Source organism: Crocodylus porosus, unplaced genomic scaffold (genome assembly GCF_001723895.1).
Source record: "Crocodylus porosus isolate Cpor-Errol unplaced genomic scaffold, CroPor_comp1, whole genome shotgun sequence".
Lineage (NCBI taxonomy): Eukaryota > Metazoa > Chordata > Crocodylia > Crocodylidae > Crocodylus > Crocodylus porosus.
This window is the reverse complement of record NW_017728920.1, coordinates 3076737-3128336: the sequence shown is the minus strand read 5'-3', so window position 1 is coordinate 3128336 and position 51600 is coordinate 3076737. Positions and strand designations below refer to the sequence as shown.

Here is a 51600-nt window from a genome sequence, read left to right as displayed (position 1 = left end):
ATGAGAGACTGAGGGATCTGAACCTGTTCAGCCTGCACAAAAGAAGGCTGAGGGGGGACCAGATGGGTTTGGGAGAGACCTTGTTTCCCCTAGAGCCCACTGGCATAACAAGGAATAACAGCCACAAGTTGTTGGAGAATAGGTTTAGATTAGACATCCATAAGAACTACTTCACAGTTAGGGCGGCTAGGTGCTGGAACCAACTTTCAAGGGAAGTGGTGCTGGCTCCTACCCTGGGGGTCTTTAAGAGGAGGCTTGATGCCTACCGGGCTGGAGTCATTTGAGCCCAGTTTGTTTTTTTTTTTCTCCTGCCCTGGCAGGGGGTCAGACTTGAAGATCTATAAGGTCCCTTTGGACTCTACTTCTATGATTCTATGAAATACAAGTACTATCCTACTACAGAGTTATTTACTGTGCAGCAACACACAGATAGACAGTGATAGGGTCATGAGGGCGCTTCAGTGTGGGAACTGCCTGCTCCAGCCAGCCCCTCCACAGTATGTTTAACTGGGTCAGATCAGCCCTGGACTGGTAGGCTGACCTCCGCAGATTCCCTGCCAGTCAGGGCTGCTCTGCCCTGCTTCAATGTACTGTGGACTGAAGTGCACATTCAAACATTGCACCAGGGAGAAATAAACTGCAGTGCGATGTGTGATGGAATTTTGTGCTTCAAATTAATTGGACATGTAGATGTGCCCTTTTTGATCCACCATAATCCCCAGATTCTTCTCATCAGTTTTGTTTGTTTGTTTTTACATTTGTTTTCACTGGGTGTGTCTACATGAGACACCAACTGCACAGTAACTTAATAACACTGCACAGTAGTGTGCCTGGTAAAACCCATGCTAAATGCCACTGAGCAGTAATATTAGGCTACTGCACAGTTAGTATCTGAAAAAAACCCATGCGCTGGTGCTGCTGCGCAGCAATATATGTTACTACACATTGATTTAGTACTTGGTTATCCAAGTAATAAACTTAATGCACCTTAACTATGGTGCATTAATGAATGTGTGGACACACCCACTACATTTCATTTTCTTGTGTATAATTCAATTGTCTAATTTATCAAACCCTTTTAAATTCTTATCCAGTCCCCTAAAGTGTTTACCTGTTTTCCCAGTCTTATGGTGTCTTCAAGAGTAAGCTCTTTTTCTGCATCCAAATCATTAATAAAAATGTTTGTCAGTTGTGGACCCAGAACAGATATGGAACCCCACTCAAAAGCTCCTGCTATTCTGAAATCCCTGTATTTATAGTTATGCTCTAGATTTTTAACCAATTATACATCCACCTAACACTAATTCTATCTAGCCTGCATTCTCCCATTTTCTTATAAGAATGTCACGAAGGACTGGGTCAAAAGCCTTTCTAAAGTCCAAGTAAATCAATCCCACTTCATTCCCCTTATTTGCCAAGCAAGTTACCCTGGCAAAAAAATGGAATCAGGTTGACATGTCATGATTCATCTTAATAAATCCATTTCGACTGCTAGTGATGACTACCTTGCCCCATCAGTTGTTTACAAAACTGTTTTTTTAAGAATTTGTTCTGGTAATTTCCCAGGAACTGAAATCAGGCTGATGAGCTTAGAGTTCCCCTGGTCCTCCTTTTACCTCTTTTAAAAGATAGTACTATATTAGCCCTTTTGGGACCATGTCTGTCATCCATGAGTTTGTAAATATTATTCACAATTGTTCTGAGATTTCATCAGCTAATTCCTTCAGTACCATGGAACAATTTTCCACAGGCTTTGCTTACTTATATTCTCAATGATATACATATCTTGTCTCTCAATTTGTTGTGAATAAGCGGGCTATACATATTGGACATTAGATGTGGTTCACTTGTTCCATGGATTGCAGCAGCTCCTAAAACATATTCAAAGATAGGTAAGCCATACTTATATTCTTCTTGGCTGATTATGTTCAGAACTGCCACAACCAATAAACTAACTGAGCCCAACTGGTTTGGTCTGGTCTTTTGTACGTTTGTTTGGAAATAAGTAACAGATTTCAACAGTATATCATTGGTATTGGTAGGATAGCTGGTTCCTAAATTGCTATAATCTTACAAAGGTGTCACACAATGTATTTGGCTATTCATGAAGTCTATTCAACCATTCTTGCCATAAGAATGGAGGTAATGAAGACTAATAATACCTTTTGATTGCCAACAAAATTTGTTTTACCTAAGGAAAGTGGGAAAGAAAAACTGCAAAACTTATTTATGCCTGAACCTAACTGAATGATTTTTGCTTAGATTTCCTTTTAATACACTTTCAAAATTAGTTCCCCTGAGCAATATACATGGTGCCAGTTCCAAGAAAGGAATTAGGCACCTGCAAGGTAAGCTCTGCAACAACTAATTTATAAGCTCCTGTTTCTGAACAAAAGTGTCTCCTGCTGCTGCTGTTTGTGCTAAACTTAATACTGTCCATGGGTGTTATATAAGCATTCAGCCTCTCAGGGGACTTTGGCACAGGGCTGCCTAGTTTTGGGCTTAGCTGGAATTTAGTCATCAGCTGCTTATATTGGTTGAGCTATGGACATCCACAGAAGACTGAATTGCAAAAACCTATGGAACTTTCAGCCCAAACAAGAAGACTTCTAGTGAGTTTAGGTTGTTGTTGAGCAGGTTGTTTTGGTTCAATTTGTACTTAGGTGCCTGGAATCTACATAACTATTTCTGTGCACCCAAATATGCCACATTTCTGCAGGCTGATGAGTACCCACATTTTTCGTATATCCTTGAGAGATGCTTTGGTTTATAAAGGGTAAAGAAAGGATTCCCCCCCCCCCTGCATTTCTGTGTCTCATTCTCTAAGTGAGGTGGAAAAAACTTTTTACTGACTCATCACTGTTTTGCCTGGTAGCTCTAGTAAGTTAAAATAATGTGAAGTTCTTTTTAAGAAATTGAAAATTTGCTTAAAAAAATTCCTTTTCAGAAATGACTTAATTGAGTGTAGACCAAAACATAAAAAAATACATTTTTCTCATTGAAATTGGTAAATTTAACTGTGACTATCCATAGGGGGCAGAGCTTAGAGTAAAATGATGAAATTTCGACAGACACATTGCAAACACAATAAAATACTTGCTGAGGTGCTCATAGAGTCTCATAACTGAGGTCTTGAGAGAAGAAACTGATGAGAATTGAGATTCCTACTTTATGTAGAGGCCCCAATTCTGTCTAGCATCATTTCAGATCCCTTCATTTTCCATTGACGCTCAGATATTCTAACCATCCTTCTTCCTGTACCCAATTCATCCCACAGATATTTTGGTGGATCTCCTTTTTTCCTCTGACTCTTGTATGGTCATCCACTCTAGAGATGTCACTGTTTATTAATTTCAGATGTTATATGCTCTTTTCTCATGGTAGTCATTGGAAAGGGTAATTGATTTAACAGGACTTGAACAGCTTTAGTTCACACAAAAGTATATATAGCTGTTGCTATTACTGTGTTTATGCTTCAGTGTCAGGTTTTTTTCCACATTTAACATAGAGAGAAAAGCCCCTTGTCTTGGACCAAGTACAAGTGAGAGGGGCAGGCTGCTGCTGTGACTTGAACTCCAGTCCCAACCTACCATCAGAGTCAGAGCCTTGGCAGCTGCCTGCCCCCACCATCTCCTGCTTCAGGCCCTTAACCCTACATCTGCCCCCCTCCCCTGCACTGCTGCTTATCCTCATGGGTTCAGTTCTGGCTCTAGCCTCACATTGGCCTGGGGCACAGAACAGATGGTCACTCTGGCTTCTATCTGGCCATGCAGCAGTGGCAGTGGTGGCAGCAGCTTTGATCCCAGCCCTGGCTCCAGCTCTGGCTTCGGCTCTGGCTCCAGCACTGGGGCCAGGGTCAGATCTACCACCAGTGAAGCTGCTACTGTCCAGTTGGGCAGGGGGTGGAGCAACCATGTGCTCTGTTCCCCTGGCCAGGAGAGGGTCCAGAGTTGGAGCTGGATTTGCAAATGGTAAGCGAGGAGGGAGCAGAAAAGGGTGAGGTGAGTGATGCGGCAGGCAGCAGAGGGGGCAGCAAGCTTGGAGGCAAGCTTGGCATGAGGAGCCATGCAGGAGGGGTTTCAAATGGTAGGAAGGCAGGTGCCAGGAGTGAAGGCATGGTGGGGCATGGGGCGGGGAGAGGACAGGTGAAGGGTAAAAGTAATAGAGGGGTAAAACACTGCTAGGGGTGGCAAACACCAAGGCTGGGGAGTGTAGGAACCTGGGTTACAGGCAGCATTGTGGAAAGTGCATGGGGAAGACAGTGGGAGGCAAGAGGCAGAGGTCAGGCCACTTGACATGTTCACTGCCTGCCTCCCCCTGCCATTGTTTGCCCACTGTAGTGGTGGGGGACAAATTTCAGACAACCCTCCAATAGTTAGATTCTATACATGGAAAATTATAGCAAACTTATACATTTTCAATATATAGAATTTAATCTTGGGGGAGTCAGCATAACTTTGCAGTCATTTTCAATTTGGGTGAACATGGTTAGTCCTTCCATCTTACATGCCAGAATTAAACATTCATGGTTTATTGATGACTAAAGACACTGAAATCATTAGGGAGAAAAGTCATTTAATTCATTAATACAGTGGGTAAAAAAATTTGGGGCTTGTCCAAGTCTTGTTAAGATTAGAGGAATAATACAAGACCTGGAGAGATTAAAAATAAGTCAGAAAACAGAGGTGAAAGATATCTTGAAAAAAGTAATCCTAATGCCCTGTAAAAAAAGAAAAAAAATCCTAAAACATGGGTAAAAATATGGAAAGTTCTATATTGAGAAGAGAATTAGGAGTGATAGTGGCCATCAGACTAGACATAATACAAAGAATTCTATTTTGCCCAGCAGAAAACGAGAGAGCATCTTGAGATTAACTCTGAGTTACCTGAACAACATGTTGGTATTGTTCTATGGCATGTAAGAGCTCCTATTATAGGAACAGTTGCATGCCTGAATGTCTCTGGAGGACTACCTTACTTTTCTACTGGGACATTTACATTCCCAGAGAGTATATTAGAATTGTGTCTAAATGTTAGTTCTGTAACTCTTGAGTGAGTTTCAGGCTGCATTCTGGTCTTCCACTAAGTGAAATACAGTTCTGCTGCTATCTATATAATATGGTAAAAAAGAAAAAGAAAGGGAAATATATTTTAAATCTTCATGCATTTCATAGGGACTTTATGTTATAGCATAACAAAATAGAAATCTCTCCCTGTCTGTCTCTCAAGCCCTGGTAATAGTATCCTGGGAACATTTTAATTCATTACTAGAAAGTTCATTACTAGAGAGTTGCTGCTGAATTGGACAGTTAAGGGAACAGCAGCTGAAATGGTTATATGGCTAGCAATTCTGATATGGGAAAAGATTAGGTCTCTATTATGCAAAGATTCTGCATGCATATGATTCTATTTATATACAATTTATATACGTAATTTCTCATAGATTCATAGATTGAGAGGCTGGAAGGAACCTTGGGGGATCATCAAGTCCAGCTCTACTTCACAGGCAGAAAAAGCAACTGGGAGTCAGGTGACCCCAGCAAAGTGACCGTCCAGTCTCCTCTTGAAGATTTCCAGGGTAGGCAATTGCACCACCTCTGGAGGGAGCCTATACCAAAGTCTAGACACCCTAGCTGTGAAGAAGTTTTTCCTAATGTTGAGCCTGAAACAGTCTTCCTGAAGGTTGTGACCATTGTTCCTGGTTTTCCCCAAGTGTGCCCTGATTAACAGCTGTTCACTGAGCCCTTGATGTACACCCCTGATATATGGTAAGATGCTAACAAATCCCCTCTCAGCCTTCTCTATTTCAGGCTGAAGAGTCCCAGGTCCCTCAGCTTTTCCTCATATGGCTTGCCATGCAAGTCCCTGAACATATGAATGGTCCTCCTCTGGACTCTCTCCAGCTTTACCATGTCCTTGTTAAAGTGAGGCAGCCAGTACTGGGCGCAGTACTCCAGTTGCGGTCTCACCAATTCCAAGCAGAGTGAAAGAATCACTTCCCTAGTTTTGCTGGACAGTATTATTTGCCCTATTTGCTATTATTACCCCCAGGTCCCTTTCATTTGTGGTGTTGGTCAGTTTGGCATTGCCAAGCCTGTAGGTGTGTAGGACGTTTTTTGTCCTCAGGTGGAGCACATTACATTTCTCAGCATTGAATTTCATTTGATTCCAACCCTCCCAATTTGCTAGCCTGTCTATGTCTGCCTGTATCTGCAGCCTATCTTCAAGCATGACCACACTTCTCCATAACTTGGTGTCATCCATGAACTTGGCCAGTGAGCTCTTCACTCCCACATCCAAATGATTGATAAACATGTTGAAAAGCACTAGACCAAGCACCTATCCCTGCGGAACACCACTAGCCACTTCTTGCCAAGAGAACACAGATCTGTACATTAGAATTCTATGGGTCCTACCCTGCAACCAGCTTCCTACCCACCTAACTGTCTCATGGTTAAGCCCACAGTGCTCCAATTTTCTCACAAGAACACTATGGGATTCTAGATCAAAGGCCTTTTGGAAGTATAGAATGTCAACCTCCTCTCCCTTATCCAGGTATTGAGTTAACTGGTCGTAAAAGAAGATGAGGTTAGTAAGACAAGACCTGCCTGTGATGAAGCCATGCTAGCTTTCATTCAGAATCCTACCTTCTTCAAGCCCATTGCATATAGAGTCCTTGATGAATTTTTCCAGGGTCTTTCCTGGAATACAAGTTAGGCTGATTGGTCTATAGTTACCAGGGTCCTTCCTCCTCCCTTTCTTGAAGATGGACACAACATTGGCCCTCTTCCAGTCCTCAGGGACCTCCCTGGAGTGCCACAACTTTTGGAAGAGTTTTGCCAGTGGTCCTCTGATGACTTTGGCCAACACTTTCAGCACCCTTGGATAAAGTTCATCTAGTTCTGCTGACTTATATATGTCTAATTTTTTCAAATGATCACACACTAGTTCTATGGTAATAGTAAGAAGTCAGTCATTCCTACCCTGCTCATTCTGTACCCACTCTGGCATGATTTTGCCCTTGGCCCAGTGAAAGACTGAAGCAAAGTAATCATTCAAGAGTTCAGTTTTCTTCTGAGTCCCAGTAACCAGCTGCCCTGAGCTGCTGAGCAGTGGTTCCACACCCGAACTTGTTTTCTTCCTGTTCCCTACATATCTAAAGAAGGACTTCTTGTTGTCCTTGACTCCTGTCATTAATTTTAGTTCAGTTGCTGCCTTAGCCCTTCAAATCTGTTCCCTCCAAGTGCGGGCTGTTGTTGCATAGTCCTCTCTAGGGCATGCCCCAAGCTTCCATTGTTTGTACACCTCTTTCCACTTTCTTAAGAGGAGCATGATTTCCCTGTTTAGCCATAAGGGCTTTCCAGCCCTTTTGTTACCTTTTTCTCTGTATGGGAATGGACGTTTGTGCTTTGAAGATCATATCTTCTCACATTTATAAGTATTTCCAGTATCAGGTCCTTGGAGTTAAATATTTACAGTTTGATTAAGAGACAAGTATGAATAAACTGGATAAGTGATTTTTGTATTTGAAATGTGTAAACGCTAAGGACCAGCTTATACCATCTCTACCATCTTGAGCAGTATATGACCCCATAAAATTGCAAATAGCTTCATAGTGTCAAAATCTTTTCAGAAATAATTATTTAGATTTGTGTAAGAGTTAGGAACTTGGGATAATAAAGTGAGGAGGAGAAAAGAAAACAGAAGAAATACAGATTTAATAGATTTCATAGACATTAGGGCTGGAAGGGACTTCATAAGATCATTGGGTCCAGCTCTGTGCCCGAGGGGCAGGAAGTCAGCTAGGGTCAAAGGATCCCAGCAAGATAAGCATCTAAATGTTTCTTAAAAGTGTCCAGAGTAGGTCCTTGTACCACCTCTGTTCCAGGCCTTGGGGGCTTGGACAGTAAAAAAGTTCTTCCTTTTGTCCAGCCTAAAATGGTCTTGCAGGAGTTTGTGACCATTGGACTGTGTCATCCCTTGGGGTGCTCTGTTGAACAGGTGTTCCCTCAGATCCTGATGCACACCCCTTATGTACTTATAGTCTGCCACCAAGTCAGCTCAGAGTCTGTGCTTCTCCAGCCTGAAAAGTCCCATAGCTTGGCAGCCTCTCTTCAGAAGGCCCGTTCTCTTGCCCTCTGATCATGTGCATAGCTCTTCTCTCTACTCTTTCAAGCTTCTCAATATCCTTCCTGAATTGTGCCCAGAATTGGATGCAGTACTCCAGCTGCGGCCTCACCAAGGCCGAATACAGCAGGAGGATGACATCCTAGGTCTTGCTTGAGATGCATCGGTAAATGCAAGCCAGAGTTTCGTTTGCTTTGCCAGCTGCAGTATTGCATTGGTGGCTCATGTTCATCTTGTCCACCAAATCATGACCACCAAATCTCTCTCAGTTGTGGAGCTAGTGAGTGTAGCATTTCTGAGCCTATAAGTGTAATATGGGTCCCCTCCTCCCCCCCAAGGTGGAGCACCTTGCATTTCTCCATATTGAATGCCATCAGGTTTTCATCTGCTGACTTTGAAGCCTATTGAGGATGGCCTGGATCACCAATCTATCCTCAAGTGTGGATACTCTTACTCAAAGTTTATTGTCATCAGCGAACTTAGCCAGTCTGCTTCTTACACCAGTGTCCAGATCATTTATATTGACATTAAAGAGTACAGGTCCGAGAACGGAGCCTTGGGGGACACAACTAGTCACTGAGTGCCATGTTGATTCAGTTCTGTTAACTAATACTCTTTGGGTCCAACCTTGGAGAAAGTTCCTCAGCCATTGGACTATGGAGTAGTCAAGGCTGCAGCTACCTAAGTTTTCCATGTGGACCTCATGGGACACCAGGGCAAAAGTTTTTTTAAAGTCCAAATATATGGTTTCAACCTCGTCCCTTTTTTTCAGGTGATACATCACCTGGTCATAGAAGAAAATGAGATTGGTCAGTCAAGATGTACCCACAACAAGCCCACGCTGGCTAGCCCTCAGAATATTGCCTTCCATTAGCCTGTCAAGTATAATTTCTTTGGTAACTTTTTTCCAAGATCTTCCCAGGGATTGAGGTCAAACTGATTGGCCTGTGGTTTCCTGGGTCGTCTTTCCTCCCTTTCTTGAAGATAGGCACCACATTGGCCCTCTTCCAATCTTCAGGTACTTTCCCCAATTGCCATGAGTTCTCAAATATCTTTGCCAGTGGCCGCAGTATGATGTCTGCCTGTTCCTTTAGCACTCTTGGGTGCAATCTATCCAGAGCAGCTGATTTTTGGAGATCCAGCCTCTGAAGATGTTCCCTCACAAGTTCCACACCAATGGTGAGCATATATTCATCCTCCCTTTGGTCATCCCGCATCATGTTAGGCAGGGTGGTCCCTTTGGGTTGGTGAAAAACTGATGCAAAGTAATCATTAAGCCAATTGACTTTTACCTGGGTGTCAGTAGTCAACTGCCCCAACTGGCTTACCATGGGTCCAATGTTGCCCTTGTTTTTCTTTCAACTCCCCACATATCTTAATGAAAGCTTTTTATTGTCCTTGATTTATGTAGCCTTTTGGAGTTCAGTTGCAGCCTTAGATTTCTTAGTGCACTCCATACAGGTGCAGACTAGTGCAGAATACTCTTCATTAGTGGTGTTTCCTGTCTTCTATCCTTGATAAGCCTCTCTTTTTAAATGTAGGAGGTCCATGTGACTTCCTGTTGAGCCAAGGGTGTTGAGCCCTTTTACCATCTTTTCTATGGGTTGCAATGGATTCCCCTTGTTCTTCTACAATCACTTCCTTAAGAAGCAACCACTCATCATGAACTCTTCTCCCTGTGAAATCATGGCCTCTCAGGGTCTCAAGAACAAGCCTCCTGAGCTTATGAAGATCAGCTTTCCTGAGCTCGAAGACTACTGCATTGCTGGCTGACTTGCCACCTTTGTGGTGAATAGTAAAAGTGATCAACTCATGGTCACTATCTCCCAGCTTCTCTTCAATTCTTAGGGCCCTGATTAAATCATCCCCTTGGGTGGTACCATGTCCAGCAGTGCCCTACCTCTTGTTGGCCCGTAAACTTCTTGAGACAGGTAGAGTTCATCCACACATGTAAGGAAGCTTTGAGACGAAGTGGATTTGGCCAAGTGCTCTTCCCATGAGGTGTCCAGGTAGTTGAAGTCTCCCATGACAACCGTGCATCAAGAGTGTGCAGCCTCAGTCAGTTCCCTGGTGAATTTTTGGTCAAGCTCTTGTTCCGGATTTGGAGGTCTGCAGTAAACTCCTACCATTGTATTCCCTTCACTTCATTCACCTCGTATTTTAGCCCAAAGGGTCTCCAGTCATCCTCCTTGGGTGCCAATCTCACCTTGTAGGGATGTGTAGCTCTCTTTCACATAGAGAGCTACACCCCCACCCCTTTTTTCAGCACAATCTCTCTTGTACATGGTATAGCCATTTATATCCATAGGCCAGTCATAGTAGGAGTCCCACCAGGTCTCCACTATCCCTATGAGATCATAGTCATTTTTGTTTAGCAGAAGGACCAGTTCCTCCTGTTTATTCCCCAAACATTTAGCATTAGTGTACAGACAGGTAAGTATGCTGTTGGAGGCACTAAGCTTCCTTTTACTTGCAGAGAAGCTCTATTCCTGGGCTGCGGTAAGAGTGGGTTCTCTTGAGCATCCTAACCTGCTGATTTTTGGTTGATACTTGGTGAACTTGTTCTGGTGGTTATTTCTCCATCCCCCAGATAGCTTAATTTAAAGTCCGGTTGAGCAGGTCAGTCATTCTGGCTGAGAAGAGCTTCTTCCCCAGTGAAGTGAGGTGGAAGGCATCTTTTCCCAACAGAGTACTGCCTCTCTTTTCTAAGTGCATACTGTGGTTGTAGAAGCTGAAACCTTCACAATGGTACCAGCACCACAGTCTTCTGTTTATTGCCTCAATTCATCTCTCCCTCCTCAGCCCATGACCCATAACCAGAAGGATTCAGAAAAAAAAAAAAACAAAAAAACCCCACACCTGCAACCCCAACACCCTGACCCCGGCTCCCAGAGCCCTGTAGTCATTCATGAACCATCTGAGATTGCTCTGAGCTGTGCCATTTGTGCCCACATGGATAAGGAGCATGGGGTAGTGGTCGGAGGGCTGGATACATTTTGGGATCTTCTCAGCCACATCCTGGATATGGGCTAAGGGCTTGGGGCATGGATGAATGGTGCCTCCTGAGTCTGGGGGGGCACCAGTGGGGTGCAATCAGTGGGGGTGGGGCCCAGCAGCCAGCCAGTGACCTGTGGGGGGGGCAACCAGTGACCGAGAGGGGCACAAGCGTTCTCCATGCCTCCCCTACCAGCTGGAGCGCTCACTGTTGGGGTGGGCAGCAGCACTCTATGGAGGGGTATGTGCCCCCTGTGCCTCCCCTACACATTGCCAAGAGTCATGGAAACCGTTCGCTCCCTCGGCCCCCTTAGTAGAGAGTCTCCCACAATGACCACCCTGCATTTCATCTTAGGGATGGATGATAATTGGTTGTGTTTCTTCCTCTCTTGCATAAAGCTGGCAGGTCTGCAAGCTCTACTGGTGCCCCAAGGGGTTCATATCTGTTGCAGAGATCCAAGAGGGTGGTGACCCTGGTATAATGAGCCTTGGGCCTGGAGACAACCTTTGTCCAACCCCCTGGCTGGACAGTGTGGGAGTACCTCTTGGCCTCTGTTGTCTGGGCAGGTGACCAAGGTCTTCCCTCTTCTTTCTTGTGGTGAAGGGCCTAGAAGTAAGAGTCAGAGTCAATCTCCTGTTCACCATCCCTGATGGCACGCAGCCTCTGCACCGCAGTCTGGAGCTCCACTATCTGGCATTCCAGAAATTCCAGTACAAAGCAAACCTTACAAGGGAAGATTGCAGTGCTCATGATCCCATGTCCCTGGTGTCATGCCAGGCAGCCCCCACAGCTGGGAGTCAGGGGGCTGGATGGAGAAGAGACATTTCTACCACTTGGAGGCCAAAACCATGGGTTCTGTATGGGTGGAGGCCTTGGAAGTACCAAAGGGGAGGGATCCAGCCACAGGGGGGAACTTCAGGCTGTGACACATCCCACCTACCATTGCAGAGGTAGTAGATTGGCTACTTCTATGCCAACTATTCCTTTGAAGCTCACTGCCTAGGGCCTCATGCCCTTCCTGCTTGCCTTCCTATGCAAACTCCCATGCTAACTCTCATGTCGGGCCAAGAGCATGCCTGTTTGCACATTCTGTTCACAAGGCTCCGGGGGCAGGGGGCTGGGTCAAGTAGAAGCTGGGCTGAGGGCATGACCCTCATCAGCTCCTCTCAGCTTCCCCACAGCTGTGCTAACTCCCTTCCACCACAGGCCCTGCTTACCTGCTCTCTGTGCTGGAGGTCTGGGTCAGGGTCTTCTGGGGTCCTGATGGGTGTCTTGGGGCTCACAGGGGTACAACAGGCTTCTTCTTGTGTCTTTCTCACCAGAGCCAGGGCCAAAAACATGTCATCACAGTCTATTATCTTGTAGAACAATCTCAGAAACAAACTGGTTTCTTACACTTCAGAATTGACAGACAAAAACTAATAAATGTAAAACAGGTAGAGCCTTACCATGTTTGGGGAAAGGATTAGTTGATTTCATAGGATGCTTCTCTTGCTAGGCTCTATGATGCATTGGAGTGAAACTGTGAGGGTTGTATTCTGAGTCAGAAGTTCTGGCAATATATCACCTTGGGCCCAGTCTTACTGGAAAATCAGTGCATGTTCAGGTGGCCATATTAAATTAAAATATAATCTGCATTGAAGTATTTAAGGACTCATTATCTGGCATAAAACTTGGGCATTAACCTTGGCGTCTTGTTACATGGTAACTTTGAACAGCTCCTGGAGCTCTTATCACCTATATTGTCCACACATTAGTACCTGAACCTAGTTTTAAGCTCTCTTTATGTGGCTCAAAGTTATTCCACTCCAGAACAGGGCTCTCTCTGATCATGTTATGCAGGTCATGTTACACCAAGGTATAGGCACTTTAGACTACACCTTAGTGAAACACCCCATGCACCTCCCCCTTTCGCACTGGCCTGTATTGGGCTCACTGTCTCTCCCTCCACCACTTACTTGTTGCAGCCTGCTCTGTCTGTCCTGGGGGGATCAGGCAGGGAAAGGGTAACCTCCCTGCTTGACCACTGCCACCATTGCAGAGAAGAGTAGCAGCCTGGCAGTGGCTGCTGTTCTGGGATAGACAGCACAGGCTAGCCCAAGTATGTGGGGGGAGGGTGGGGAGGTCTTTGTCCAGCACCAAGGCTGGTCCCAGCAGTTTTACCTGGGGTTGTGGCGGCCTTCCAGGGCTCCAGTGGGGGCAATCTGGCACAGAGTTTGGCTGGCCACCAGAGCATGAGTCCAGCCGGCCAGGTTCTGGTCTGAGGCAGCGCATGCTGCTGCCACATGCCCTGTCCTGCTTTTTTCAGGTGCATTTTTTTTTTATTGACACTGGGATCTCCTGGTGTTAAGAAAACCTGCCACACTACAATTATCAGAACAATGAATGCCTGCATGTGCAGCATGTGCAGTTTGTGGTGCTCCAGATTGGTCTGTGGTGCCATATACCTCACATCTGTGCTCCATTGGTCCCTCTTCTGACTTGTACAGCCATCTTGGACATTTCTGCCACTTTTTTTGGGTGAGATAATGGAAATAATCAGGCAAGGATCTTCCTCATATATAACTACAGACCCTCAGTTTTCTTTTGGAAAAAAGAGGCAGAAGAAGAAGAAAATATTAGTATGTGCATCCATGGTCCTACCTTCTCACACACTCAGGCAGTCTTGCTTAGCATTAGACGTGCAATGGGTTTACATCCAAAACAGTTACCACAAAAAACCTAAGAAATAGTTACTACTGTTGTTATTGCTGTGCTTTCCCTCTCCCTCCTAATAGTGGGGTACATCTACATATGCCACTATGGTGACATTGTTACTGTGCTGTGATTGAGTACTTCCAAACATTCCATACTGCACCATTCTTTCCATACAGTACAGGGCTATTTTTAACAGTTACTTTTCTGTAGCAGTTCACAATATCAGGGAAGTGTGTCACTATGGTAAGATAGCTGCTGATCAGGTGTAGATGCCCATGGATGTTATGTCATCATAGTGTATTGCTATGGCGATATAGTGTCATGTGTAGACACACCCATAGTATAACTGGGTGGCAGTAGAGGAGCAGTAGATTTGGGTGCTGACTTACAGGGGATGCAGAATGGCACCCACACTGTCTCCCATGGGTCTTTGGTGCAGCAGAAACAGCCTTGCACTACCTGGCCAGAGGAGCTGAGCAGAAACAGGTGGGCATGGGGACACCCATGCCAGATTAGACCACTCACTCTCCTTCCCCCTCTACCTGCTCCTCCCCACCACCCCACCTTACAGCAGGGTAGTTTTGCCCAGGGTGCAAAAGTCATTAATTATGTCTCTGCCTCTTCATTTTTGTTACATTCCCCTTTAATCTTTCTTTTATCATAGATGGTAAACTATTCAGGATAGGGACTGTGTTTCATTACACATGTACAATGGCCAGAACAATGGGACAGTGACCTTGACTGGGGCCTTTAAATATTTCTCTAGTACAAATACAAGCAACAACCACATCAATCATCATCATCATGAGGAATTGATAAACAAAACAAAATCTTGAGGGGTGGGGAATCAACTGCTAAATACCTACAGCCAAGTTCATTTCAAACATGAAACCAAATAAAAGGGCAGGAGAGCCAAATAAAATTAAAGATGAAAGTAAAGATTCGAATGGGCTTCCATATGAATGATCACGTTTGCTTCTCTTTTTTTTTTTTTTTGAATTGCAGCATTTTTCTTCCACAAAGTTAAATCAATTTGCTAAATAGTGTTTGTCACAGGGCGGGGACCCAGGAGCGGCTGTGATCTCTTCTGGCGCCCCCTACCATGCCAAGTGGGTGTCCATGCACCCTCGTTATCTCACCCTTCTGAGCCCTCGCCCTCTCAGGGGCTCCTCTCCACTCTTGCCCCCTCCTGGGGCCTCTCAATGTGCTCGCGCCCACGCCCGCACTAGGGTCTTGCTTGGGCTAATGCAATCAGGGCTCAGGCGGCCTCAGCCTTACCTGGCCCCCAGACCCCTTTCCCGGGTCTTACGCCCACTGGGGCTTCTCCCAATTGGGGCTCAGGCAGCCTCAGCCTTACCTGGCCCCCAGACCCTTTTCCTGGGTCTTACGCCCACGGGGGCTTCTCCCAATTGGGACACACCTCCCCCCTCAAGTTCACAACTCACCAGGGCCGCTCTTCGATTTTGTGAGGTATGGCATCTCTCAAGGGTTCTTCTCTTCTGAGCCTCCTGGGCCATCAGTTGTTCCAGCCTTCTAGTTTTCTCCACCTCAGCTGACGGTAGGCGCCTGATTTCTTTTGCAGTTCCCTCCTTCTTCCCTGGTGATAATTGTCGTTCTAAGACTGCTGACTTAGCCTCAGCTCCCTCCTTCTGGGCCTTCGCTAGTTCTAACTCCCATTCTACTCTGGCCATCTTCTCTTGTATCTGTTCTATTTTCAATTGCCAGATAAAATTTTCCTGCCCCTGGCCTTCCATCACTTCTTTTTTGAGCCACGACTATCCTGACCTTATCTTCCTAGGTCGAGGCCTCAGTCTTGCTGTCTCAATTCCCCGCAATGGGTATTTTTCTGCAGCTCCACCAACAAGCTGTGGTATGACTGTCTTTCTACAATGTCTGTCTCTATTATAGCCCTTGGGTTCTATTTCACTTTTTAAGGGACACGGGTTCCTTCCCCATGCACAGCCGGCGTTTCCTGGCCAATGCACCACTTGTCACAGGGCAGGGACCCAGGAGCGGCCGTGATCTCTCCTAGCGCCCCTACCGTGCCAAGTGGGTGTCCATGCACCCTTGTTATCTCACTCTTCCGAGCCCTCGCCCCCTCCTGGGGCCCCTCAATGCACTCGCCCCCACGCCCGCACTGGGGTCTTGCTTGGGCTAACGCAATCCAGGCTCAGGCAGCCTCAGCCTTACCTGGCCCCCAGACCCCTTTCCCAGGTCTTACACCCCACTGGGGCTTCTTGCCTATGCCCAAACTGGTCTCCCCCCTATAATTACCCACACTGGGCTGGGGTCGGGACATCCCAAAATGCAGTGCCCTCTCCAGCACCAGGAGGCCCCATGCTACCATGGAGCTCTTATGAGGCCTCCTCCACCCCTAATAACCTCTCCCAGTCCTCTGGTTTAACAACAAACAAAAACCATCAGCCAATTGGCCCCAACTCAAACTCTAGCTTCCTGGCTTAAAACTTAAACCCAAAGCCCTCTGGCTCATCATTATTTCCATCCCTGCCAGGGTTCCTCTGCCTGGTATTCTCACCCCTGAACTGCTCATGTCCTCAGGCCTCCCACCTCTTCCTACTCCCAGCAGAGCTCTCTCCTTCACAGCTGCCAAAAGGGGACCGTCCCTTGCCCTCAGCCTAGGCTGTTTATAAAGGCCAGGCCCTGCCTCCTTCTGGTCAGCTGACCTCTGGTGTTGTCCCAGCAACCCACACCTGTCCTTCTCTAGGAGCAGGGCACTTCACTGCCCTGCAACAGTGTTTTCCATAATAACAAGATAGCTTTCTGTAGTGCAATACAATCTGAAACGATCCAAAATCTACATACTTTTAGCCAACTTTGGGTATGATCATGGTGGCTGGGAATAATAAGAAATTGTGGTTTGTAAAATATGTTTTTTGCTCTGGGATCAATAAGTAATTCTTTGCCAAATAATACATTTAATTAACAAAAAAGGAAGAGAGTAATCATTATCTGTCACATTGTATTATCATCACTATTTCGATATTGTTTACTGCATACTGTTTTTACATTAGTTCATGTACTATATTTGAAGAAAAATGAAAATTTAACTTAAACTGCTTTGCTGTTTTGTACTATTGACTTGAATTAAAATATTTAATCATTTTTATTACCTATACAGAAAAAGGTACAATTATCAACAGTAACCTTTGAATCGTGATGCTTTTTGTTTTTTACTTGGAAAATTCATGTACTATCTTTCAGGAATATAGCTAGTACTATTCATATTTAAGTTTTGTAGAGTCTCTTGGTAAAAATTAAACTAAATCCTACCTGTTTGCTAAGGTGTGTTTAACTTAGGCACACTCTTATGTTGTGACTTGATATCTACATAATGAATAATGATGTCACAAATACTATCTGTATTTACTCAAATATAAAATGACACTAAATATAAGATGATGCCTCAGTATGTAGATGCTATATATGGAACATTTTAAAATTGGTTATAATTTTCCAGGTATAGAATCAAATTATTGGAGTTTTGCCTTGAATTTTTTCCCTTCCTACTGCTATAGCATTGAAAAATCAGTAGGGGGGGGTCAGGTGGTCACCTTGCCTTCTGCCCCCCCCCAACTTCTCCCTGCAGCCCCATCTCCCCTCTTAATGTCAAACCTTGATATCCCTGAGCAGACAGGAATGAGGGACAAATCTGAAAATGTAGTAATTTGCATGTAGACAAAATACAATTCAAGTAGTGCACAGAAGAGAAGCCTCAGCAGTTCTTGTGGCCAGCAACCTGGAGGACGAAGTAATACAAGTTCAGTAAGGGTAGTATGTAAAGCAGAAGGGTATATGTCTCTTCTCAATGGGAATAGATGGACCTAGAGAAGACCTTGAACCAGGATGTGGGCATTTCCTTCAACCCCCTGGAAAGAGGCAGGGAGGGTGTGTAATCATTTACCTTATGCTCAGTATCTGCTTTCTCATCATAAGGAATCAAGCTGTAATTATAAGTCTATCTAACATAAATGTATATAATATATGTCTATATCTACATATATATTGGCTATATATGTATGGTGGAGGCCCAGGATGCTGCAGAGGCATGGGCATCAAATAGCACTCAAAGCTTCACTGCAACCCACTTGATCAGCCTGCAGTCTTCTCAAACCCTTCATAGGGCTTACAGAAACTTGGTGGGATTCATCCCACAACTGGGCAGTTAGCATTAGGGGTTATAGGCTTTACAGGCAGGATAGAGAAGGAAGAAAAGATGGGGGTGTGGTGCTTTATGTCAAGGAGCAATACACATCCTCTGCCAACAGAATGGGGTCACAGGGGCAAGCAGAAATGCTCTGGGTCAAGATACAGGGGGTCCATGGGGAGAGGGATCTAATGGTGGGGGTCTACTATAGACCCCCCCAACCAAGGGGACACGCTCGTGGTGCTTGGGCCAGGTGCCAGATGATTGGAAGATAGCCAATGTGGTCCCCATCTTTAAAAAGGGAGGAGGGAGGACCTGGGCAACTATAGGCCCGTTAGTCTTACCTCAATCCTAGGGAAACTCTTTGAGAAGATCATCATGGAGCACATCTGCGATGGGATGGCCTCAGAGATGGTGCTCAAGGGCAACCAGCATGGTTTTATTAGGGGGAGGTCATGTCAGACCAACCTGATTGCCTTTTATGATCAGGTCACAAAAACATTGCATGCAGGTGTCACTGTGGATGTTGTCTTTCTGGACTTCAACAAAAGATAGTCTTTATTTTAAAAATAGCTCTTGAGTATGTACAGTTTTCTTAAATTTAATACTCTTCTACAAATAACTTATGAGTTTTTCTGGCCTATCAGTGCTATTTGATATTTGAAATTTGAGCTATGTTGTTTTGGTCTGATTGCAGCTTAGTTCATATTATATTGTTTCTGTACATGACTGGATATGCAAAGTTCTTAAAATGGGACTTCCACAGCAAAACCTTGAATTTATTATTTCAAAATCTACAGATGCTTCAAGCTTTTAATTATACTTATTCACCAGAATAGTCATCAATATTTTTCATTAAAATGTATTTACAGCAAGTACACAGCCATTGGGATGTTTTTTTTCCACTCTGGTGTAAAGGTTTGGATAAACCCCATCTTTCATATTTCTATATTAAAGTGACTCATGTGCTGGCTTTACTTTATATGGGGGCTTTACTTTAGGTGTAGACAGACATAACAAGTGAAACATCTCAGAAATGTTTCAAAGGCCCTCTACACATGCAAGTAAAAGTATGAATTGATACATGGATTGATACATGGTTGTGGCAGGGGACATTAGATCCCATTGCACCTTATTGATGGTGCAGGGGGAGGCCAATTCCAGCAAGAAGCAAGCTTCTGCAGCTGGGAGCCCCATGTATCCCAGTTGAGAAGCTCTCATCCATGGGGGTGCCTAACATACCCCTGGGGCTAGGGGTTCATCACTGCAGGGATGTGTGAAATCCCCAAGGTAGGAGGATCACTGGTAGCCATGCTGTAAGGACCTAGCTTCTGCAGCTGCTGGGGCCGAGAGTCCCCAGCAGTTGTGGTACTCACAGCTCCAGCTGAGCAATGTGTACACCACTGTGGTTGGGAGTCTGTCCCCTGCCACAGGGTAGAACCTGCTACATGTGAAAATTATAGCTCAGTAGCAACCAGCTAGAAAGTTAGTATATATTTTTGAGGTCTAACTTTATAAGTGGTTGAAGCTATTTACTGTATGATAGCTACTTTGCATGTGTAGCTGGTCTCAAGGTGATTGCACAATTAAACAGTTAATTGTCCAGTACCTGTACCATGTAGTGGGAGCTGGTTGAAACATTCCAAAATAATACCATTTTAGAGCACTGCACTTTTTGTTACATCTGCACAGGGGAGGAAGGGAGAGTGGAACAACAGCCTGCTAGCTGTTCAGCATCCATCCTATGTCAGGTCCTCAAACATTGGAACCCCCAGTCTGTGAGACTCAAAGCCAAGCTTACCCCCTCTGCCAGACTGTGCTGACTCCCAGGGACCCCACCACCAGCATACCCAGCACCTCTCTGCTCAGCTGAGACAGGGAGACGTAGAGGAGGTTGGTAGTAGAGTGTTAAACTCCATTTGGGTCCAGTGGAAGGAAACTCCTGCCATCCTTACTTACCTCTCTGCTCCAGAGCTGATCTCCCCTCCTCTCTACCTCCCATCCTTGTAAGGGGGTGGTGTGTGGTGTGTGTGTGGGTACCCCCTAGCTGGTGCTAGAGGAAGCTGTAATGTTTCGAAGAGTATGTATGTCCCCTAGATGAAATGTTTCCATTTTGAAACATTTCCATGATAATTTAACCTGTGTCATTTAAATGTGTCATTTGTTGTGTCTGTTTATACCCCTTAGGTTTGCTTGTTTGTGCATTTGTCGGGGACTTTCTGTCTTTTACTGGATCAAAAGTGCTGCTATTGACATATGACAGGGAATTTTTTTATGTCTTCACTTCCAACTGACTCTCTGAAGTACATCATGGGCCATTAAAATTAATAAACCCCTTGGGGGGATGTATATATATAAAATAAAATTTCTAGTAAGTTCATTTGAATTTTGAGTGGGTTGATTATTATATTCAAACAGGTATTTTCATTCCTAATATTCATGGATTATAGTATATGTTTAGATCTTGTATCATATAATAAAGTCTTTGTTTCATTTTAAGGGGTAGAGGTCCTCTGAAGAATACATCTGATGTGATTAATGCAGCAAAAATGATCTCAGAGTCAGGATCCAGGATGGATGGACTAGCACGATTGATTTCCAACCAGGTATGCCATTTAAGGATATGTATATTTATTTGGTAAAACTAAATTACTGTAGTAAGACTAACCTGGGTCTAAAATCAGCCCCAGCACCTCTGGTACACTAAGGGCTTCTATACATGTGCAGGGAAGTGACTCCAACATGCTATAATTGCAACATATTGGAGCAGAGTTGATTAACTGAGTCTGCTGGAGTGTGGTAATTACTGCGCTCCAGTGGACTCCAGCATCATGTGTATTAACAGCCTTATGCTGAAAAATGGTGGCCATTTTTCAGCACAGGGATGCTGATACACATGATGCTCCAAACACTTTTAATTACCACGGTGCTCAGAGCTGTGCTAATTAAAGCGTGCCCTCCTCCCCTTCACCCCCCGATCCATAGATGCCCTAAGTAACCAGTTTTCAGATGTCCTCATGGAATTTCAGGTCTTTCTTCCTAATTTATCTTCTTCTGTGAATTTCTTCCACAGAATTTTGGATCCAGAATTGGATGAGTCCCAGATGTATGGGACTCAATTTAGTATATAGGACTCAATTCCCATTGAATACATGCAGTGGTTCTGTAAAAATAACAAATGTAAAATATTCAAGTCCTCTTCATAACTTGAAGAAAATGTAACACTTCATCTGCCTGGACATGTATCAATAATTGAAGCCAAATGAGCTTTTATATAAGTATTCTATTGGCTACTTTCTTCATGTGTATATAACAGTCCTGTATGTTTTGGAGATTCAGAGGGAGTAGATAATTGTGAGAAAGCGGAGCCTAGGAGCGGCCGTGAACTCCCTAGCACCCCCTACCGTCACATTAGGCAAGATTCCCTCAGAATCTCGCCCGCCACGACTTTGATGACAAATAAGTTGTATGGGAGGCTGCCTCTGTTCCCCTAGTTGACGGGACTGATGTTCCTGCCCCTACTCTGAAATGGGGTATCTCTATGCGCCCCGCCTTAAGGGCTATGCGTGCCTCCAACCTCCCCTTCAGCACGCCCCAAGCCTTGCAGCTGTTCTGGGGACATTGTACGGTCCCTCGCCCCTCTGGTGCCCTCTCTTTCTCTCTTGGGCACCCTGGGCTCAACGCCCGTCTGGCGCTCCCTTGGGCCGGGCTCCTATCTTCCAGCCCACTCCCTGCACCCTGGGCCTGTCTCGCCGGCGTCCAACTATTGCTGGCACCCCCTGGGTCCGGCTCGCTACCGCCGCCCTACTACCGGCGCCCTTGGGCCTGGCTCACTACCGCCGCCCTAATACCGGCGCCCTTGCCGGCATTCCTCGCCTGCTCACCCTCTCTCTTTCTCTGCCCCACTCTGGGGCCTTTCCCTCTCTGGGGTCAACACTGGGCACCTCACGCTCTTTCTCTGCCCCGCTCTGGGGCCTTGCCCTCTCAGGGGTCGCTACCGTGCTCCGCACGCTAGGGGCAGAGGCGATCGCCGCTGTGCCTGTCTCCTTGACCCTTCTCTGGGTCCGGTTGCCCCACTGGGCAAAACACCGCCCTTATGGGCTGGGGTCTGCAACCCCGCACACCGCACCTCCCCGGCACAATACGGTGCCTCTCCGGCACAGACAATAGTGCCCCACTGGCACTGTGCCCCTACTGGGCACCGGGAACCCCCAAGCTGCTGGGGAGCCCCTGTGAGGCCTCCTCACTCCCCTACAGCCTTACCCGGCCCTCCAGTGCAAACTGTAATATAAGCTCAAGCCACCCGGCTGTAACATAAACCACACAGAGTCTCCCTGCTCCAAACATAAACACAAGCCCCACCAAGGCTCTCAAGCCTACCTCCCTTTAGGACGTTCTTGTTCCCCGCATCATCGCAGCCGGTTAGCGTGGTAAGGCTGCGACCACTAACTCAGGCCACTCAGCTCAGCCGCAGAGCTCCTGCTCCTGAGGCAGCCAGAAGGGAACTACTGGGCAGGCTCCGGCCTAAGCTGTTTATAAAGGCCCGGCCCTGCCCCCTTCTGGCCATGTGACCCGCCTGGTCGCCCTGGTAACCAGCACCTGAGCTGCCCGGGTGATTGGCAGCTCTGACAATCACACTCGCAGTCATGGGGCACTTATGTGACTCTGTGACAATAATGCATAAGAAATACCATCCCAAACTATATGGATATATTCTCATATGTCTGATAACTTCTTTGTAGTTTCTGGTTTTTGTTCTGCCTTTCCCTAGCTATTGCTATTACTATTCAACATGTCTTATTTTGACACTTTCTGTAAAAATCCATGCTAAGAAAAGGAGCGTCTACACAGCCTGAACTTGACTTGAGTCACATTATGGCTGTTTCCTATGAAATTTCAAGGACAGAGGCTGACATGTAACTCTTTGGCACAGAAAGCAAGCAAAGATAAGCATGTGCAAAAGCAGTTCAAGACTCTCTTTTATGCTCTTCGGGCTGCTCTGTGAAAATCAATCTTACTGCAACATGTCAGAACAACATAAGAGCCATGGGTGACTGGTGCCTCCTAATACTGGCGGGGCACCAGTGGCTGATCGCCAATGGGGCGGGGGTCCGCTGTGGGCAGAAGTGCCATCGGCACTTCTCTTAGTGCCCTCTTAATGTCGGTGGGGTGGGACACCAGCCATTGCCCCCTACTCCCCAGCCGGCAAGGGCCAATCTGGGAGGGGGCTTGTGCCCCCCCATATTCCCTGTAGGTATCGCCTATGATAAAAACTGTTTTAATTTAGGTTGAATTACAACAGCCTCAGCCAGCGGTGGGTGGGGGAGAGGAAAGCAGCCTAGAATCCACATAGCACTGAAGTTTCCAGGCCATAAGAATTTTTATGTTAAGAAACCAGCATGGAAGCTGGCTGTCATGAGACCAAGCACTCCCTCTAGGCCATATTTGTACTGAGGTGAATCTTCTCAAGTAAACTCTAACTCTTTATAGCCACTTTGTTCCATCATTTCAGTGCAAAGTGTCTGCATCCTACAAAAGAAAAGAATCTATCCCTGACCACTCCTGCATTCTTATCTGTGAATAGCATTTGATTCCCAGTCCTGTCTCCTCCTGCCCACTGATCAGTAGCTACATGATTACTTTGAAGGCCCAGATAAGGATGGTATGGTACGATATAGCTCTTCTTCTTGCTTACATAACACCCATATTTCCATCCATTTTGGTTCTCTTTATGGTGTTAGGATCTGCCTTCTATTATGCATACGAAACAAGAACAGTATGTTAGTTTTTCTTGCTTCTGCTACATTACTCTCAAGACTTGAGTTAAGCAATCACTTTAAGACATATGCATTATTAATCTTCATTTGTGTTCAGAGGAACGGTTGGGCAGAAGAGAAGAGGATTCCTCATTTCTGGTCTTGATGGTGAAATTAATTCAGCATGTATTCATTCTGCATGAGAGAATAGCTTCTTTTCTCTCAGAACTGTCAGTTATAAAGTAAACCCTCATAAAGCAAGTCACAAATATATTGTAGTGTATGAGGTAATGTCAAAACTGAAAGGAATAAAGAAAATGATTTAGTCAAGAAATCAATAAAACAACAAAAATGATTCTTAATGAAATATTTCTTTTACACAAGTTTGGTTCTTTTCCCATTTTCTTAAATGTTATTTTTTATATGTCACTTAAATATTATAGAAGAATGAAGTATTAAAATAGTTTCCTCTAATTAAATAACCAAATAAAAAGTCTAATTATTTAACAAATGAATGGAGGGGACTCCAGCTAAGGATATTTTACAAACCCTTTTATCAAGTTGCATATTACATCCAGTGAAGTTTTTTGTCCCCAGTTTTATGTTAGAGACCTGTTCCAGAACCTCAAACCACTTATAGTTAAAAATTATGACTTAATTTTTAAGCATAATGACTTGATGGCCATTTTATATCCATTCATTCTTCTGAGCAAACTGTCCTCTGCTTAAGTAAGTCTTCTTATTTCCTGATTCTTCCCTTATCCACTTTCCCTTCATTCTTCATTTTTCTGGGCTAAATCAGTCCAACTCTTTTAGTCTCCCCATATAACAGGCTCTATAGTTTCCTAATCTTCCTAATTGTCCTGCTCTTTTCTAGATTCAATTAATCTGTCTTAAAACATAGAATCATATATTTTGTTCCAGATGTGGTTTAACCAGTGTCTTGTGTAATAACATTGTTACTTTCCTTCACTGTCTCTTCTGGACATACCTCACCTGATCATTTTTAAAGTTTCAGATACCAATACATTTTTGTTTCACCGAAGAAATGCTATATTATGTATATGCTGAATCAGAACTGTAAATTAAAATGTGTCTGCCTCCAGCACACCAATTTTCAAATAATTTTTCAAAACTATGGGTATTGGCATTTATTTATGAAATATATTTTCCTGACTCTACTTCACCATATGCTACACAGCTGAGAAATTGTTGCCCGAACTGAAAATGCACTAAATCACAGGATTTGTTGTCACTTCTAATATTGTCATTTAGTTGGACCACATCAGTTTGCTATTCACAATCCTCCTGTAGCCTGGCTCTATTATTCTGGCTATGCTTTTTCAGTTAACAATAATGTATGACAGAGTTTTTAGTTTCCAAAATTACATTCAAGTAAAAGAACCAAAGAACAAAAACTCTTCATCTAGCTTTAAAAGTGAGAGAGAAGTTGAAAAAAGCAGTTGCTGTGTAATGATGAATCATTGTTGTATCTCTTTGACCTTTTCCAGTTCATAAAGTAAAGTCATTTCAAATTAATCATCTCAGTTTGGGCTGTCTGCAATTTCACAGAATCCAAGTTGAGAAATGTGAAACTATTTGAGTAAGTTCGTGCAATTTTTGTAGTGAGAAAATATCCTACAACTTACATTAACTGTATCTTACAGGTTCTACACTTTTCCAATACTTATGCCATGTCCTGTTTTCTGCTTAAAAATATACTAATGTCCCTGCTTCTTATTCTGCTGTAAGTGATGTGATACAGGGCTGTACAATTAGCATAATTCGGTTACATCTCAATGCAGTTTCATTGCACTTTAAGATGACTCAGAGTTAACAGCTGTGAACATAATCACAGTACAGGAGCAATGTAAATGAAGTAAAATTAGTTGCAAATAAATCATTAACAAACTTATTTTAAAATAAGATGATTTTAAATCTCTTAGCTAATTTGTGCTCTGAAAGTATTATGGTAATTTAGATGATAGTTCATCTCTTAATTTGTGTTAAACTTGATGGAGATAAAAATCATAGTTAAGGGCCAAGTTCTATTAACCCTCATGTACCCAAATGATAGTTTTCCAGGCACATAAGTGGCTTTTTTGGCATTTAGGAATAATTTGCAGTTCTGTTACCCATGATGTAAGGATACATAAGTGTCCATACAATTACTAAGCATGCACAGTAAGGCACATAATGGTTGGGCAGGTACGTGCCTATGTATATACAAACTTGAGTGTAAGTCCTGGAAAGAGAGGAGGAGTAGAGAAGATCCACCATGTTTTAGCCCCAATAACTACATGGTTGGAAAATTTTACCACGGGGTGGGGAGAGTGCCCAAACCATTAGGCTATAGGTTAAGTATTATTTAGTTCTGTTTCCCCAGCTCTGCATTACCCTTTACATTTAAAATTCATTGGCTAAAATGGACGAAAAGCAGTGAGGAAGTTTATGCCCTACTGGGAACTAGACACCTGGCCTATGGTATGGTAGTCAGAACACTGTGCTTCTGAGTCAAAACCTCAAAATTGCAATCTGTAAGTTTAAAAAAATGTTATTTTTTAAATTGCTATTTGGGGCCATAAAAGGTAACAGAATTTGTCCCTGGAAGCACACCACAATTTTGTATGTCAGTGGATCTCAGCCCTTAAAGACTCAAGGAATCTCTCCATAACTTTTCTGAGTTTATAGCAGCATCTTCTGCAAATGTAGGTAGAGGAAGCTCCCTCTTTTCCTTGTACAAGGGAGAAATACTTCCCTCCCTTTGCCTCCATGCATGAAGGCCAGAGGGTGTCACTCTGCCACTGTAAAGAGCAGGGGCAGGGATGGCACTTTTGTCTATGGTGGTATGGAAGAAATCAAACTTCACATTGTGGTTGAATCAGAACTGACAGAGCCAGCTATTCTTTATTTAAGGCTATACTGTGATCACAGGGAGAATGCCATACAGCAAGGGGAATCACCCACTTGTCTGTTTCAAAGGATTTCTCAGACTCTCTAAGTTTACAAGTGTATTTATACTAAAGACAGAGAAAGAGATAAAAAATACACCTCGGAGAAACAAAAAAATAGTAAATTACACAGAAATTTAAGAAGTTTACTTAAACAAACTATCTATGCACAGGGCAAGATATCAAGATAACCTAAGGATTAGGCAAGGTGTGCAGGATTCCTTATCTCAGAACATTTAACTGAATTAAGCAGTATCAGCACTTCTGGTCTTTGTCTGTTTTTCTAGTCAAGTAAGCTAATTACTTCTACAGTGGTAACAATTTCACAGAATCCAAGTTGAGAAGTGTGAAACTTCTTCTGTCTGAGCTTTCAGACAGGCCAGCTGCAGCAGGCTTATGGCAGCCCCTCCCATCGGGCCAGGCTGCAGCAGAGAACACCGTTCCCTGCATTTCCAAGAATCAGAGGTAAGGCAGGACATTTCCACCTGGAGGTGGCAGTGGAATGGCACCCTTAAAGGATTCTCACATCACCCTGGGGTGCTGAGACATCCTAGTTAAGACTCGTTGGGCCTGTCTACACATGCAACCCCACAACAGAGTTATTACTGCATCGTCATTTAGTACTTCCTTTAGTAGTGTCTCATGTAGGTGGGTGCATCTACACGGTCATTAATATTGTTTTGATAATACACATTAAATTTAGAACCTCCATTGTGAGGTGCTAGAAAAAGGCATATTAACCTATTTTAATTTCACAGAATCATGAGCAAAAGTGCATGGTTTTTTTGTGATGCTTTAATTAAAATAAGCTAATGACTATTAAAGTGTACATGTAGATGCTCCCACTGTTGTTTACAAATCAGATTTAAATTTAAAATAGCTGTACCTTGGAAATCACAATATTAAGACAAAATCAATTAACTTTTTGAGTCAGTCAGATGCCATTTTCATGTGTATAAATAATCTGTCCTAAAAGTATTGTTACCAGTAGATTCTTTAAAATGATGTGTTAGATGATAAATAATCTTAAGTGTTAAATTGTTCACTTGGATAAAACATTTATGTAAATGGTTAAACTAAAATAATATTTTCATTTACATCTAATGAGAGCTGTCGCAGGGGCACTCTGGTGCCCTGCTCCTATGAAGAGATACAGGTGCCTGTTGCTCGGGCAACCGCAGTTGGTCAGCTGACCAGAAGGGGGCAGGGCCTGACCTATATAAAGGTGATCCAGGCTCAGGCCAGGGAAGCAGTTCCCCTCTGGCAGCTGAGGAAGAAGGAGCTCTGTGGGAGCAAGCAGAGTAGGGAAGCCTGATGGCCTGAGCAGCTTCTGGTCAAGGATACCAGGTGGAGGAAGCCCTGGTAGGGAGTGGAATGAGGGTTAGCCAGCTTGCTTAGAGTTTATGCTGTAGCCCAGGGGCTTGAGTTTTCTGGGTGAGGCTGTAGGGGTTGAAGGAGGCCTCATGGGAGCTCCCCAGTAGTGTGGGGGTTCCTGGTGCCAGAGAGGGCACAGCAGTCTGGTGCCAGAGAGGGCACAGTAGTTAGGGGGTGCACTGACCCCAACCCTGAGAAGGGGGTTCAGTGGATTGAGGGCCAGGTAAGGCCGAGGCCGCCTGAGCCCGATTGTGGGAAGCCCCAGGGTGGGCGTGAGCGTGAGCAAGGCCCAGTGGGGCAGTGCTGTGTGAGAGAGGCCCTGGAGAGGGCGCCAGTGTACAGAGAGGCCCCGGAGAGGGCACCAGCAAACAGAGAGGCGGGCCAGGAGGACGTCCATAAGGGCGCGGGCAATAGTTGACCCAACAATGTCCAGTACACCTGAGAGGCTTGAGGCGTGGTATAAAAGGTGGTAGGAGCCATGCATAGCCCATAAGGCTGGGGTGCACCAAGTCACTCCTTACAGAACAGGGGCCAGGATAAACAAGAGCACCATGTCCAAGGGGACAAAAGGCAGCCTCCATTATAAAATTAGATAACATCAAAGACGTGATGGGCGAGAACGAGGGTGCTTGATCGCCAACTTGGCATGGTAGGGGGTGCCAGGAGAGATCACGGCCGCTCCTAGGTCCCCATGCTGTGACAAAAGCACACTGAAATCTTTGGTTTGATCTACTTTTTTTAATCATCCATAAGAACATTTTAAGTGCAAAGGAAATGACATTTATTTCTCTAGTAAAGAAATCAAAGTAAAACAAACAACCCCCCATCCCCCAAAAATGATGGTCAAAGTTTCCTGCAATTATTTGCATTGAACTTTTGTGCTATAGTTCTGCCAATAGCTAATAGAAATGCATGTGGATTTTACTATATTCATAGCCAATGCATCATTTATTAAATCATGTTGAGGTTCTTCCATAATAGTATTTCTTCTCATATAAAAAACCACGCAGAATACTGTCATTAGTTGTTTAGTTTTCCATCTTTGTTATGTTTCTCAGGCATTCCAACCATCTTCTTTAGTGCTGTATAACTTTTGTGCCATCTGCAAATTTTTCCACTGCACTTGTCACTCAATTTATACAGACACAAAATTTAAATACTCTGCATCTGAACTGAAGATTGATGATCCATATTATTATTACTTGAAGTGAATATGAAATTACACAGAACTCTCATTTGTACATTGCTGGAATCTTCTCAATTGACATGAACAATAGTGGACTTTAAAATAAAGCAAAACAAAAAGAAAAAGAAAAACATAATAGTTGAAGACCACATAGATTAGTTTCAAGTAACAGATTCATTTTTTCTTGATACTATTAGCCCTGATGCATTAAAGACACAAATCTCCAGGTGACTAGAGGGCAGATTTTGGGGAACTGAACTAAAAGAAATAAAATATAGCTATTCAATTTGTCTATACACCTGTAATAATAATATTTACCTCTTAAATTTGTAAAGTAATGAAAACAAATTTGTATGGGGAAGAAACTATACAAAAAATATATTCTCATGGGTTTTTTTTTCTTTCCTATTCACTGATGCCTGTAACTTGCATAAAAAAATTCATAGTGAGTGCATCTAAATGTGCATTTAACTGCACAGTAGATTAATCTGCTGTAGTGTAAAGCATCCCAGTCTACACATGCAATGCTATTAGATCTCAGCAAACTAATTTTCACCAGGGTAAGATAGTACTCTCAGAGACAGTACTATCTCTGTTGAAAATAAATGTGCCTAACTGCCTGTTTAAAAGCTGACTCAGATATATGTTGTGTCCAGTCAGCCCAGACCCTTGCCTGCCACCTAGCCACAAGGCTCCACACACTGAGGCACTCTTTTGCCCTAGCCAGTCTTAATGTCTCCTGGATCCCAGAGCTCACTCCCTGCACCCCTGCCAGCCCCAGGCTGCTCTACCCCAGCTCAGACTCTTGCAGTCCCAGGCACAGCATTTGCACATGTGCCTGGACTCTAGCAGTTTGAGTACCTACACATGCCATTAAGGCACTGTTATAAACTCCAGCACAAATTGTGCTAGAGTTTATCATGTCACCTTAATGACAAATGTAGATGCACCCAGAGAGGAAGAAGGCTTGAGATTTAGAACCTGCTGCATTTTTCTTTTAGTCTGTACTAAAATAAACTTTCCCCTCAGTTACTTTGGGAAGTGGTGAACCTATCAAGATTACAACCTAGTGATGTACCTTTCATTTTTATAATTCTTCTTGACTCTAACAAAATTTTAAAACATACCATTTTTTTTAACTATGAACTAGAAACGAATATTCTGATGAATAATCATGAAAACTAAAGTCCTGGTTTACTGAAATCAATCGTGTGGCCAGAATTTTACTACAGGTATCTCATGAGTTAAGCAGAGTCTGATACTCCTTCTTAGTGCCACCCCTCTTAGATTCTACCTGAAAAAAAAAAAAAAAAGATTATCACATAGACACAGAGAACCACAGAATCACATAAAATAAAGATAGAAGGGACATTTAGAAGTCATTTAATCTACCTTCCTGCTACAGCTGCATCAGTTATATATAAATGACTCCTGATAGGTATTTGTCAAATCTGCTTTTAAAAAAATCTTGTGATGGAGATTCCACAAACTCCCCAGGTAATCAATTCTAGTGCTTAACTAACTCTCTGTCGCAGCTTTAATTATTCTGACTCAACATTAATACTTTGAACCTGTCCTTATTGAATTTCATCTTGTTTGTGTGACACCATTTCTCTAAGTTGTAAATCATTTTGAATTCTAATTTTCTCCTCCATAGCCTTTAAAATATTTTCTATTCTGGTATCATCTTCAAATTTAACAAATATATTCTCAATTCCATCATCCAGGTAATTAAGGATTTAAGCCAGATGTCTCAGTACACCATGTGATATATATCCTTGTAGTTTCAGAGTGAGATGGTGGGCATGTCTATATGAGACACTACATTGCCACAGTGACGAGCTATGGCAATGTAGCTTGTTGCTATGGTGATGTAACATCAGTGGACACAAGCCACGACACCAACGCAATGGCAGCATAGCATCTAAAAATAACTATGCACCACTGGGACTGTGGAGTACCAGCAGTCAGGAGTTACTACATAACTATGCAGTACCAAATGCTTAGTCAGGAGCATGTGTAGATTCACCCATTGAGAATTACTTTTTAAATGCAGTTTTATAAGACATGAAAGACAATACTAAATTAACTTCTCTGGTGGAAATATATATATGGACTTCAACCTTACTGATGCTCCAAAACAATCCTCAGATATTAACATATATGCAAGCTTTCTATCAATATTCTAATAATAAGCAAAAAAGTATAATTAGTGCCTGAAAGCGGAGACGGATTGGGAGAGACTCCTAGTGGCAGGAAAGGGGAGGCTCAGCTGCCAGTCACCAGGACTGCACAGGTGCTGGTTGCCAGGGGCAACCAGTAAAACCAGCTGACAGGAAGGGGCAGGGCTTAGCCCTTCTTAAGCCCAGGTAGGAGGCCAGGAGAGCAGTTCCTCTCCAGCGGCTGTGGGAGTAGGAACTCAGCTAGGACAGACAGAGGGGAGAACTCCGGCAGTGTGAACATCCCCCAGTTGCTGCTGGGGTTGGGGAGCCCTCCTTCCTGCTCCCCCTTATTCTCTAGTAGGGAGTGAATCTGGTTTGACTGGACAGTCTAGTTTTTATGTTGTAGCCCAGGGACTTTGTATTTTTATGTTCACTGTTTTGCCTGGAGGACCGGGTGAGGCTATTAGGGGTTGGAGGAGGCCTCATAGGGACTCCCCAGTAGCATGGGGGTTCCTGGCACTGGAGAGGGGGCAGCGAGGAGCCCCAGGAGTAAAGAGGAGGGCCAAGACATAACAGGACCCAGGTCAAAACATGTCAACACCATCTGCAAGGCTTGGGCTGCAGTGTAGGGGAGGAAAAGGAGCCGCAGGCACCGCCCCCTGTTACCAGGGTGTGAAAAATGGGCAGCCTCCCACTGATTACAACAACCTACTAATCAAGTAAGATCAAGGCATGGCAGGAAAGTGAGCAGGTGGTTGGCCCATTACAGGAGGGCGGAGTCACTCCCGGAAAGGCTCTGGTAGTGATACTCCTGTCACAGTCATGTACCACATAAGTTCATACCCCCTACGATTGGTTGGAATATATATCTCTATATACACAAATACTGTGACAATTTTCAGTCAAAAGAAAAATGACTACATTCTCATGGTAAGTACTACAGAAAGCTGTTTCATGGAGGCCTTGTTACACAGTTTAAACATGTATTACACTTATCACCTAATTTAAGACTCCTTTAACAAAGAGTAAGAACTTTAGTGTAAATGTGAATCAGGCTCTAGGTAGTTGGCCTGAAGGAAATATCTTTCTGTGATTAAAAAAAAAATATTCTACCCTCTCATAAATTCAGAGGAATGATAGGAAAAGATCTCTTTTATAATGCATGAATACTACTATAAAATAGCAGATTTGCCATGAGATTGTTATTCACATATATTAGCTGCTTTTAGGAATTTTGCCATGGATTTGAATGAAATAAGAACAGACCCATAATCTGTGAGTCACTTACCTGTGACATCTAAAAGGAACTATTAATTTGAGGTGAATATTAATATTGGAGGGCATTTCCATTCTTTTTAGTGCAGTTAAACTTTCTATCTGAATGGTAGAGTAATACCACAAAAAGAGATTTAGTTTAATCTGTCAGCAATCCCTTGTAGTTGAGGATGATAATCTATCATGAATCTGTGGGTCCAAAGATGGCTGATGAGTCTGATCTAGGATCAAAAGACACTCTTGCAACTCAGGCACATGTTTCTGTTCAGGGTGGGTAGCTAGGAATTCTTGATCTTGTCCATGCATTTAAGTAAAGTAATAATTACATACCAGTGAATGCTGCCCACCTGGAAATACTTGCTAAAACAAATCCAGGAGCCCTAAGTAAGAAATAGCAAGGGAAGGTTAAGGACAAGGATTGTGCCTGTTACTTTATTCCCTCTACATGCTCTAAAAATCTGGATCTCTGTGTTTTTGTTGCATGGTATTATTGCAGCAAAGCCACATTCTGATGTCTAGAAAGAGTGAAGTCTACTTTTGGGGATTAACAGACATAACGAGATTATATTTTCCTGGGGTGTCAATGGGCATTACAATTTGGAACATCTCCAGCCACTAAAGAGAAGTAAGAACTAGATAAATATTTTCAAGAACATAATTTAGTTTTAACAACTTCTGAGCTGTGATTCCAACCAGTCATTCTCAGCTTTCACCCATGTGTGTTTGGTTCAAGAGTAGTCAAATTTAGGTTCTCCAGTGTAGAAGAGAGTAGATGGATGAATTTTTTTGAAAAATGATTTCCCATGTTAGTTCCTATGCAAAAAAGAAAAGACAAGGAAACAAAAGGAAAGGAAAAGGAGGATGGATGAATTTTTTTGAAAAATGATTTCCCATGTTAGTTCCTATGCAAAAAAGAAAAGAAAAGGAAACAAAAGGAAAGGAAAAGGAGGAGCAGGAGGCAGATTTGCCATTTAAGTAAAGTGCTATAAAGATGGGCTGAGTCTTGTTGCCTATATTTTTCCCAGGCATGGAAGACAGGACTCAAATATCACTGGTCCAGCGGGTTCAAAGAGGTTCAGACTAGTTCACACCAGTGCAAACTGGTTCTAATGGATTCAAACTGGTCCACAGCTGCTTTTCTGATTTGCACAGGCAGTAGATGCCCAATTACTTAAACCAGATTCAATGGACATGATGCTCCCATGTGGAATAGATCATAGCAAGTTAATCCAAACTAGTCCACAATGCTGTAACCAGTTTGAACCAGTCCAAGTTGTTCTAAACCAGTCTATACTGATTCAAAGCCATCTAAAGAAAGATAAACTGATTCAAAACAATCCACACTGATTCAGACTGGTCCAATACCCCTGCTCCTCTTGCCCTGGGCTTGTGCCCCAGTGCGCCTGTGCTAATACATCTTTTTCCTGGGCTACAGCACCTCCAGCTACAGGAACACGGGATACGGTATCTTCTGTTGGATTTGAAAATGTTCACAAAAATTCAGTGACTAACAACCTTATAGAGTGCAGTAGAATTTAGATGGGAGTATAATTACAGCAAACATTTCTAAATGGATGACATTCAAGTCTAAATTTTGAATGCACAGTGTTCGAATGAGTTTGAAATGTGTTAAAAAGTAGTAATTTATTTGACTATTAAGCTGCTTTGTTGAAAAACTTAGAACTTAACAAAAAGTCCTCCAAAATCTGCATGACCAAAAACTGAAGTGGTAAAAAAATTGCAGAAAGTGTTTTATGTGCTATTTTTAATTTGTAGTGTCCAGACCAATCATGTAAGCAAGATTTACTGGCTTACCTGGAACAGATCAAGCTGTATTCCCATCAGCTGAAAATCTGTAGTCAAGTAAAAGCAGAGATCCAGAATCTTGGGGAAGAGCTCATCTTGTCTGCTGTAAGTAAACATTTCAGGTGGAACCCTTATTGCTTGTTATAAGCTATACCTTGGGCTGAATTTGCAGTGCATAGGAAATGTCCTAAAGTTGTATATTTCTAATATCCTTTTTTATTCTCTCCTGCTTTGAACCTCTCATCACCATTGATAACTCAGTCAGGTGAGAGCACCACACTGAAAAAATAGCATTTTAAATCCAGTCTGCAGATATGTGTTTGATCACAGAAAGTGTAAGGCAGTGAAAAATTTCAGCTGGTGTCTTTAAAGGAATAGAAAGCATTTGTGTGCAAGTCTTCTTTGAATATATGGATGGAACTTATTTAATTTTATTTTTATACTGAGGTAACTAAATTGTCTTCAACAGAGATACACTGATGGAATACAAGTGCAACCCATTTCAAGACAATGTGTGTCCTCCTCATTAATATTGAACCTTTTTCATTTCTATGAATGTCTTTATATAATTTTTTGATTTTGCTGCAAAATGTGTGTGTGTCCAGATGAAAAAGACTAGAAAATAAAAGTACCAATAAGCTGAAAAAATCATGCAAATGAGGGTATTTGACTTAGAGAACGAAACAAAGCTAAGCACATGGTGAGTTGACTTCACATTGTTTTGGAGACATCAGACCACAGTTAATAAGAAATTATTCTGAATCCCAGTTAGAAAAGTGTTCATACCTTTGCAAGTGTACAAGTCACCTAAGGATCTAGGTATTCACCATATATGTTACTCTGTGTAGTAGTAGCAGTAGCAGTAATAGTAGTGTGGTAGCATCTAGCTCTGCTGTTCATAGACCTATGCTCGATGATGAATAAATACATAATTTTTCCCTCCCCAGATGACATTGTCTGAGTCATAGAATCAAAGAAAATTAGGGTTAGAAGGAACCTCAGGAGGTCCTCTAGTTCAGCCCCCTGCTCAAAGCAGGACCTCTCCAACTAGATCATCCCAGCCAAGGCTTTGTCTAGCCAGGCCTTAAAAGACTCCAAGGATGGAAATTCCACAACCTCTCTGGGTAACCTGTTCCAGTGATTTACTACCTTCCTCATGAGAAAGCTTTTCCTAATATCTAACCTAAACTTCCCTTGCTGAAACTTGAGAGACAATTTTTCCTTGTTCTGTCATCTGCCACCATTGAGAAGAGTCTAGCTCCATCCTCTTTGGAACCCCCCTCCAGGTAACTGGAGGCTCCTGTTAAACCCCCTCAGTCTTCTAGTCAGCAGACTAAGTAAACCCAGCTCTCTCAGCCTCTCAGAAGTCATGTGGCCCAGCCCCATAACCATTTTCACTGACCTCCACTGGATCCTCTCCAATTTATCTACATCCTTTCTGTAGCGGGGGCCCCAAAACTGGAGACAGTACTCCAGATGTAGTCCCACCAGTGCCAAATAAAGGGAAATAATCACTTCTCTTGATCTGCTGGCAACGCTCCTACCAATACAGCTCAGTAGGCTCTTAGCCTTCTTGGCAACAAGGGTACACTGTTGGCTCATCTTCAGCTTGTTGTCCACTGTAACTCCCGGGTCCTTTTCTGCAGAGCTACTGTGTAGCTTGTTGGTCCCTGGCCTGTACTGGTGCATGGGATTGTTCTGTCCAAAGTGCAGGACTTTGCAGTTCTCCTTATTGAGGCAAAATGATATAAAGGAACTCATACAGTGTTTGGAGACATATTTACTTTCCTACTGGAAGGCTGAACCTAAAGTTTCCCTGAACACATCATTCTTAAAAAAAAAAAAAGTGTAAATATATAATCAATAATTTTGGCATGTGAGTTTTCTCTATTCTCTTCCTGCAAAATTGGTTGAATTTTAATGTAGGAAAGTATTTTGTTTAAAGATAGAATTCTTGATAGATTTCATTTGACTGACAATTTACCTAGATTTGAATCCTCTGCCTAACATAAGACTTGAAGTATATCAGCTTTTGCAATCTATCCTGGATATCCAACTAGAGGAAAACAGCAAATGTTAATATTTGTAGTTTAGAGAGAGAGAATTTTGAATTGAATGACGTAATATTGTTTGAAGTGAATGCTGGATTCCAAATGAGTTGCAAATTAATCAAAAGGTACTTTATTATTCATTCCTTGCTTCCTTTTAAAAATACTGCTTTGAGCCACATCACAAGTAATATATAATTAAAATTTCAGCACACGTGCTCAATTATAGATTTTTAAGAGTATGTGAGAATTCTGCATTTTTGATGGCACAAATTTACAAAACTTATTTTTTCCCTTTGGTCTTTTTTCTTGCACTACTCTATTCCTTGGTGAGTTTACATAATCTGCCCATCTACACAAGACTTTTCTTTGCCTGGACAGTCTTTTTGCTGTCCCCAGCGATCTCCTGTTTTACCTTACTGTGCACATGAGCAATAATAGGTATGGCCACGTATAGTGCTATATACCCCAGCACTATATCTGTATGGTCTAGAAATTGCCACACTAAAAAGCTCAGCACTATACTTAACAGTGCACTGAGGTTCATAACGGGCTGCATAACTTACACACATGCACATACACTCCCTGTACACTTGGGCATTAAATCAAGTGATATCAAAAGACAGACCCTGACATCATTACTGGCAATACAGACAAGAAATGATGAAAACTCACTTGCTCCATCCACTGTTAATTGAAGACCCAAATAGATGGGGGCTTAAGAGAGTTAAAAGTCATAAACTGTTTATACATGAAGCCCACAAGCTCCTGGAAGAGATTGGGGATGCTGAGCCAAACCTATGGGCAGCAACGGGGTGAGCCAACTGCTAGGAAAGGTCAGACTTATTCCTACATCATTTGATACCAAAACCAAATGAGTCCCCCATTGGGCATGACCTTGACAGAAAAGCATGGGTCAAGCTAAGGAGACTAAGATCTGGATATGGATAGTTCAAAACAACACTTCACAAGATGAAAAATTTGGACAGCCCCCTATGTGAATGTGGTGTCCAACAAACTGCACAGCACTTAATAGAAAATTACAATCTCTAAAAAAGCCCAGGCAGGGCAGATGGAATCTGCACATCGAGAGATAATACCAGACAGTGGCTTGTAGATTTGGAAGTTGATATCTGGTGCCATAGAAAAGAGAGAGAGAGACCGTACTGATGGCTATGATAGAAAAAAAGGCAGATAGATGCAGAGCTCATTACGTTTTGATGTACCTTTTATGCACTTTAATTTTGCTTTCATTTATTAAAAAGCCAAGCCAGTATTTTCAGATTTTATTTAAAAAAACTCTGGGAAATAGTCAAATAATTTAAATACAATCTAAATGGACTAAACCATTGTCAACAATTTGGATCCCCACATGTAGTGTTTGCAAATATTTAAAAAGCTTTATCTAGCATAGTGAAAGAGGGAAAAGCAAGATGTTTTTTGTATTTACTGGTTTTAGTTTTATTGCTGTTCTTTACATTTTAATATTTTATAACAGCTGAGCTCCAAGCACCTGGGAATGTGAATGGTACAGGATGCAGTGACATTGGGTGCATGCAAGTCTTCAAATCAACTGTTTGAAGTTGAGTTGTTTACTTTGGGTAATTGGAACTCCTATCGGTAGAGCACTGTACAAACTCAGTGAGCATGTCTACACGTTCATTAATGCCCCTTAGATACTGCAGATTTAGTTTAGTACTTACTGCACAGTAGGACTGGCACATGGTTATTTTGTGATGCTTACTGTGCATTAGCCTAATACCACTGTGCAGTAGGCTATTAGCATGATTTTTAAGCAACATACTACTGTGCAGTGTTATTAGGCTAATGTGCAGTAAGCATCTTGTGTAGACATGCCCAGTGTCATGTGCCAGGAATTGTACAGACATCTTGCATTGGCAACAGCTTGCAGGCAGGGGGACCCTGTGTACATCTTAGACTTCTCTGTGTGTTCCCCAGCTACCAGAGATTGCCAAGAGGAGCTGAGTGCAAAGGGCAGCTCCAACTGGCTGGCTGCCACAGGGGAATACCCCTCCATGGGGAGCTACTGCCTGCAGTAACCTCTCCTATCCTCCCTCCCTCCCTGCTCAGAGACTTCCAGAAAAGAGATGAGGAACCTTTTCCTTTTTGGTCAATTGTAGGCACCTCATTTTTATGCTCTTGCATCCCAGCATGGATGCCTATCCCTCTCAAAGAGATCAATGGTACTGGGAGCTACACCATATCTTCCTTGCCATTCTGCATTCATCTTGCCAGAGGGTAAGGGGCATTCTATATTCTTATTAATCCAAGAGATCTTCATGCACAGGGTCCAATGCATCTTCCTGCACAGGGTCTAGAAACCCAATGTCCTGCATGGGGTCCTACCAGACTATTTAATTACCAACCCCCTTGGATGGCCAGTGACTTCCACTTGGGTGACAAACAGTGGGCCCTATTGGACGCCATGGATTGCAGGTTCCTTTGGGAGTGCCTCTTGACTACCTACTGGCAATTTTGAGTCCATGACATATGCAGCAATTGGTGCTTGCCAATTGTCCTGCGCATCTGGCATAACAAGCAGTGGCTGCAAAGCTTCCACATGTGCTGGGCCACCTTCTTAGACTTTGTTGCTGAGCTGCCTCCACATCCCCCTCATTGAGCAGCAGGATATCAGCAGAAGGCCACCTCTGACTTTGGAGAAACATATTTCCATTGCCATGGGGAAGCTCACCACCCTCAAACAGCCTCCATTCCATCACCAACCAGTTCAGCATGAGCAAGTCTGCAGCTACAGTGGCAGTCAAGGAGTTTTTCTGTGCCATTCAGGACATGCCAGTGGACACTGTCATATGTCTTGGCAACCTGCATACAGTCATCACCAGCTTCCACCAGATGGGCTTCTCCGACTATATGGGGGTTTGTTAATGGCACACACATGCTCATTCTCTGCCTGCTTCAAGGCTTTATGGAGTTCATCAACCACAAGGGTCATTTTGCAGGGCATCATCAACCACTGTGGCTGCTTCACTCATATCATCCCCATCTGGACAGGCAGTGCACAGAATGCTGATGTCTTTGGCAACTCCATGCTCCCAGGGCCCCTAGCACTGAAGTTGGTGGGGTCCTTGTTTCTTCCCTTATTACCAGGGACATGACCTACCTTCTCCTTCCCTGACTCATGAAGCCCTACACAAGCCACCTGGACCACAGGTAGGCACTTTAAGCACTGCTTCAGCAGGCCCATCATGACTGTTGACTAGGTGGTGGAAGGTGCAGCCAACAGTCATGATGGGTATCACAAATTCAGATAATTGGGGTGGAAAATATCTCCTAGCCCACCTGCTGTGATCTTCTAACATTATAAAAAATATTTCCCAGCATTTTTTTCACAAATGTCTGAACTAATTTATTCTTGATTGTCTCTGATGGTATCTAAAATACTAAAGAGATGTAATAGTAAAATAAGGAAATCAAATTTCACAAAGAGAGGTACTTAAATAAGGCATCCAACTTCTACATTTGGATACATACATCAACTTGGAATAGCTATTTTACTTAATTACCACTTTGAATGTATCCCAGGTCAAATTTTATTTCACAGACTATTCATACAGACTTACTTCTAGCTCTCTGGACTTTATGAAAGAAGATCTAGAAATATCTTCAGTTAACATATAAATTCAACTGCAGTAAAATACAAATACAAGTTCTATAGCTACCAAAAATCCTTTGCCTGACATCATCCCAACTTTCCAGTGTCTGTGGTGCAAGGAGATGGTGTCTCACATAATGTACAATGACTGTGGCAGCTGGCAAGCTAATCTGCTTCCCCACTTAGTCTGTCATTCACTGCTAGAGAGAAATCTTGCATCTGGAGTCAAGATTTTCCTACCTCATATTATTCCCTTGGCTGGAAAAAAGACAGAGGGCAGTGCAAGTCCTAGTGCTATTTAGCTATTTTTTCAGGAGGCAAGAGGGTAGAGGAGGTGTAGAGGATCTTAGCAGTTGGTTCTTTAAGAATTGGAAATAGAAATGTAGCAACAGGAAATGAACTTGAAATTTTTTTAACATTGGCTGCTATGAAAATCTTCCTCAAAGATTAGTTTGTCTTAAGTGAAAAGGGTTTTTTTGTTTAGGCTAGGAAGGGAATTTCACCTATCTGGCATTACTTCCACTGGCTGTCTGGCTGTGAATTGGTGGACTGGTTCTAAGAAGGTATTACTGATTTGTAAAGTATTTAAGAATACATTTACATTCAAGACTTTCTGTGACATGCTCATTTTGATGGGAAGTTTTTCTTAAAATACTTCTGCCACTTCAGAATCTCACAGTCTCAAATCCAGAGTTGCTCTTGCCTTTCAAATGAAAATGCCTCCTCTAAATAGTAGTCTTAGTTCATCTCCTCTTCATTAGTACAATGTATTTTAAGTACTTGAATTCCAAGAGTGTAGGATAATATGCCATAAATATTGAATTATATTTACTTTCTTTCCTCCCACGTAGTAGCCCATCAGTTGAGTTTGTTTAAATTTGTAGGCATAGTCTTCATTATAATTAACAAATTGGCCTTACAGTGTCTCATAGAAACCAGTGTCATGTTAATTATTTTATTAATATTAATTATTATGAAAATATACAATTCTAAGACTTGCTTAGAGATTCAACCCATTTCAAGCATTGTAATTGTTATTTTATTCTATTTTATTTTACCTTATATATTTCTTTGCCTTTTTGTTGGTCCAGGACTGGGTAAGCAGACAGTTTTTGCATGGAAAGAAACATCACATAATTTGGTATTAGTTGTGTAGCTATATATGAACTTTCACCAGCTTTGTTTCTAATGTAAATTTTTTTCATGCCTCTTCTCTTCTATATTCATGGAATACATAATGAAAACCCAGCTCTAAAGCAGGAGCTATCTTTAGAAGGCAAAAAAACTCATGTTTGCATGCTTATGAATTATTTACCATTGTATTTTTTAAAACCATTTACAATTTGCATATGGTAAGTTTGCATAGGAAAACTAAAAAAGAAATAGCAGGGATGTTTTATTATTGGTAGTTTTACTGAAAGCACACGCTAGAGGTCATTCATACTCAGCAAATACAACAATGCTACTTTGACAATAGGAGAGAGCAGGGTATGAAATTGTATGTCACAGGCCATTTACAGCTCTTCAGTTTCCACTGGGAGAATTGCCTTTCTCCCAGTAGAAAAAAAAGTATGCAGATGTTCAAAGCAAAAATGGCTGCTCCAAGAGAAAAAAAAAATGGGAACACCTAGGAATGCTAAATTGCTTCTGGGAGAGTTTGTCCTGGGACACTTCACACTTTCCTCCAGCTTAACTCTTCTTAGGGACTGGGAGGAGTGGAGTTAGGGGAAAGGAGACCTTGCCTTCCCAAGACCAGGTTCACCCCAATAGGGAGAATGTGTAGGGGGCAGCTGCTTCCCATAGACATGAGGGGAAGGGAAGAGCATCATCAACTACTCCCTGTCTGTCAGCTCATGCCCTGAGTTGTCAGAATGGAAAGTGAAGAGAAAGTAGGGGAGTGAGTTCAGTCTGTGAAGGTGGGAGGAGCTTCAATCCACCTCCCTCCCAACACACACATTCCAGAGGAGACTGAGGAAACCCCAGAATGGATCTCTTTCCCTTCTCCCATCCTGAGAGAAGATCGGAGCTTGGTGAAGGGGTGGGGCTAGGGGACAGATGCTGTAGACACACAGTCCCTCTCCCTAGATAATCCCCAATATGACTTTCTGTGAAGGACTGTGATTTAGATCAGGAAGCTCCACATCTGTGGGCAGAGTTAGCCCATGGAGCATCCTTCTACTGCCCCCTAGCTAGGGAGCTTGCCTGAAAAAGTCTGTAGCTATGGGGCTGGAGGAATGTTTGTATAGTCCAATTCCCATGTAATTTTTCTACTGCGATAAATTTCTTCCACTAGAAATAACATCCATACACAGCCTTAGCTGTTATCTTCCATAAATATAAGACATGTTTGAGGAAGGCTTGGGGTTGACCAGAAGATCTGAGATTTTCCCTAATCAGCATCTCCAGGTGGGGAGCAGCAAGAAGGAAATTTATATGGGATAAAAATGAATTTTGTTTGACTATTCACAGCATAGCAGTAGTGTAACAAAGGGGGGATTACTGGCATACCAATCCCATATCATGAGCATTAGTGGGCTGAAAAATAGCAGCAGCTTCATTGCTGGCCCAGCTGCCACTATGATGCCTGTAGTGCAGTCACTGACATGGCTCCATGTCAAGGGCTCCCAAGCATGTATATTTTTCTTTTTTTTTACCATTTAACCATCTTTAAATGAAGGTGAATAGTACTTGAAAATAAGACATGCACATACCTCGGCATGCAAACGTTCCACCAGAGTCCCCAAAGGAAGACATCTTACAATGGCATACGAGCTATTTATTCCCTAAAGAAAACATAGGGTCTAGTCTGATTACAGTATATGACTTCTTTTGCAGAGTTCAACAGTAACTGCTGCTATTGTGGGAAGTCACTTAGTCTGGCCCAATTTAACTATCTTTAAAATGGGGAAAATACTTATCTGGGAGGGATAAACTTCTACTTTACTAGTGCAGTGTTGACAGTCACATAAGTGATGAAATACATGAGATACTTTTCTTAAAACCCTATATTTTTAATTCAGGCAATTAATTGAGAATCTCAGCTTTCATTAAAAAAACCTAATTAAGTTTCCAGCCTTCCTGGCTGTGGAGAAAAAGCATGAAAATATGAACCCTAATGGGGTGATTTCCTGAAAAGATACATAACCTCAACTTCATTACTTCTACATTTCAAGATTTATTTATTTATTTTTTGGTATGGGAGGAGGCTGACTCATGATTTTTTTAATACTTCAGGCTGGCAATACTATGTTCAGAAAAACTTTTGACTACAAAGAAAACCTTCTCCTGCCTTTCACAGTTGCTAATAAAGTCTAGTTTGAGTGGAGGGTGCTTTGTATCTTGCAGGTGTTGAACATATAATATTAAAGCTGAAATCCTGGTTCACTGAAGTCAATGGGAAAAAAAAACAAACTTCCACTGATTTCAGTAGGGTTAAGATTTCATATTTAGTAATTAAGTATTTTATTATTATTATATTTACTTAAAACTTAACACACAAATGTAATAAATATTGTCTTTAAACTTAATAAGTCACAAGCTCAACATTTTGTGTACTACCATATTACTGCCAAAACTAGTCCTCAAATAGATCAGATTTAGTATTATTCTCTGATTAGGACAGTATATCAGAAATAAATAACCTCTAATGATTTATTCATTGTAACGGAATCCTGCAGTTATACTTTAATCTGATATTTCTAACAACTGACCTTTGTTCTGAAAGATTTTAAACACCAACCTCAAGTAATAAATAAGCTTTGTTCAAGGAATGAGAGTTTAGCTTTCTGCAAAAATATAAATAATCACTGAAAATCAACCAAAATTCTCTCAAAGCATATTAAAAACTATTTGCACTTTTTATTTTGCAGTTTTCTCATACTTCTACTCAAGAAAAGACAAAGAAAATATTACCCACTGTGAGGTATCACATAGTTTCTCCAGATTAAGTTAAAAAAATAAGGGTATTGATGGCTTTTTTCCCCCTTGAAATAAAAAACTCCAATTTCAACTGTCTCTGAAATAACTTATAATAATACAGTGGTATGGGAAGTTTCAGTTTCAAACAGGACAAAGTTTGATCTACAAAAAAAAGGATATTTTTTCTATCAGTTATACTTAACACAGCTATTGTTAGTTACAGCTGATAACAAAACCATAATGATTTTAAGTGACACCACTGAATATTTTAACTACTACAATATGGCAGATTTTGTTGTCATTAATAGTGATCATGTATATAAGTGCACTAGTACTACTGACAAGTCATTAAATGATTTAAAATTAATAAAATGAAAAAACCTCCATAAAAATTCCAAAATTCAATTTCAAAATGAAAATTCAGAAACTTTTAATGGATTTTTTGTTTCTTTGTAAAGTTTTTAAAATATTTATTTTAATTCTTCAAAACAAAAGCTTATCTTGATATGCCAGACCTTCCCAGAAAATGAAAAATCTACATTTCAACAGGCTTTATTGATGAATGTATTTGTGTGCCCTTTGTCAGATGGAATGCCTAAGAACATAATAGCATCTGTATGCAAGCCTTATGCAGGCTTCTCTGAAGGTCTAGGAAAGCAGGTACTGTTATAGATAAAATATAATTTGCATTAGCTCTTGGTAGAATATTTAGTTTTTTCAAAACTACCAGGTTTATTTACTCAAATCCAAAACAAGGATTTTTTTCCCTCCATTTAACTTCATTTTGGCTTTGCATACTAGGGCACAGCCAGAGCTGCTGCTGCTGCTACTGCCACCCCAGCCACTATCATTGTTACCTGGTTGGGGGGCAGGACAGGGGTGACAAATTTAAAATGATCCTCCCCTCCAACAATTAGATTCTACATATGGAAATTTTTAACAAATTTACAATTTTCCATGTGTAGAATCTAGGATGGGCGGGGGGAGGTTGGCTAAAATTCAAAGTAATGTTGGATTTGGGTTAATATGGTAATGTCCTGGCTCCTAACTGTGCTGTCAAAAATCATTACCAGATCACTATTTCCAGTTGAACTGAAACAAACTGATGACAGTTGCTGTCCAGTAAAGAAGAATGACAGGTTTTAGTTACTAAAGATATGTACACAGTGGTCTTGTTTAATCCTTTTGTGAAGTATTGTGTGTTCTAAGGGGAAGCTAGAAATATGAAATACAGAGACAGGACTATAAAAATTATATTATTTTTGTGTGGGTGGGTATGTAGTACAGAACTAATAAAAATCTGTATTCAACTAAAAACAGGTATTTTGGGGGGGGGGTTCTTTAGCTAATGAATCTTTAGATATCTCTTGTTTAAGATTGAAGAGTTTGCAGCTACATGTCTCTAAATAAAATGAACTAAAGTGCTCTATGAATAAATATTTTATCAGCCTTTCATTTATGCCAAGTCTCATTTCATCAGTTTTCCCTGATATGTTATGAGGCCTTGAAGAGTCTGTTGAATATTTGAGAGATAAAAGCATCCAAGTGGAAATGGTCCTTGAGTACATTAGATTCATAGTAGAACAATAGATTTACACCAAACTGTATAATGTTATTGGCACCAAAGTATAAAAAGTAACCACTTCTGTGTCTATAGACAAAACAGGGAAATGCATGGTATGACTTCTACTTTTATTAGATGTATCCCTATGAACCCCCTCCCCTCCCAGAAATCCCTCTAAAACCATGACATTCATTTTCTAAATATAATTTTCTGATTACTTCTGTCCCCCAACTCTCTCACTCCCTGCTCTACCCCATTTATCTTTTTTTTTCTTGGTAGGAAGGTACATTAGTGAAACACTGTAGGAAAACCGAGAAGAAGCATTGTCAATGGAATATTGCAAATAATATTCATATGTAAAGGGACATAAGCCTGCTGTCACAGGGCACTTAGGTGCCTACTCCTGCAAGAGCAGAAACTGCCTGGGGAGAGCCCAAAGAGCCAGACAGGAGCCCAGGTGCAGGTTGCCATGGCAGCTAGCTAATGAGGAACTTAGCCTGCACCTGCACCTGGTCAGCTGGCTGGAAGGGGCAGGTCCCTGGGCCCATATAAACTCCAGGACAGGGACTAGGGAGGTCAGTTCTCTGCTGGCAGCCAAGTGAGAAGGAGCCCTCCTAGAGCAAGTGAAGGAAAGAGACCTGACTAAGTTCTGCTCCAGGTAATGTAAAGGGGCTGAGCACTCCTTATGTAGCTTGTGTTATGTTATAGCCCAGGGGCTTATGTTTTATTTGCCATTTTATAAGACTGGTGGTTTGGGTGAGACTATTTGGGGACTGGTAGTTAATGGAGGAAGCCTTAATGGGCATTTGGGGTGCAAAGACCATAGCACCAGAGAGGACATGGCATTTGGGGTGCAGAGAACCTGGTACCAGAGAGGGCAGAGCATTTTGTGATGCACAGATCCCAGTGCCAAGGGGCGCAGTGAGAAGGGCTGCGGCAAGCTCAGTGCTGAGGGGTGCAGCGACAAGGGCTGCGGAGAGCCTAGTGAGGACAAGGGGCCAAATTAAAATGAGGCCTAGGCAAGACAATGCCAGTACCATCTGCAAGGCTTGCAGCATGGTAAAGGGGCAGTTGGAGCCATGCATATAGCCCATAAGGCTGGGGACCCACAGGGTCCAGGGAAGTCCATTAGGACTGCAGGAAAAAACAGCACAGTTGGAGTGGCAGTTAGAAGTGGCCCAATCCCTGAAAGAACAAGCTGAGGCCAGGGTCACCACTTTAGAGCAAAGAGTACAAGCAGACAAGAAAGGAGGGTCCAAAGAAATCAGGCACTTGATAGTGGCGGAACCTGAGAGAACTTGCACACTAGAACAGCTTATCTCATGTGAAGCTCAGAAGAGCCAGAAGAGGGAACAGAAGATGCAGGTGGAGATGACAGCATGGTCATCAAGGTCTCCTGAAGCCTGCACAACCCAGGCAAGGGAACAGAAGGAGGTGCTACAGAAGAGACCCCAGTGAGGACAAGGGGCCAAATTATAATGAGGCCTAGGCAAGACAATGCCAGTACCATCTGCAAGGCTTGAGGCATGGTAAAGGGGTGTTTGGAGCCACATATGTAGTCCAAAAGGTTGGGGACCCATGGAGTACAGGGAAGTCCACCAGTACCATTGTTGCCCTGAGGGGTCAGGCCAATGCTCAAGCTCTCAATATTAAGCTATTTGACAGGACGGCATTGTGTACAACTGCACATGCACACACTCACTAAGTGCATGCACCCTATTAGGCATGCACACTCACACTACCAGTTCAAGCACTTACACTATACACCCCAAAAGTTAGACACTGATCACTAATTCGTATATCATGCACACAATGCCATATATATATGTATACATGTGTATATATGATCAGGATCTCAATATTGCACTGTTAGACAGGAGGGTGTAGTGTACAACTGTTGCTAGTGAGAGAGTGTGTATATAAGTGTGTATGTATACACACACTCTCTCTCTCTCTCTCTCTCTCTCTCTCTCTCTCTCTCTCACTATCAACTCGGATACACACACATTCCAAATAATCAGTTTGGGTTCACACACACTACACACTCCAAATTAAGACAGAATCAGTTACCAGTTACCAACACCTGCACATTCAATACACATATGTGGATTACTAATTCGTATACCACACACAATTTACACACATACCACCCACCTACGCATACACACGGCTGAGGTCCTAAATTGGGTCTTGTGATATGTATGTTTATGCTTGGTGTACTTGGGATACCTGGGGAAAGGTTAAGGTAAGAAAGTAGAAGTGTAGGGAGTTAAAGTTACCAAGACCAGGATTAGAACTGGTAGATTAGAGGGGCCTGGGCTGAAGAACTGAGGCTTGGGGGTAACTTTAGGTTAATTGATTAAAAGACAATGCCCAAATCCTGCAGAACAGGGAAGCATGCCGGCATAGAGTCTGGGACCAGAGCCAGAGCTATGCGGGAGCTGAAAAGGTAGATGGGGAGAGAAGGAAAAATGGGACTAAGGGAAAGTGTGGGTGTTAAAGAGGGGCTCTGGGTGTGGGGAGCCAGAGGATGGCTCCAGGGCAGCTAGAGAAGTTGCAGAGAGCAGCAGTAGGTGCTGGAAGCTGGAGAGAACTGCAGGACAGCTAATAGGAGCTGGGAAGCTGCAGGGGAGGGAGGAGATTACAGAAGGTGCAGGGAGGGGAAAGCCTGAAAAGAGAGAGAGGGGCAGCAGAAAAACACAGGAAAAGCAGCAGGGACAGCAGGAAAGCAAGGACAAGCTGAGAGGTGGAAGACAAGGGGAAATGGAATTGGGAGGAGATGAGGAAATTAGCAGAGAGGGTGGGAACTGGAGCTGAGAGAGAGAATGAGGCTGGAATTCAAGATAGGGGAGGGACTGTGATTCAGTAAATCATCATCTAACTCGGGGTTGCAAATGACAGTGGTTTTATTGAAAAGGGGAGATGGTGACACAATGACAAATTGATTCCCTCCCACCCACCCACACAATGGCAGCAGGGTTTAGAGAGGCTTGGTGCACTGAAGTCCACTGAAGTCCAGGAGGAGAGAGTCCAAATTGTAGGAGGAGGTATGCAGGTAATATCTACATATCCAGGCTGGAAGGGGTCCTTGTCCAGTAGATGTTGTCCAGAGGGGTCACTGGCAGGGCCTCTGGGGTGCATAGGTGACATGAAGCTGGTCTAGTCCAGATGGAAATGGCATTCCCACTGGGTCTGTCTTCGCTGCCCCTCTTTATAGGGACAGACCGTGTGTGACCCTAGTGACAGGAGGCATGCCCAGGCAAGGGTCAGTGCCTGACACACTGAGCATGTGTGCTCCATGCAGGGATGTGCAGTTTTGGGTTTCTGTAATGGTGGGGTACAATGGTAGAGTTGCTGGTTCTGCTGGGTCTTTTGTTTTTCAAATGCTGGTCTCTTTTCCTGGGTGATGTCCGTGGTTCCTGGATGAATCAATGCGAGGTGATGGCCCAGCCATTACAGGCCATTCAGTAGAGGCCTGCTACCATTGATTGGGTATGATTGAGATACATTTTCATTCATTGGGGAATCAGTTTACATGGGAGGGGTACAATGAATCATATTGTTGCAACATGGGATACCCAGGCAGAGAACAGAAGTTGGAGGCTTGACATATAAAATGGAAACTTGACATTATTTTGGTTCACTTACAAACACAGGCCTAAACCATACAATAACCATATGAAACAACAAAAATCAATACAAAAATGACGACAATACCATATACAACAATAAAAATTAATACAAACACAATATTATAAAACAATGGATATCAAAAACCAAAAACTTGCCATCAAAAATAAAAATGCTTAAACCTTATCCTAACTTTGAGCTCAGTTATACTTATCTATAGGGAATAGAGAGGAAGAGAAAAGTCCAAAATGGTTGGGGAAGGGGAGGGAATACATTTTAAGATAAATAATAATAAAAAAAGAAAAACTGGGGGTTTTGCTACATCGTGTCTGACCAGACGTGAAGCCAGCCTCCCTACATTACATTTTATATCAAGACCTGGCAGGAAAAGAATAGAGAGTGCCCTTCGGCCTGAATTGACATAGTCAAAGGGCCTTAGGAGATCATGGCCATCCTTAGGGACCCCATCCTGTGACACCTGCTTAAATTCCAAATTTTATAGTCCATATTAAATGCAACAGAGATATCTGTCTTCTTTCCCTGCTTTTCCCCTGGCCCGCACTACCAGGCCATGGCAAATGATGCAAAGCAACTTATTCAATCAACTTAGAGGTAGTGAAATATTCACCTTTTCAGCAGGGAAGTTCACAGGATTTATGAGAGAGATTTATTTTGAAATATTTCATAGAGATTAGGGCTGGAAGGGACTTTGGAAGATCACTGAGTCCAGCCCCCTACCCCAGGGGAAGGAAGTCAGCTATGTCATAGGATCCCAGCAAGAAAAACACTTCTCTTGAAGGCATTCAAAGTAGATGCTTGAAACACTTCCAGTGGCAGGCCATTCCAGACCTTGCACTCTCTCAAGCTTCTCCACATACTTTTTGAATTGTGAACCCCAAAACTAGATGCAGTACTCCAGCTGTGGCCTCATCAAGGCCGAGTACAATGGGAGAATGATGTTCCAGGATTTGCTTGAGAAGCATCTATGGATGCAAGCCAGCGTTTTGCTTCCTTACTAGCTGCAGTATCACACTGATGGCTCATGTTCATCTTGTTGTCAATCATGAACCCCAAGACCCTTTCATCTGTAGTGCTAGCCAGCGTAGAACTGCCGAGCCTATAAGCATGCTGCAGTGTTTTCTTCCCAAGGTAGCAAACCATGCATTTTTTTGGTGTTAAACACCATTAGGTTCTCATCCATCCATTTCCTGAGCCTGTCAAGGTCAGCCTGGATCACCCTCCTGTCTTCAGGTGTGGACTCTATCCCAAAGTAAGGTGTTTGTCGGCAAACTTGGCCAGTCCGTTTCTGATATCAATGTCCACATCATTAATGAAGATGTTGAATGGTATAGGCCCAAGGGCAGAGCTTTGGGGGACCCTACTGGCCACAGCACACCACTATGATTGTGTCCCAGGAAAAAGCCAATCCATTAAATGGGTACTTTGCGTTGGTCTTTCATCAGTACCATGGGACGCCCATGCCCACTATGGACAGGGAGGTCCAGGTGAGGGAGATCCCCTGGCCTCCATAAATGCTGACCTCATGAAGGAACATCTTGAGAAGCTGGATACCTTGAAATCAGCTGCCTCTGACAATCTACACGACAGGGTACTCAAGGAGCTGGCGAGCGTCATAGCCCAGCCCCTGGCACAGATCTTTGAAAACTCCTGGTGCTCTGGTGTAGTGCCAGAAGACTGGAGGAAGGCCAAAGTGGTGTCTATCTTCAAGAAAGGGAGGAAAGTGGATCCAGCTAATTATAGGCCCATCAGCCTGACTTCTATCCTGGGGAAGATCTGAGAAAAGTTTATTAAAGAGGCCATCCTTAATGGACTGGCAGATGCCAACATTCTGAGGGATAGCCAGCATGGGTTTATTGCTGGTAGGTCTTGCTTGACCAATCTCATTTCCTTCAATGACCAGGTGACCTATCACCTGGACAAGAGAGAAGAGATTGATGTCATATATCTTGACTTCATAAAAGCCTTTGATCTGGTATCCCATGATCTCTTCTTGGCAAAACTGGCCAATTCTGGCGTTGGGTCCACCATGATCCGCTGGCTGGGAGAAATTGGCTCCGTGGTCGGACCCAGAGGATAATAATTGATGCTAGTCACTCACCATGGTGTCCTGTGACTAGTGGGGTGCCCCAAGGCTCTGTCCTTGGACCCATATTGTTCAACATCTTCATTAATGATGTGGACATTGGAGTCAGGAGTGGACTGGCCAAGTTTTCCGATGACACCAAACTTTGGGGCAAAGCATCCACGCCAGAAGATAGGCGGGTGATCCATGCTGACCTGGACAAGCTCAG

At 42.9% G+C, this 51600-nt stretch overlaps 1 long non-coding RNA gene across 1 annotated transcript; it reads right to left on the bottom strand.

The window, feature by feature from the left end:
- Window positions 1-11956: 11956 nt before the first annotated feature.
- LOC109312448 lies at window positions 11957-23013 on the bottom strand. Its single transcript, XR_002101820.1, has 3 exons — window positions 23003-23013; window positions 19227-19234; window positions 11957-12035 (listed from the first exon to the last, which is right to left on the bottom strand). It is a non-coding gene; the product is annotated as an uncharacterized LOC109312448 (long non-coding RNA).
- Between the last annotated feature and the right edge of the window lie 28587 nt (window positions 23014-51600).